The 72,089-nt window shown below is 40.1% G+C and overlaps 1 protein-coding gene across 1 annotated transcript; it reads right to left on the bottom strand.

Annotated features, from left to right (window-relative positions):
- Positions 1-38,708: 38,708 nt before the first annotated feature.
- LOC132492011 (RNA-binding protein with serine-rich domain 1-like) lies at positions 38,709-39,924 on the bottom strand. Its single transcript, XM_060101132.1, has one exon. The coding sequence runs from the start codon at positions 39,897-39,899 to the stop codon at positions 39,054-39,056; it is 846 nt and encodes a 281-aa protein (XP_059957115.1). The 5' UTR covers positions 39,900-39,924; the 3' UTR covers positions 38,709-39,053.
- Between the last annotated feature and the right edge of the window lie 32,165 nt (positions 39,925-72,089).

The following is a 72,089-nucleotide window of genomic DNA, read 5'->3' as shown; positions in this document are numbered from 1 at the left end:
TGGTAAAGCATAGTCTGCAGACTGAGCCCTGTGATGATTATCTTTTTCTACATTATGTTTGCTTCGATTTTACTGCTTGAAATGTAATTTTAAGTTTCTTAAAGCCAATAATAAAAAATTAGGACTCGTATTTTGTATGTCTTTGATTTTTAAATTTCATTTTCTAGTAATTTGTTTTTATTGTGTTTTACGAAAGTACTGGTCTTCAATGGGCCCTTTGTCATAGATAATTTGAGAAACACTGATTTTATTCTTTAGTGTATAGAGGTGACATGAGATTTTTTTTTCGCCCTGAGAGTAGATTTTGATACGGGACAGGAGAAAGGTGACACAGAGCCCTGGAGGGAATAAATAAAATTATTTTGCCTGAGGCTAGCCCCTGCATCTATTAGCAAATCTACCATTCTGCAAGCTTTTATTGAATGTGGAATGTGTTCTATATTCAAGGCATTGTCCTTGGTGCTGCCTTTTCCTCTTGCTAAAGCTCTAGGCCAGTGGTTCCTCCAAACTTGTCTGCTGTACATCAGAATCGCATGGGAAGCTTTATAAGAAAAAGTATAGGTTCCTGGATTCCACCTGAAAACCCACTGAGTCAACATCCCGGTGGGTGGCATCTCTGAAGTTGTATCTTCAAAAGGTGATTTTGATGCTTGGCTTGAGTTGGGTAGCACTACTTTAGCCCTTAGTCACCCCTTGAAATGAGGTAAAGAGAGATCAGCAACTGTTAGAATATGAAGAATGTAACAAAGCATTTATTCAGTACTTTGTTCTCCACATGATGAATACAAAGAAGTTGTACTAGCCAGAATAATAATGCTAGATGCTATAACCAGAACACTCACATCTCAATGGCTCAATATAATAGAACTTTATTTTTTGCTCTTATGGCATCCAGTGCAGATGTTCCTGGTCACCTGTTCTCCTGGTGAGTACTTCTCAAAACAGTGAATCAGAAATCCAGGCTCTTTAAACTTGGTATCCAGCCATCCTTAGCACATGGCCTCTAGCTTGCCCATGAAGGGGAAAAAAGAGGAGGATCATGCCTGAGGGATATTTTTTTTAAGATCAGACCTGCAAGTGTCATGTATTCTTTCCTCTCACATTGCCTGTCTAGAAGGAGCCATAACACCTCAATTAGGTGAAGGGGAGCAGAGAAATCTTCCTAAGTATCCAGGAAGGAAAGGAAATGTTTTGGTGAATACATAGTATTGTCTCTTCCACAGAAGTGTAAAGTGTAGTCTTTGTTAATATTTTAAGCAGTTTTATTTCTTCCAAGGTAGTAGGAAGTAAGACCACTAAAGAGACATAGTTGAAGCAAATATAAGCTTATTTCAGTAGTTCCTATGAAGAAATCTACAAAGCATGTCCTGATCTTAATTTGCCATTCCAAAGAGTAAATGGTAATATGGGCATTTGATTTTGTATTGTAAATTATATCATCAGTACCTTTAATAAGACATGTGTATTGGCCACCTCCTCTGGGGTCTCCAAATGCTGCTGTGGCCATCATTCTACATTCTAGATATTTTGAGGTCAAGTCGTCTTTTGATCTACCTCATACTGTCTTTGATAAAGATCCCTCAGTATACAAAAGGATAAGCAGTACTGTTAGAGATATCAGGGAGTCTAACTCTGTAAAATCTGATTAAGTCATGTAAAAAATAAAATCCCCAAACTTGAACTCATGAATTTTGCAGTATCTTTGGGAGATAAGTCATCATACTTGAAATAATAAGTGTATAGTATTGTATATAATAAAACACTAGTATGAAAGTTGGAAGAGCTTACAATCCCAGGACAGCATAGAGAAAACAGAGGTCTGTCAGGCTTGAAGGATCTTGGAAGATTTTATTGATTTTATGATGGTTAGTGACAGTGCAGGAGCAAGCTAGATCTTAACTCTGAGCACAAGTGACTTATGCAAAGTCTTTCCAGATGATCTCACTCATTATCTTCCCTAGTCTCCTCAAAGTTCTATCCTTTCTCATTACCATTACATTCCATCTCCTATAGTAAGGTCCTCAGGAAAGTTTGGCTGGGAGAGGGTAGGAATCTTTATTTGTATGTTATATTCCATAATAAATAGTACTGCCCATATATTTATTTGGATTTGAATATCTTCAACTATTCTAAGTTCCTAGGTGCCCAATATTTTAAGATTAACAATGAACCTTGTGGACCTAAGAATCAAAAAATAGGAAGAAGGGAGAGGCCAAGACCAGAGTGTCTTGCCTTATAGTCTGAAGCCCTTGAGTTGGGTATAAATATTAGTTTTCTGTAAGACTTCTTCAATATTAATTTTCCTCAGACTTATGTAATATCAGTTCTCACTGATACTTTCTCATTTTTATCCTTAATTATTCCTGAGTTGTTATTTACTTTTGGACCAAAAATCTGGATTCTAGCTGCATCCTACTGAAGGGTTCTTTCTTGAGCCCATTTGCTTCCAGCCATTAAAAAGTCTAGTATGTTAGCCCCTCCCAGGGCCATCATCTCCTTTACAAATCTTGACTGCTAACTGATTCCTTATTTGAGCAGACACCAGGTATTTGGGTGTTTTAATATGTTCTTTTGGTAAACTTTTTTTCCATTAATCCTCTTATCTAGTGCCAGGTGACTCTGGTCTTTCAATGGCACTTCCAACATGTGTTGTACTTCTTCCATTAGCTCATCAAAGTTGGTCTCTGGTCACTGCATGCATGAAGACACTTGAAGGAAGATTGTCCTTTTAGACCTCATAATAATAAAGCCTTTTGTGAATTCGCTTTTATAATGTGGTGGTTGATATCTAAGTCTGAAGATCTGGCACACACAATCCAGTCTTGTCCAATATAAAGGAACTTAAAGCTCAGTGAAATTAGGTGACTTAAGCAGTCACTTAGCTAGTTAAAAAGTTAGGTGAAGCTATAACCACCAGGCGGTCTCTAAATCCAAATGTAAACATTTAATTGGCTTAAGAAGATTGGCCACTTGAAATGGTTTTCCCTTATTAAGATTGTGTGCTGAGTAATAATTACCCTTTTGAGTAATTATCTTTTAAAGTAATTACACTCTTGGGATGTATCCCTGGGAAAATATAACTTAACAGAAAAAAAGTTATATGTACAGCATTATTCACTGAACCATTATTCAAAATGGCAACAATTTTTAAATGACCCAATAGCCAATAAGAGATGAATGATTAAATAATTGATGATGCCCTCAAATGATCCATTATAATGTAATTGTTAAAAATGATAATTGATGACTTTATAGCAACTTGAAATAAAGTCTGTGATATAATGTGAAATTAAAATATCAGGATACAAAGATGTGGGTTTTCCCACCTAGTAAGACAAAGATTCACTAGGAAAGGGAGGAACCATGGGAAGCAATCAGAGGACGATGAGGTAAGGCATAAAATCTGTCATTTCCATGAAGCTTGAAATATGGACAAATGAAAGGCAAGAGAGGCTGGAAAAGTTGCAGCGTGATCCATTCATTAGCTTTAATGCACCAGCATTGTTGTAGATCCTGTGAGGAAATAAAGAGAGAGGGTTTTAAAATTGTTCCTCCATGGATACTTGTCTATACAAGGTCACAATTTCATTGAGAGCTCTTTGTAAACTTGGGAGCATTTCAGTTATTAATATATTCAGTTGATATTTGAAATTCCTCAACAAGGTGCAATTTATCTTTTAAAATGATAGCCTTTTCTAGAACACACATACTGCACATACAGTTACCAAATATTTGAGTTTTAACAGTTTTTAGGACTGCTTTCTGCCCTTGAACTGAGTTTTGGTTAAACTGAAATCTCTCTTCTTTAATAGCGAAGCAGAGGCTAAGCATACACCAAGGACTCATTATTTTGCCACTAAACAAGTTGCAGAAATAATATTTATTAAGCTCCTGGGAGCATGTGTTAAGAACAAAATAAGTTACTCAAAAGATGTTGTGGTTTTACAAGAAGCATACCTTGACTTTGGAAGTGGATGGGCAAGGTTGTAGCACAGAATCAAAGGTCCAAAGGGGGCTTGAGAAATCATATTTTCCCATTACCTGCTTTCATGCAGAACCTCAGCTAACCCATCCAGAAAAATAAGACCCTGGTTTTAATGACACCCAGCGAGGCATATTGTAATCATATTGAGGGATGGTTTTGTGAATGGACAATAAATATGTCTGCATATCGGTGTTACCGCATTTGAAAAAAACATTGCTTAGCTATTGAAAAAGGCTCAAGGGTTAAAAAATGCCTCTGTTAGGCACTGGCTCTGGGGTGGCAGTTTGTTTTTCAGGATTTCTGTGGTCTGTGTGCAGGGAAGCAAAACAGACTCATATCACAAATTGTGCATACTGATAACACACACGGATGCTTATTATTTGTATTAATAAAAATAACAAAACTGCAACCATTTCTACACAGGACTCCATAATTAACTGTAGTTTTATCATCAAATAATGTGTTAAATATCTTCAGAACAGCTTAGAAAACCTAGTAATCTCACTCATTTGCTTATTTAATAAACATCTATTGAGGCTGCTTTATGTACAAAGTATCATCTTAGGTACTTTGAAGCTTATATTCCCCCAAAAAAGGGCCCTGCCCTCAAACAAACGAGGTTGAGGAGGAGACACAGATAACACAAACCAAGGAAATGTGTAATAGAGGACGGAAAAGAGAAGCAGCTGAAGCTATTAGGCACCTTGAGATTGGCCTTAGAGGTCAAATGTTCTCCTGGTAAATATAATACATTCATTCTCTCAACAAATACTTATTCAGTGACTTGTGCCAGGCCCTGTGTTGGTAATGAGTATATAATGGTGAAGATTTGATCCAATTCTCTTCACACTTACAGTGTGGTAAGGAGCTAGGCCTGAAACAAATGATCACCAAGTAAAGCCAAAATAAAATTATCTCAGGAATGCTCAGCTGATTTCTGAGAGTGAGACCCTCACTTATTGTTGCCAGTGGATTGGAGACTGAACCAACTGTTCTCCCTGAAGCCTGGCAAGGATGGAAGTCTTTTGTGCAACAAATTTTAATTGGAAAATGATACTTTAAGGCAGCCTCATAAGCATTAGCTTTCTGCCAAAAGTTACTATTTAGGCTGTTCTACTGCAGAGAAAAGGGGAGAAAAAGCCCTTCAAGATTCACCTTTGTTATTGCTGTACTTTGATCGCTTTACCATTAGAAAGAACCTGTCCTCTTTTTGACATTGTGGCTGATTATATAAGTAAGTCTGGAAAACTTTCAATAATTCTCATTGCTCTAGTATATTATACCATACATTATTGGCCTCTTCCCATGAACGATAATATGTGAAAGTCTATGTCATTATCTATAGTGTCCCATTTAGTCCCATTATCTGTAGCATCTCCTTCTTACTATAGCACCACTTCATACTCCTGGATGCTGATTTATAGTGGATGCACTGCAATGGAATTGTATTTAAAAATAATGATCAAAGCCAGGAGCATTACACTTCAATGCCTCACCTCTCAGAATACCTGAGCCTCTTCCCTTTCAAGATGCTTCATTAGTGTGTATTTATTATTCCCAATTACACTGCTCGCAGCGATCATGTATTAGTTTTTGATCCAAGTAATTTGCCGCACAAACTTATCTCATAGAGAGATTTGAGACGATCCCCAATGTAAACTTAAATAGTTAACTCTGGATTATCTATATTTATGGTGATAGGATAGCGTGAATAAGTCAGACTCAGAGATAATGACACAAATGTAACCCTGAATCATTGATTCTCAAACTCTTCATCAGTCCTGGGAACTGTTTTCATGCCCGATGCTGTGCATTAGCCTGATGAAAGGGGAACTACTTTGATTAAAACGAGGGTGGAAGCTGGAAACTCCTACTTCTCTAGGCTGCAAGGAACCTCCAAGGAGCCTCAAGGCTTCTCAAAGTTCTGAAGCCTCTACCACCGGCCAGGAATCCTCAAAGCATGTGACCCATGGGTCCCAGTGGTCCTTAGGCTTCCTCCTGATGGGCTGTGAAGTGATCATTTTCATAAGAACATAAAGCACATTTCTGTAGATTTTAATCTTCCCTGTATGTCGCTAAAAGCTACTTAATTGTGATCTATCCCTGTGTTATTATAAGATACAAAAATTTGGTACTGTGTACCCTCTCCATTATTTTTGCCTTTTTTTCTTTTTAAATTAAATTAAATTATTGAAGAAAAATAATGGAGTTCTTTCTCTATTCAGAAGTGGAAGCCCAAATTGTAGATGGATCTCAGGTCTTTTAGCCACAAGGAAAAAATGTTTGAAAATCTTTCCCATAAAAATACATTCAATTTCTTCACTGTCCACTCTTGGCAACAAGTAGACAAATGAGCATGTTTTCATTCCAGTACATTTTTTTTCCTCTGGCCACCTTCTGATGGAGGTGTGAAAAGCCAAAATGTGGATAGCTGGAGGGAAAAGTAGAAATAGCAGCAAAGGGCCCTATTAATGGAAGTAGTGATATGTGAAAGAGCTTTTAGATGCAGAGGACGCAGATATTGTGTAGCAGTTTATTGCTCTTTGTGTTGTGCAAATTCAAAATCAGCAGGATGTCACGGTCCAGTTCCTGCCTATCTCCCAGCCTCTGTAGTCCTACCCTTTGCATAGCCTAAGCTTCCTGGACCCCCACAGTATCAACCCTACCCTCATCTTAGGAAGCCAAACTGAATATAGCCAGGAGGGACATAAGTGGCTGCCTCATACTCTGACATCTGCATTACATTACTCTTCAAATTCTTATCCCATTTTGCCACTGATCTGAGAAGTGGAGCTTCTCTTTGCCTAGTGTCACAAACCTTCTAGAACCCTGCTACTCAAAGTATGGTTCAGGGACCAGTAGTGTCAGCATCAGCTGTGGTCTTTTTGGGAAATGTAGAATCTTTAAGCCCCACTGCAGACCCACTGAATCAAAATCTGCATCTTGACGAGATTTCCAGGTGACTCCTATATACATTAATGTTTGAGAAGCACTGGTATAGAGTGCATTTCCTTCTTTTTCCATCCTAGTGGCTACCTCTAGCCTTAAACCATTCCCTGGGATACATACCTCCCTGATGGTGGCTGCCAGTCCACCTGCTTCTCTGTTCTTTTCAGTAGGACTGCCTACTCCCAGATTGGCCATGAGGATGTATTGGGCTCAGCTCTTTCAGTAATTTGCCATCTTGCCTCAGATAGTGTTTCCCCTGGTTTGCCTTCAGGTGTCTGCCCTGATGACTTTCAGGAACTATTTATATATCCAACTGGAATCTCTTCCAGTACCTGGAGCTCTACATCCACCCAGTGCCTGCCTACCCAGTCCACTGTTCCTGAGTATGTTAACCAACTCATACTCTTACCTAAGAAACGTCTTTAAGCCAGTTATTAACCTGAAAAATTCCTTTAAAATGATTTTCTGAAATTCTGCAGTGATTATCATATAAAAAGGACTAAATAAGGTTTCATAATTTTTTAAAAAATGTGTTTCTCAGGGGGCTATTCAGAATGCAAATGAAATATATGTGTATGTAGAACTTGGCTTTAAGGATATTAAAGTAACTTAGGTATAAGATGTAAATAATTAAAGAGTAAAGCAACATAAAGATAAAAATTAAAATATCCATAGGATGAAAGATAACAAAAACAGAGATAAAGAGACAAGCATTAGTCTGGGAGAAAATATTTGCCACATATATAAAAGACAAATTATTAATACCCTGAATAAATAAAGAGCTCATATAAATAAAAAAGAAAATGATAACAGCCCAAGAGCAGAAAATCAGAGATGAATAGGCAAATCACAGAAGAAGAAAAGCCAATGACCCATAAAACAAAAGAACAAATGTTTAACTTCATTAGTAATTGGGAAAATGCAAATTAAAGCAATGTGATGTTTTTATCCCTCAGATTGGCATTAATTAAAAGTACTGATTGTAGAGGGAAGAGATCAAAATGGCAGAGTAGGAGGATGCTGAGTTTACCTCCCTCAATGAACACATCAAAACTACATCTACATTTGGAGCAGTTCTCACTGAAAACAACCTGGAGACTGGAAGAAAGACTCATATATAACCAAGCCTGTAAAGAAGGATCCACACAGAGTCAGGTAGGAGGGAAAGGCAAGCAATCAGGTTGGGACCTGCACCCCTAGGAAGGGACACAGAAAAGGACAGGGTTTACATGGGCTCAGGGATCCTCCCTGGGGTGTGAGCAGTTTGAACCATGTATTGGGCACCCTAGCCCTGGTGTCCAACACCAGGAAGATTAGTCCCCTTAGCTGGTTTGAAAACCAGCAGGACTAACAGGAGGGCTGTAAGAAACCTAGATTCCACTTGTGGAGAGTATGCAAGTGCTTGCTTACTCCTGAAACAAGTTGAAGGAAGCAGATTGAAACAAACTGCCTGGGACTCCAACCAGTTTCCTGCAACCATCCCAACATGTGCTCCAGCTACTTTTGCTTCGAGGAGCAACTCCGCAGTAGGGCAAAGGTGGCCATCGCCAAGGAGAGTGCATATTTGTAGGGAACAAAGCCAGCTCAGACCTGGCACAGCATCTAAATGGGGTGAGGGCAGCCATTACTGACACTCATGGAGATGACAGATTGGGAGTGGTCTGGAGCTCTAACTGGTGTGCTGGGACCATCTCAGCACATGCCCCAACCCATGCCAAGTGCCCACTCTGACCTCTCTTGACTCCAGCATTGCTCCCCTCTGGAATAAAGGTGTGTTGCTGGAAGGGGAGAGAGCACATGCTTAGAGGGAATGGAACCAGCTTGGACCAACCCTTAGGGCTTCTGCTTCAGCACCTTGGGACATGCCCCTGCCCCTGATAGGGTGGTGTCAGCCACTGAGCAGAGGAGAAGCCTGCACTCACACCTGATTCTGGCTTTAGTCCCTCCACCATGAGCCCCACCTCCCACCAAGGAGATAGCTACCAGCACAGCCTGAAGGAAGATAGAATTTATGCTCACATCAGATTCAGGTCTCCCACCAAAGCCAATGGGATGTGCAGACAGTATAGGGATACTCCCACAAAGGAACACCCCTTCAAGACGACAATAGGTAACTGTTTCACCTAATATTACAGAGACAGAGAAAGTTAAGTAAAATGAGAAGACAGAGGCATTTGTTTCAAATCAAAGAACAAGAAAAAAAAAACCCCGAAAAAATAACTAATGAAACAGAGAAAAATAATTTACCAGATAAAGAGTTCAAAGCCATTAGTAATAAGAATGCTAACTGAACTAGGGAGAAGGATAGATGAATACAGTGAGAATTTTAACATGAAACTAGAAAATATAAAAAAGACCCAATCAGAAATGAAGAATTCAGGACTTCCCTGGTGGCACAGTGGTTAAGAATCCACCTGCCAATTCAGGGGACAAGGGTTCGAGCCCTGGTCTGGGAAGATCCCACATGCCACAGAGCAACTAAGCCTGTGTGCCACAACTACTGAGCCTGCACTCTAGAACCTGCAAGCCAGAACTACTGAGCCTGCATGCTGCAACTACTGAAGCCCGTGCGCCTAGAGCCCATGCCCCACAACAAGAGAAGCCATTGCAATAAGAAACCCATGCACTGCAATGAATAGTAGCCCCCGCTCACTGCAACTAAAGAAAGTCCATGCACAGCAATGAAGACCCAACACAGCCAAAAATAAATAAATAAAAAAAAATAAAAAACAAGACCCTTCTATATGCTACCTACAAGAGACTCACTTCAGAGCTAAATAGTGAGGGTATGGAAAAAGATATTTCATGCAAACAGAAACAACAAGAAAGTGGGGATAGCAGTACTCATATCAGACAAAATAGATTTTAAAACAAAGACTATAACAAAAGACAAAGAAAGACATTATATAATGATAAAGGGATCAGTGCAAGGAGAGGACATTACACTTGTTAACATATATGCACCCAATATAGGAGCACCTAAATATATAAAGCAAATGCTAATAGACATAAAAGGAGAAATTGACAATAATACAATAATAGTAGGGGACTTTAACACCCCACTTACATCAATGAACAGATCATCTAGACAGAAAATCAATAAGGCAACAGTGGTCTTAAAAGACACAATAGGGGGCTTCCCTGGTGGCGCAGTGGTTGAGAGTCTGCCTGCCAATGCAGGGGACACGGGTTCATGGCCCTGGTCTGGGAAGATCCCACATGCCACAGAGCGGATGGGCCCGTGAGCCATGGCCGCTGAGCCTGCGTGTCCAGAGCCTGTGCTCTGCAATGGGAGAGGCCACAACAGTGAGAGGCCTGCGTACCACAAAAAAAAAGAAAAAAAAGACACAATAGGGACTTCCCTGGTGGTGCAGTGGTTGGGAATCCACCTGCCAGTGCAGGAGACACTGGTTCGATCCCTGGTCCGGGAAGATCCCACATGCCGTGGAGCAACTAAGTCCGTGTGCCACAACTACTGAGCCTGCACTCTAGAGCCTGTGAGCCACAACTACTGAGCCCATGTGTTGCAACTACTGAATCCGCATGCCTAGAGCCCATGTTCTGCAACAAGAGAAGCCACCAAAATGAGAATTCTGTGCACTGCAATGAAGAGTAGCCCCCACTAGCTGCAACTGGAGAAAGCCTGCGCACAGCAACGAAGACCCAACACAGCCAAAAATAAAATAAAAATTAAAAAAACAAACAAAAACATGAAACTTAAAAAAAAAAGAGAGACAATAGATCAGTTGGACTTAATAGCTGTCTACAGGACATTCCATCCAAAAAACAGCAGAATATACATTCTTTTCAACTGCAATGGAATGTTCTCTGGGATAGATCATATGCTAGGCCACAAAACAAGTCTCAACAAATTTAAGAGAATAGATATTATATCAAACATTTTTTCTGACCACAGTGGTGTGAAACTAGAAATCAACTACAAAAAGAAGAATGGGAAAAGAACAAATATGTGGAGAATAAACAACGTGCTACTAAGAAACTGATGGGTCAATGAAGAAATCAAAGAGGAAATCAGAAAATACCTTAAGATAAATGAAAATGGAAACAGAACACTCCAAAATCTGTGGGATTCAGCAAAAGCAGTCTAAGAGGGAAGTTTATAACAATACAGGCCTTCTTCAAGAAACTAGAAAAATCTTAAATAAACAACCTAATCTGCCACCTAAAGGAATTAGAAAAAGAAGAACAAATAAAGCCCAAAGTCAGCAGAAGGAAGGAAATAATAAAGATCAGAGAGGAAATAAATAAACTGGAGATAAAAAAATAGAAAAGATCAATGAAACCAAGAGCTGGTTTTTTTTGAAAAGTTAAATAAAATTGGTAAACCTTTTTCCAGACTCACCAAGAAAAGATAGAGGACTCAAACAAAATAAGAGATGAAAGAGGAGAAATAAGAACTGATACCACACAGATACAAAAAAATAAGACAATGCTATGAACAGTTATATGCCAACAGATTGAACAACCTAGAAGAAATGGACAAATTTCTAGAAAGAAACAATCTGAACAGACCAATCATGAATTTGTAATAAAAGACTCCTAGAAGAGAACATTGGTAGAACACTCTTGGACATAAATTACAGCAACACTTTTTGGATTTATCTTCTAAGGCAAAAGAAAGAAAAGCAAAAACAATCAAAATTAAACCTAATTAAACTTAAAAGCTTTTGCACAGCAAAGAAAATCATCAAAAAAATGAAAAGACAACCTATTGAATGGGAGGAAATATTTTCAAATGATATGACCTGTAGGGGTTAATATCCAAAATATATAAACAGCTCATGTAACTCAATATAATGACAACAACAAAAAAGACAAAAACAAACCCAATCAAAAAATGGGCTGAAGATCTGAAACAAAGAAGACATACAGATGACCATCAGGCACGTGAAAAGAATCTCAACATTGCGAATCATCAGATAAATGCAAATCAAAACAATGAATTATCACCTCACACTTGTCAGAATGGTTATCATCGAAAAGACTACAAATAACCAATGTTGGTAAGGATGAGAAAAGGGCATCCTCGTACACTGTTGGTAGCAGCCACTGTGGAAAAATAATTTACCAGGTAAAATGCCACAGCCACTGTGGAAAACAGTATGGAGTTTCCTCAAAAAAGTAAAAATAGAATTACACATGATTCAGCAATTCCACTCCTGGGTATATATCTGAAGAAAAAAACCCCACTAATTCGAAAAGATACATGCCCTCCAATGTTTCTAGAAGCATTATTCTCCATAGCCAAGATATGAAAGCAACTTAAGTGTCCAGCAACAGATAAATGGTTAAAGAAAGAATGATATATATATATATATATATATGTATATATATATATATATATACATATATATATTCAATACAATGGAATACTACTCAGCCATTAAAAAGAATGAAATTTTGCCAATTGCAACAACATGGATGGACTGGGAGGATATTATGCTTAGTGAAATGAGTCAGAGAAGGACAAATAATGTGTGTTATCACTTATATGTGAAATCTAAAAAATACAACACATGAATGAATATAACAAAAGAGAAACAGACTCATAGACATAGAGAACAAACTAGTGGTTACCAGTTGGGAGAGGGAAGGGAGGGAGGGACAAGAAATGGATAAGGAATTAAGAGGTACAAACTATTATGTGTAAAATAAATAAGTTACAAGGATATATTGTACGTCACAGGGAATATAGCCAATATTTTATAATAAGTTTAAATGTAGTATAATCTAGAAAAATACTGAATCACTGTGCTGTACACCTGAAACTAATATAATATTATAAATCATCTATACTTCAATAAAGATTTATTGATCATAACCAGTGAAATTAGGAAGTGGTCAAACAGACTCTTACACTGTTGATGTGAATGTAAACTGTTACAGGCTTTTGGTAGATTATTAAATTATAACTGTACTTATCAAAATAAATATATCAAAACCCTTTGACCTCTTTGCAATTGCACTTCTTGGAACCCATACTAAAAAATTCTCATACATATTGTACAAAGATGTCTGTATGCTCATTGAAGTATAGTTTTTATTATGAAAAATTAGACTAAACCTAAATGTCTGTCAGTAGGGGAATTAGTAAATAAATTATGGCCCATCCATATTTTGGATTACTCTACAACTTTTATAAAGAATGAATTATATATATATATAGAGAGAGGGGAAGGTGTACTGGAGGTTATAGACAAGTTCTTCCCTAGGCCTCATTTTATATATTTATGTGTTTATGTTTTTCTCTTTCTCGACTGAAAGAGCAAAAGAACAATATTTATAGTGAAATTCAATTTATGTTAAAAAGTCACACATGTCTGCCAGCCTATCTATCTATCTATCTATTTATCTATCTGTATATACAAGCATGCATATAGGTAAAAACATTGAAAAAGAGCTAGAAGAACATTTATCAAACTAATATGATGAATTATTCTCATGAGGAGATAGGAGTTGGATAGGGTTAAGGTAAAGGGGGACTTTCATGATTTATTCAATTGTCTTTGTATTATTTATATTTTTACAGTGGGAAAATATATATAATAAATAGATCTAATTGTATAAGGAAAGCAATAAAGAGAGAAAAATACCCACACTAGACAGCTGATAATAAGGGTCATGGTTATGATATCATTAAGATAATAATTGCTGTGGGAAAGCTCTAAGAGGATACAGACAAATTCCCCCTTGATCCACATTCTCCTCATCTGGAAGTTCCTCAGCATGGAGAGACAGGGAGGGGGTGAAGTACATTTTTTTCCTAAGATTTTTCCAACTCAAAATTCCGTATCAGTACAGCTGCTTCCAAAGTGTTTTCCAAAGTGGCAGTGCCATTTGCATTTCCACCAGCACTGTATGAGAATTTCAGTTGCCCTTCATCCTTGTCAGCACTTGGTATGGTCACAGTTTTTGTTTGTTTGTTTTTCTTAATTTTAGTGTTTAGTGGTACTTCCTTGTGGTTTTGATGTGCATTTTCCTAATGCCTGATGATGGTGAACATATTTTTATGTGCTTATTTGCCATCTGAAATGGATCAGAGACCTAAAATCAAAACCTAAAAGTATAAAATGGCTAGAAGAAAATATAAGAAGAACTAATCCTTTTGATTAGTTTGCTTAACCTTGAGCTAAGCAAAGCTCAGCAAAGATTCCTTGGAACAAAAACTCCCCACAAAACCAAAAGAAAAACATTGCTAAACTGGACTTCATAAGCATTACAAACTGCTCTGTGAAAGACACTATCAAGAAGATGAAAAGATAAGTCACAGACTGAGAGAAAATATTTGCAAAATGCTTATCTGTTAAAGGCTTTGTATTCAGAATATATAAAGAGTTTTTACAACTCAAAAAAAGAAAACAACTGAATAGAAAATGATCTGAAGATTTGAATAGGTGCTTCATCTGCTTTTTAAAATGTTGACTGAAATAAAACATGAACCGTTCTTCTCTGGGCATTGATTAGTCAATGGCTGGTGATTAGAGTTGCAGTGCAGAGGTAGTTATTTTTGCTACAATGTCCTTTTATGATTCTTATCTAGAATTTGTAATAAAAACTGATTTGGGGCTTCCCTGGTGGCGCAGTGGTTGAGAGTCCGCCTGCCGATGCAGGGGACACGGGTTCGTGCCCCTATCCCGGAAGATCCCACATGCCACGGAGCGGCTGGGCCCGCGAGCCATGGCCGCGGAGCCTGTGTGTCCGGAGCCTGTGCTCCGCAACGGGAGAGGCCACAGCAGTGAGAGGCCCGCGTACAGCAAAAAAAAAAACAAAAAACAAAAAACAAAAAACTGATTTGCCTGAGAATGGCTCATTTTTCACTACAAGTAAATAATTAACAGAATTCATAAGCACTATGTTTTAAAGTGTAACTAACTAGATGTCCTATACAAAGTCTGAGCTAGCTTTGTCATTCACCCCTTGACAAAGAATTAGCAGACATTCTATGGACTGAGCTGATTAGGTAATAGTCTCAGCTCTCAGCTTAGTTTTTTTCTTCTCCATGTTTAATAAAGTAGGAAATTTACAATACAAACCCATCATTTCTCCCTTTGTTTTGGAGCAGGGGGTGGTACAGTCTAAAACAAAATGGCACTACCATTTATCAGTCAGTCACCTACATGGAATCAGGGAGAATGTTCTAGGGGAACTTTTGGTGGGTGATATTTCTTAACCAACCCAGAATCCACAGAGTAGCATCAATTTGGGCGTGGATTCTCTGGTCTCTTCAGCTTGTTCCTGATTCTCAGGGACAACATACCCTCTGGTTTTAAGAGCAGAATTATCCTCAAGACCCTCTCTCTTGCATCCTCTCTCTTTTCCTCTCCCCACCAGCTCCTTCTTCAACTATTTGCTCCCTCCTCTAGGGAACCTCTAGGTTTCGTCTTCCTTTGAATCCAGTTCTGATGAGGCCCAGGACCCCCAGGACCTGTGGGTGGAGGAGAGGGGAGGGAAAGGGTCTGGTCTCAAGGTGAAGCTGACCTAGCCCTAATATTTCCAGATTCCCAGCAAAAGTGCAAATGGAGACTCCCATTTAGTCTCATTGTTTGGATTGATAATTAGTCCTCATTTAGTTAAGAATGTGAAGTTGTTGGAATTTCATTTGACCTTTTCATGTTATGAATTCAGTGTAAATAATTCACTTGCTTATTTTTATTGTTTTGATCAGTAATTAAATCTCCATTACATAAAAAATTTGTAATGCCCTGTTCACAAATTTTAAGTGTGTCATGCTCAACAGATGTCTGTTCACTCCCATTGTTTTTAGTTTTTAAAAATTTAAGCAAGCTGTCTCTTTCAAGATTTTCAGTTTTCTCTTCACCTTTTTTCTTTTTGAGCTTCGTGTTCGTATATTCTATTGCTGTTATAATCTTGTACTCATTCTCAGTTATTGTGGTAGGTAGAATAATTATCCCCTGAAGATCTCCATGTCTAAACCTCGGACCCTTTTTTATGGTGAAAGGGACTTTGCATGTGTGATTAAGGTTAAGGGTCTTCAGATGGGGAGATTAGCCTGTATTATCCAGGTGGGTGCAATCTAATCACTGGCATCCTTAAAATTGGAGAACCTTTCCCAGCTTTCTCAGAGAGAGAGAGGGAGTGAGGGAACAAGAGGGAGCAAGAAGGAGAGGGGGTGGGGGAGAGGGAGGAGGGAGAGAGAAGGGGAGGGAGGAAGGGAGAGAGAGAGAGAAGGAGGGAAGGAGAGAGGGAGAGAGGGAAGGAGGGAGAGAGAGAGAGAGACAGAGGGAGAGAGGGAGAGAGAGAAATGAGGACACAGAATAAGGGTCAGAAAAAAAAATGTGGTGAGGAATCAATCTGCTATTGCTGGCTTTGAACATGGGGGGAAGGATGCCATGAACCAAGGAAAAGTCAAGAATGGATTCTGCCCTAGAGCCTCCAGAAAGGAATGCAGTCCTCGAATTAAGCCATGTTGGATTTCTGGCCTACAAAAAGGTAAGATAATAAATTTGTATTGTTTTAAGCCCCCAAGCTGTGGTAATTTGTTATAGTAGCAATAGAAAGCTAATGGTAAAGGATCAAACACTCAAACACAATTAATTACATTTAAACTGTAAAAAATTTAGAAACATTTTCATCTAAAATTGAAATTGAAGTAAATGTAAAATTTTAAAAATAAAATTTCATTTTCAAAAACCTTTCCAGTAATATTTATTAAATATTTGATAATCCTATCAAAATTTTACATTAAAAGAAAACATACAAATGATAATGTAAAAATTTTAAATATAATTAGTTTTGAATTTTTAGTTTAATTCTTATAAATTTAATAAAATCTTAAGTATTTTCATGATAATAAAAGTTTTTGCACTTCTCATGTTCAATTTCCACCTAATTGCTAATACTTAAATCCCATTACATCTAAGCTTACATATACACGAATTTAAGGCTAATATGAAATGTTCGATATTGCAAAATGTTCTTAAGCAACCATGTTTCATTTTCAAAAACTGATCTAATTCATAAGTACCTCCAGAACTATGAATTGGAACATGAAGAGAAGCAAAAAAAAAAAAAAAAATAGATGCATGACACTCTTAGGAAACTATATTTCATTATGCAGGAATCTATTGCATTCACATTATCTGAGAGGAAGGATTTGACAAGTTAATTTGTCTTTTCCCTTACTTAAGCGCTTCTGATATTCAAACATTCCCCGTCTAAATCAATGTTTGTATCTGATTTCAACCTGCACAATTCACAGAATTCAGGTGCATTTGCCTTTGGTGTTGAAGTCATAGGGCAAGATATGTGGAGAAGCATCTCTCTGGGGCCTGAATGGTGTTGAGTCATGAAAGCAGATCTTGTGGTTGTCAGTTGTGCTGTGCCAGTGCTGAGCATTGGATCCCAAGTGACAGAGGCACATATGTGTTCTTTGATAAATGTATTTGTTTAAGTCTGTGATATGCCAGGCTCTATAAAGTACAGGGCACAGAGGAGTGGCACCTCTTGTGGGCTTTAGGGCAGTATTGAAATATCTAACAAACCAAAAGGTCTTCTAGACCATGAAGAGTAATCTCCAGCTCATTGTGCTAAAAGAGTGTTTTCTTCAGGGTTGGGTTATATTACAAATGGTCCCCATTTAATTATCTTAGTACCAGAGGTGCTAGGTTCCAGAAAGAACGAGAGTAGGCATTTAAGACAACCCGTTTCCTCATACTAGTGAGTATGACTCACTTTACTGATTATCTCCAGTATTTCATTACTTGGGCTTTGCCCTGTTGGCTCCAAATCCTTATGATTGAATTTGTCCCCCGACTTTCATAATACACTCATTCTTTCTTTTCTTTAATTTCTCTCTCCTGCTACACATCTCTCCTGTGACTGCACATCAGGCATTGGCAGTGGTCTATGGCATCTCTGAAGTCCTAGCTTTCCCCAAGACATCTCCCTGTGCCCGAGGCTGCCCTCACTCCATGTCATCTGGCTCATACCTCACTGCATTTACTTCCTTATTCTGCTGGGCTTATTTTTATTGCATTGAGAAACAAGGGAATGAGTCCCAAAGAAGATCCTTGCAATCTAAGTTTTCATTTGCGAATTCTTCCCAGTGGTGGAATGAAGGTGGATGTTGTAGGTTTTCTACAGCAGAAAAGAAAGGAAAGTATCGTCCATGTGCAAGCATTCACCTGAGAGCTTTAGTGTAAATGATACAGCAGGGCTAATCACCAGCACTGCTCCTTGAACACCAGTGAGCATATTGACAGTCACTCATTATTATAAGTCATGGTTCATTATCTAGCATTTATTTCAACAGGACTTAGTGACATTATAAAAAAATACGAGGATTGTTCAAATATTGTAGGACAGATAGCAATGTGGCCTCAGCTCAGCCATTAGTAAGCATCACTAATGCTAAAGGCCCTCTTGGTACTACCTGTCTCTGCACTCAGTTTGCATACTCTGACCACACATTCCCTTTGCACAGTCAGAGGGTTGTGTTATGCCTTGTGGAACTTTTCCAGGAAGATCAGGCTCAGTGAGCAAAGAAAAGCCTTTCTTTAGACTGCCTCTAGGTTGTCTCTCTCAGAAGAGCTTGCAGAAGCAAAGGCTTGCCTGCCTTGCAACTCCAGAGCAGGGCAGCAGGCTGACCTGTAACTCGTTAGTGCCCACTCTGTATAGGATTTAGGAAAGGCAGTCATGATACTATTTTCAAATATTTGAGGAACTGCTAATGTTCCCAAGCAATAATTGGCCATCTCAAAAGACAAGCATAAGAGAAGGCTTTTAAAAAATGAAAAAGGAACCAGCAAATGAAAACTTCCTCTTTTTTTTAATGACAAAGAAAATTTTTTTAAAATCAGGAGTTCTGCAATTTCTCAGTTCTTTTTTCTGTTCCTCTTTCTGTCTTGCAACCTTATTAATATAACCATAGCATAAAATTCTAAGACTGCTTAAAAAAAAATGCAGCTAAAACATGTTATACTGGGGTGAGTGGATGTGATCTGCCGAACCTAGTCGCCTAGGCTTTTCAACAGTTGAGGACATTTGATCCACTCCTGTAAACTCAACCCTGAGCCCTGCCCCAGGTTGTAAGAGTGATCCTTTTGAATAAATTGATAGTATTTTTCTTTTTCTCCCCAAGTCTAGCTCAATGGTTCTCAGCCCTAGCTGCATCTGAAAAACAGATAAAAAGCTTTTACAAAATACTAGTGCCTAAGCTCCACCCCAGACCAATTAAAGCAGACTCTTTGCAGATGGGGCCAGAGAATCAGTGGTTTTAAAAGACTCTCAGGTTCTTCTAATGTTCTACCAGGGTTAAATACCACTCTTCTATTCCAGATCAGTGGCTCTCAACTAGGGGTGATTTTTGCCTTCCAGGGGACATTTGACAATGTCTGGAGACATTTTTGGTTGTCACGACTGGGAGGGTGCTACTAGCATCTAGTGAATAGAGGCCAGGACTGCTGCTAAATATTCTATAATGAATAGGACAGCCCTCTACAACAGTGACCTGGCCCAAAATGTCAAAAATGCCAAGGTTTAGAATCTCTGATTTATCACATAAAACAGGAGAGACAGACCTGCTACAAAATACATCAGGGTTACGTGGGTGGCTTTCTCTAGGAGAGACAAAGGTGAAGTTGAATGGGTTCTTGTAATTTAAGGGTTATGGTTCTGCCTATTTTGGATGATCCTAGAGTTTCTGCTCATGAAGTAATTTATTTTTCTGAGACAGGAACTTGAGCCATAAGTACTGCGGCGAGGCTTGTGGGCAAAAGCATGCAACTAGTGAGTAAACCTAGCTGACAACTCTACATCTGAATATTAGTATTGCTGTGTTCATTCATTTATCAGGGAACAGTCTAGTCCTGGAGATTCAGAGATTAAGAGACCTTGCCCTGACAGAGGAGACATAATAAACAAGTAAACAAATAATTTAATCTCAGATAGTGATAAGTACCACAAAGAAAACTAAAGTGGGATGAGGGATAATTGTATGTTATGATGGGAAAGAGAGTGCATTAAAATTTTTTTTTTAAATTAATTAATTTAATTTATTTATTTTGGGCTGCATTGGGTCCTCATTGCTGCGCAGACTTTCTCTGAGCAGGGACTACACTTTGTTGCGGTGCACGGGCTTCTCATTGCAGTGGCTTCTCTTGTTGCAGAGCATGGGCTCTAAGTGTGCAGGCTTCAGTAGTTGTGGCACACGGGCTCAGTAGTTGTGGCGCAAGGGCTTAGTTGTTCCGTGGCATGTGGGATATTCCCGGACCAAGGCTCAAACCCGTGTCCCCTGAATTGGCAGGAGGATTCTTAACCACTGAGGAGGGTGCATTTTTAATATGATGGTCAAAGAAGAGTTCTCTGAGGATGTGGCATTGGATAAAAACCAGATTGATGGGAAGGAGTAAGCCATGTTGCTGCCGGAGGGAACCAAAACAGAGAGAACAGGAAGGGCAGAAACTTGGGCTCAAGAAGCAACAAGAAGGCTGTTAAGGATGGAAGTGGAGTGATGAAGGAGAGTGGTAAGAGGTGAGTCAGAGGTGAGCAGAGGCCAGATCAGGAAGAGGTATAGTCCGTGAAAAGGAGTGCCATGGACAGCCATTGGAGATTTTGAGCAGGGGCTTGACAGGATCTGAATTAAATTTTGAAACATCATTCTGGCTGCTGTGTAGAGAATTGACATGGGGTGGGAGGAGGGGAGTTGTAGAGCAAGAGTGAACTGGGAGAACAATTAAGAGTCTATTGAAACAGAACAGGCAAAAGATGTGGGTTCTTGACCCGAGCAACTGGGAAAACAGAAATGTCATTTGTTGGGTTGGAGAAGACTAGGTAGGAACAGTTTTTTTGATTGTTTTTGAAATATTTTTTGTAACAATCTTAAATTTAAAAAATGGTTGTGAATAGAAGTAACTTTTTCCCCTGAACCATTTGTAAGTTGCCAACCTGATGCCGCATCATCATCTTTGAATACTTTAGTATACTTTAGTGTTCAAGTTATTTAATAATTCAAAGTATGCAGGGGCTTCCCTGGTGGCGCAGTGGTTGAGAGTCTGCCTGCCGATGCAGGGGACACGGGTTCGTGCCTCGGTCTGGGAAGATCCCACATGCCGCAGAGCGGCTGGGCCCGTGAGCCATGGCCACTGAGCCTGCGCGTCCGGAGCCTGTGCTCCACAACAGGAGAGGCCACAACAGTGAGAGGCCCGCGTACCGCAAAAAAAAAAAAAAAAAAAAAAAAAGTATGCAAAGTATTTATACTCAAAGTGTTTGTTTACTATTTTTTAAAAAATTAATTTATTAATTTATTTTTTGGCTGTGCTGGGTCTTCGTTGCTGCGCGGGCTTTCTCTAGTTGCGGTGAGCAGGGGCTACTCTTCATTGCGGTGGGCGGGCTTCTCATAGTGGTGGCTTCTCTTGTTGCAGAGCATGGGCTCTAGGCACATGGGCTTCAGTAGTTGTGGCATGAGGGCTCAGTACTTGTGGTGCATAGGCTGAGTTGCTCTGCGGCATGTGGGATCTTCCCTGACCAGGGATTGAACCTGTGTCCCCTGCATTGGCAGGCTGATTCTTAACCACTGCACCACTGGGGAAGTCCTGTTTGTTTACTATTAGTATTTTCACTAACAAGGATGGTCTCCTAAATAATGGTAAAACATTCATCAAAATTAGGAAAATAACACTGATATACTTCTACCATCTAATTCTCAAACGATGTTCAAGTTTTCCCAGTTGTCCCAGTAATGCCCAGAAGAATCCAGTTCAGAATCATGCACTGCATTTTGTTGTAACAGTTCTTTTGTCTCCTTTAGTCTGGAAGAGTTTCTCGGTCTTTTATTGACTTTAATTACTGTCTTAGTTTTCTATGCTGCATAAAATATTAACACAAATTAGCAGCTTTAAGCAACACACATTTATTATCTCAGTCTCTAGAGGTCAGGAGTCCAGAAAGGACTTAGCTTCAGGGTCTCACCAGGCTGCAATTCACATGTCAGCCAGTGCTGTGGTCTCATCAGAGGCTTGACTGGGGGAAGATCTGCTTCATAGCTCCTTCACATTGCTGGAAGAATTCATTTCCTTGCTGCTGCAGGACTTCCGTTATTGATGGAGACCACTCTTAGCTCCTGCAGTTTCTTGCCATGTGGGTTTTTTCAGCATGACCACTTCATGGCAGCTTCCTCTTTCAAGGACAGTGAAGCTGAGACTCTGCTAGTATGATGGAGTCTTATACATACTGTAATGTAATCATGGGAGGGACATCCCATCACCTTTGCTGTATCCTACTGGTTTTGCTCAAATGCAAGGGATAGGATTGCACAAAGGCATGAACACCAAGAAGCAGAGATTATTGGTGTTCACTTTAGGGTCTGTCTGCCACCAGGACCTTGATGCTTTTGAAGATTACTTTGTAGAATACTCCTCAATTTGGGTTTGTTTGATATTTCATCATGATTATAATAAAGTTAAGAATATTTTTCCACGATATTACAGGTATGATTTTGAATTGTTCTCTTTGCATTGTGTCTGGCAGCTCATGATTCCAATTTGTCCCATTATTTATGTTCACTTTGATCATTTGAATTAAAAGATATCTGCTAGGGCTTCTCTGCTGTAAAGTTACTCTTTTTGAAATTAATAAGTGTTTTGTGGAGAGTTACTTGAAAACTATCCCATTCCTCATCGCACTTCAGTCAACAAATTTATTCAGTATGGACTTATGGTTTCTGATTAAATTCAATGGATTATAATCCATTACTATACTTATTTATTTTGATGCTTAAATTATCCCATATTTAACCATTGGAAATCCCTTTGAAATGGCTTCTGTGTTCTTTTGACATATCTCTGTCATTCTTTGAGTGCTTCCTTACTTTTGGGAACAGGTACTCAAGTACTTTCCTTGCCCCAATGCAGAAATCACCCATTACTCCAAGGAGCCCTGACCAACAGAGAAAGGTATATAGAAACCCAGATCTGGAAACTAGTTGTTCTCCTTGGTATTGAGGATTGCTGCTCTGAGGCCCTCTAAGTGGTCAGAGCTAGGGAATATTTGTCTTTCTGTCTATCTGTCCTCACATTTACATCTATGTTTCCGTATCTATATTAAAAATCATGAGTTTGCACCTATACCTCCAATTTCAATCCAATACTACAAAAGTTTGCTTTAGTTTTTCCCTTTACATATTTGTAACTCCCTTCTTCAACAGTGAGAAACTGGCTCCCATTGGCCGTCTATATTGTCTGATCAGTTATCCTGTATCTGACCAGTCTCCCATTGTTGCTGCAGTATCCCATGAAGATACCCTTCTTACCCAACACAGGCTCTAACATCCCTAGCTGGGCTGCTGTTACCCACCATCCCTCCCCCTGCCCAAACCATGGGCACCCTCATCAACTTCCTCATGCTTCAACAATCCAGTCTGAGCCACACCACTGTGCTGCTCTTCCTCACTCTGCTTGGGCTCTGAAACCTAAAATCAGGTGTTTTGTTGTTGTTGTTGTTGTTTTGTTTTGTATATTTTTGCGGTACGCGGGCCTTTCACTGTTGTGGCCTCTCCCGTTGCGGAGCACAGGCTCCGGACGCGCAGGCTCAGTGGCCATGGCTCACGGGCCCAGCCGCTCCACGGCATGTGGGATCCTCCTGGACCGGGGCACGAACCCGTGTCCCCTGCATCGGCAGGCGGACTCCCAACCACTGCGTCACCAGGGAAGCCCCAGGTGTTTGTTTTAATCAAGCTTTTGTTCCTATTAATTGTTGCAGTTCTTTAACACAAAGTGACAGATTTTTTTCTCTTTATGGAAATAGCCACCAATATTATTATAACATCCCTTGATTGCTAAGGATCAGCTATATTTGTTTGTTGATTAATGATGTAAATAAAATGAATGCAACAAGAGAAATCATGATAGACAACTATTCCATGATTCTAATGAGTTGTGCATTCCACGTTCACATTTGCTTCTTGATGTCATAGTGCTAATCCCTCTTGAAAATATCTAGAGAAGAGAACAAATGTTACAAAAGATAAGGAGTCTTTTTCTTGTAGCAGCTGCCTTCCAGAAGGAAAGGATGCAAGAAACAATAGACCAACATAAAGTTTGGATTGAAATTCTTTGTTTGTGAAATGGTAATAAACTTTTTTACTAGAAAACAGTGAAGCTGTTTAAGAAAATTAGTAATTGGGGAATCTTTAAGTCTTCAGAAGTGTAAGGACTGATACTTGAGGGTGATGAATCCTACAGAACTCCCTGTGGTTGTAAAGCCAATTTCTTCAAGAGACACTGTAGCTGAATAAGATAACTTTTTACCAGATACCCTGGGGGAAAAGTATATTTGACATTCAAGGTACATCTTTCATTGAAAAGTGAAAAGGAAAGCAAAAAAATTAAGAAACAAGGCACATTTTATTGTCAGCAATTTTATGATTCTGCTAATCTTTTGTAGCTAATTTCAACAGCAGAAATATAAGCAAAGCAAGCTCTGCATTTGATTAGATTACAGAGCCAGGTGCACATTGAAGACAGTTTTGGAAAGGTACTTTCAGTTTTTACAAGATCATTTTTTTTTGTTTTTCTCCAATATTTCTAACATGCACAAAATATACTTTTGAAATCAGAATCCTTTCCCTTTCTTGTCACAAACAGACAAAAACAGTTACAGAAACAGAAAGACATTTGGGCTTAGTTCCAGGATGCCTCTGGTGTTGTGCCCATCATACACCTCCTGCAACGTTGGGACAAGGTTACGGGATCAGCCACAGCTGAAGAAATGAAACTAATTAAACCAATAGTTCTCAAATTGTGTGTCAGTATCACCTGGGAATTTAGAAATGCAAATGCTCTAGCCTCACCTCAGATCTCCAGAATCAGGAACTCCAGGGATGAGGGCCAGAAATCATATCAGGTTTGAGAACCACTGGGTTAGATTAAGCTACAATTGACAAATGTTGAATTCAATAGATTGTCTTTTTTTCCCCCCTCTCATTTGCTTTTCAGAACATGAATGGTTTCTATAGCTCTTAACACCATGGAGGCTACTAAGTTTTGAAAACATAGCTTTTTCTTGTGTATTTAAAAAAATATTTTTCACACTCTTTTCTCACACATGGCCTATATACTGCTGAATATAGAACTGGTGGGTAGTGATGACTCAGTAAATAGTAGTTTTTCTTATCATTAACCAAAAGAGATGGAGATAAGATATTGGTATCCCTAAATCAACTGAAGGTAAATTCTCTGAGTAAATTAATAATTATTCTTTACATAAACTGTACTCTTTAATTTAATATTCCAAATATGATAATTCTAAGAGCAAAGCAAATTAAATATATTCTTTATCTTCCTAAACAGCCAACATGTCTTTATGTCAATAGAGTGATTTAAAAATTAGGATTAAGCATATATCTCATTTTTTTCTGCCATTTTTATATTTTTCCCTTAAAAGCAGAAATTAAATACCCCTTGTCCTCATCATCATTTCAGAAATTTCTAGCACTTTCACTTCTTTCATGGGAAGTACCTATATGAAGGCTGTGGATATATAGAGGGTATTTCTCATGGTCTCCAATGTCTGCATCCTTTGACAACCCCCATTTCAGATAAATGTCAATAATGCTGATTTGGCACATTCTATTTACTAAGGAAGAACCTCCAGGATACACGAGAATACCCACATTTTGCATATCAAGGAGTTTAAATTGTACCAGTGTTTATCTCAGCTTACGTAGCAATGGTTCTTAGTCCTAGATCTGTGTAAAAATCATCTCAGGCTCTTGTTTAAAAATTAAGAATCTGGGGCTTCCCTGGTGGCGCAGTGGTTGAGAGTCCGCCTGCTGATGCAGGGGACACGGGTTCGTGCCCTGGCCTGGGAAGATCCCACATGCCGCGGGGCGGCTGGGCCCGTGAGCCATGGATGCTGAGCCTGCGCGTCAGGAGCCTGTGCTCTGCAACGGAAGAGACCACAACAGTGAGAGGACCGCGTACCACCAAAAAAAAAAAAAAAAAATTAAGAATCTGTTCACCTATTCAGATTATTGATTTAGTGTTTGAGGAGTGAAATCCAGAGGAAGAATGTGTATTGTCAATAAGCACCTAAGCCTTCTTTGTAGGTCTTCTGGGGACCACACACTGAGAGAAACAGTCTGGGTCTCTCCCTTGATTCTGTACCTCTTTACAGTCCTGTTGGTATTACAGGGCTTGTTGCTAGTGCAGAAACCCTCATTCCTACCACCATTCAGACATCACCCTAGGTGGCAGTGGGTGGAGGGGTTAGGAGGGTCCTATGAATGGATGGTACCTTTCCAGGTCCAGGCTCCTTGAACTGGTTTTCAAACACTATGGAAGAATGAGGTAATGTCAGGAGCTCACTTCGTGAGATTCTGAGCACAGTAAGCCCTACAGAGCTCTGTGACAAAGTGTACCACAGACAAGGAAGAAAGCCGCCTTTTCTCATTCTAGGTGCCTTTAACTGGAAACTCTGGGAGTATCCAGAGACATACTTTGTGTGGACAGCTCAGAATGGCTAACGTGGGTAATTAGTTGGCTAATGAGGTTTTTCTAGCTGACTCTGGGAACGTGATATGGTTGATGGGGACTGGATCAGAAAAAGGAGAGTCGGGGCTCTGAGTAGGGACTATCCTAACTTGGAGTACATTTGAAAGACTTCTTTGGAGAATGTCAGAAATAATAATGGGATAGGTTGAAGGGAAGGCTAAGTTCTTCACATTATACTGGCTAGGTCTGTTAAGGCAGAAGATACTTGGGCCTTATATTTTATGAACACTGGCGTGTGTTTTTAAATCTATCTTAGGGGAAGTCACTGTACTGGAGGAGCATCATTCTCTGAACTGGGTGTTGTTAGATGTTCACTCAGGACAATTAAAACCTGTCAGGTACCATACAAAACATGGGCAGTATTATTTCACTGCAGGAGCCTTTATCATACTTGGAGTCTTGAGGAGGTGCGTCAATGACCGACATGCCAATCCCTGGCCCATAGGTGAATTCAGCCATTCTGAAGCCAGCAGTGTCCTGGCTGCAGGTGGTCCACAGTGTTCTTTATACCAGCCACCAAAATTCAATAATCATACTGTGGTCCTGAAGTATTTTATTAACATCATAGATCAGTTGAGACAATTACCTGGGGTTGATGAGAAATAACATCTCACAAAATATAGAGAAGAATCCTTGTGCTGTAAGAGAGATCATGAGAAGGACAGAAAATTTGCATCAGAATAGAAAGGACCCAAAGCTTTTGACTTTGGAAGAATGCAGCTTTTTGACACAAATAAGAGCTTCTTTCACTAGAGCTACCTTGGATCATTTTTGTCCTGGTGGATTCATTAATATATTAGGTGGTGTGGATCGTGGGGTAGGACATTCATAGATGCCTGTTATCATCAGGTGATGAATCATTGAGCCATCATAGTTCCTTGGAAGTTTCCTGGAGACCAGGAAGAGATTCCTGTGATGGAATATGGGATTGCTTCTACCCTTATGTACATCAGTGATTTCTATCCGGTAGAGAGAATGGGCTGATACACCCTCAAGGGCATTCTTGTACTTTTTTAAAAAATGAGTCTTTGGCTTTCAAGTAGATATAACTAAGCATCCAGAGAAGCTAAGTCATAAACAATAAAATGTATCTAAAGTATATGTACACCTGTGAAATGCTTAATAGTTTAAATTAGAGAAGAAAAATAACTAGCAAGTTATGCCTTTTTTTTCCTCTCTTCAAGTTCTCTCAAACTTTTATCCTTCTTTCTTGGGAACTATGTAAAAATGATGAGTCTTTTATAAAGAGGAAGATAGTAAATGTTTTCCTAATACAACTAACTATGACATATGAGTATAATAAATTACTAGATTCCATTAGATGATGACTAAGTTAATTTAGGTAGCTGCATGGAGAATCTATCTTATATAATGTTAAATAAAAAATAGTTTGGACATTTATGTAAATGGTGATTTCACTGAAGGCCAATGATGTCTCTATAATGATAAGGATTGGGAGGGGCACAGCTTTATGATAAACATATTGTTTTAAAATTAACATTATTATAGTATAATTAATATGCAATAAAATGCACCAGTTTTAAAAGTGTTCAGTTCAATGACCTTTTGTAAATGTATATAACTGTGAGATTGCCATCTTAATCAAGACCTTCGCCTTATCGCAAGAAGCCACCTCATGCCTCTTTCTTTTTCTTTTTCTTTTTTTTTTGCGGTACGCGGGCCTCTCACCGTTGTGGCCTCTCCCATTGCGGAGCACAGGCTCCAGATGCGCAGGCTCAGTGGCCATGGCTCACGGGCCCAGCCACTCCGCGGCATGTGGGATCTTCCCGGACTGGGTCATGAACCCATGTCCCCTGCATCGGCAGGCAGACTCTCAACCACTGCGCCACCAGGGAAGCCTCCTCATGCCTCTTTCTGGTCACCTCTCCCCACTACCCCTGACCCTAGCCTCAATCAACTACTGGTCTGCTTTCTGTTACTATAGATTAGTTTTGCTTTTTCTAGAATTTCAGCCTATCTAGAATTTGCTTTCTCTAGATAGGCTGAATCATATAGTATATTCTCTTTTGTGTCTGGTTTCTTTCAGCATAATATTATTATTCATTTGTTGTTGCATAAATCAGAACTTCATTCCTTTTTACTGCTTGAGTATTATCCATTGTGTGGATATGCCTCAGTTTGTTTTTATATTCTGTTACTGATGGACTTCTGGGTTGTTTCCAGTTTTTGGCTATTATGAATAAAGCTTCCACGAATATGCTTGTACAAGTCTTTGTATGGACATATGTTTTTATTTCTTTTGGATAAATACATGGAAGTGGAATTGCTGGGTAATTTTTTAAAATTTCTTTGTATTTTGTTTATTTTGCTGGCATATTTTGTGATTTGGTCTATTTTAGACTCTAATAAATACCTCCTTATTTGTATTACAGCCATTTGATCAAAGTTCTTCTGATAGAAAAGAGCCATTGTCTAATTTTCTTTTTATCTTAGTTGTTTAACTTGTTAGGCTCTGGAAGTAGTCCAGATCCACTGCAATTTCTTTTGTAGTGTTGCCTTTATTTCTGGAAACTGAAAACAGATCTTAGTTTATAAGGGGAAAAAAAGAAATACTCTCTGTGGTAAAATTTAGAAAGACAAGAACTGGAGATGGGGACAGTTGACTGCCAGAATCATCAGCATATGAATTGGGTGGAAATACATGGTTGGGCCAAAGGAGTAAGATGAGCACAGAGGAAGGAGACAAATCTCTTGAATAAACACCAAAGTATAAATGCTGAGCATGGAACAAACTTCACAATCATCCATCTTCAAGACCTTTCCATCTTTTAAAATACCAACATGTCACTTTACCCTGGGTTCTTTAGAAGCTCTCAGAGATGAAAACTTTTAGGTATATAATTCTTTCTCATGAAAAGAAAGCAGACATAGGGTGTTTGTTTTTTATTTATTTTTTGAGTTATCTTTAATATTTACTTTATTGGATTTTTCTCTCAAACTAAAAAGCAATACATACTTTTATTGCCTTTTATTGCAAGTCCCCCCAGATCCTACAAGTATCAAAGGAAAACCCAACAATATTTGCCTTCCCTATGACCCTCACTCCCACCACCACCTCACCCTGAAGAGGATAAATGTTAACAGCTTAATGTCCCCATTCTTCTCTATGTTCATAGCAATGCACCCAAATGAAAATCTTCACACCAATAAAAGGCTTTTCTCTGATTTTACAAAAATGGGTCATGCCACACACATTTCTCAACTTGCTTTCTTGTGGCTTTTCCCACAGGTCAATACATGTAAATCAAACTCCTCCTTTTGAATAGTTACATAATATTCCAGAAATAGGGACATGTCACAGCTTATTCAACCACTCGCTAGTGTTTGTTTTTTAATAGCACATTATGTTGGGTGTTAGAGAATTCTTCCATATCAGGATGCTCAGAAATTGTTCTTTTTTCTACAAAACACATTTTTTTCTTTCCTTGTATTAATTCCAGATATAAGCTAGTTGATTTATTGCTGTATCTTGAAAGCATCTTTTAACATGGTGTTGTAATCAGCACTTGTTTTCTTAAAAGGCACACTCATATCAGTTCAAGTATAAAAGAAGTACATGGAAAAAATGTAAGGTTATATCACTAAATTCAGGGTAGGAAATATGGCCAACTTTCATGGGCACTGGTCCAGGAGATGGAAAGCCAGTGGGAACTCAGGAGTTCTGTCTTGGACTCTGCCATTCTCTGAATCTCACTCTGTCTTTATTTCTCCCTTGCCCTGTCTCTACTGCACAGTGTGTTCTTTCAACTCTGCCATTCCCTGCAAGTCTCCTCCATTCTCTCCTCTACTGGATGGTTTAATCTGCTGATGCATAGCCTTATTAAGGTGGCTTTCCTTGATACCAATTCTGATCTCAACTCTACATGGCCTTTCAGCTTTTCCTGACAATAATCTATGTGTTTAAGAGTTTAAATTCTTACTGGAAGTGGTAGAAGAATTGTCCTATTAGGCAGCAATCACCTAATGCTTCTCTAAAGTCCAGTAAATGGACAAGCAGGCAGCACTATCAAACTAGACAGTCATACTTTAAACTTCTTAGTCATTTTGAAAGAACATTCTTTCCTCAAGTCTAATTAAAATTGGCTAGATTTCCAGTGGCCTGCTAACAGATTTGACTTAAAACGACTACCGTTAATGCATATTGGATAAAACGTGAAGAATAAGCAAAGAGGTGCTTTGTGGGATAGTGTCTCAGAATCTGCAATAGCATTGAAAAAAATATCTGAATTTTGTTATATTTGCTGAACTACCATCATCCCATCTAACAGTTTAGGGTCCAAGCCATGAACCTGAAGGCTGTATTTTGACTAGTATAATGTGTCATAATACTTGGATTTAATGGAAGCCAGCTATCAGCTTTGAGTTACTTTGTCTTTAACTCATCAGGGTGTAAACGGGCTTTAAGGTAATTTTTAATCTATATGTAAATTAGCTATTTCTATAACAGCCGTAGTATGAATGTGAGTATGTGCAGAAAAGAAGAATTGGATGCAAGCAATATTTTGAAAATAATGTCAAGAAAGAGGCTGTACAAATGATACATGACATTCAGTGAATTTGAATAGAGGTTATATTAAGACACTTTCAATGAAATTATTGTCACTGAAAATTTTCTGGGGTTGATAATGCATGAAGTAATGTATAGAACAGAAAATGAAAGTAAGATTTTATTGTAGGCTGTTAAACTGTGCTAAAGGTCACACAGTAAAGAGCTTCCATTTGGCAGATTTTTTTTTTCTTCTTCTTTTTTTTTTTTGGTGGTACGCGGGCCTTTCACTGCTGTGGCCTGCACAGGCTCCGGACGCGCAGGCTCAGCGGCCATGGCTCACGGGCCCAGTCGCTCTGCGGCATGTGGGATCCTCCCAGACCGGGGCACGAACCCGTGTCCCCTGCATCAGTAGGCGGACTCTCAACCACTGCGCCAGCAGGGAAGCCCAATTTGGCAGCTTTTTATATAAAATTTGATTGTATTTTTACTGAATTCATTTTTTTACTCAGAGAGTAAAGTGACAAATTCAAATTGATTAAAACTCTTTTTTTGTTTTGTTGATATGAAAGTGGCATGCTTTGTCTACTATTTAAATCTAAGTTTGTTAGTCAATAAGCTTGTCTTATATTTATATCTGTAGTGTGGCATGCTGAAAATCATGAAAACCCTATTTTTTTCTAATTTTAATCAATGTGGAAGCTGCATTAGTATTTGATCTCCTAAATCTTCTAATCAGTTATTTCTTTTTTAAGGAACAGTGTAGCACAGAGAAATGTTCTGAAGGATGTTAATAAAAGTTACAGGCATTCAAAACTCATTCTAAAGTTCAGTGAGTATTAGTCTCCAAAGCAATTGTCAATCACAAGGAACAGAATAGAAAGCATGGGAAGTACAGAATGGATACTATTTTCTACTCTCTAATAATTTAGTTAAATGGAAGGTGGACTATTATGTCAGGGGTGGTGTCTATACTAAAATTAAGTAGTAACTTCAAAATAGAACTCAGACCATACAACTTGAGTTTTTTTAGTTGACAACTGGCTTTAATTCAGTATGCTTTGAATTTATTTCCAGAGGGCAATAAATACATTTGTTAATGATTTGAATCATTATCATTAGGATTGATCTAGATCTAAAATACTGATCATTGTCATTAAGATCAATATTAAATACCCTTAGGATTAAAGAACTTCTGTACTTATCAAGTTAGTATTTTGATTGTCCAGAGATGTTAAATACCCTTGTTCTTGAAATATCAACTCAAAGAATTTTAAACATTCTGACTTTATTTGTATTTGTATAACCCCCTGGCGTTTAACTATTGTGCTGGATGGTTCTCACTGTGAAGTGACTCTCATGAAACTGTATTCTTGCTGGGAAATGATTTTATCACATAGAAAATGAATGTGCAGAGACCAGTGAGCTGTGTCCGCTGATGGACTATAATTTGCAGACTGTGATGTCAAAGCAGACTTAAGATTTGTGACAGCTGTTGGTGATTGCACTGCTCTATAATTCTGTGGCAGCAATGAACCATGCCATGCACAACCTCATTCCACATTTTGCATATGTAAGTTCAGTTTACGTAGTCATGTGTGGAGAGCTTTCATGGACATAGGAAATATTAGCAGGGATTGATGTGTTGGTACTGCATGTTGCATTACAGTCCTGATAGCACTGAAATGTATTTCTCCATTGTCCAGAAGGAACAATTGTATCCCATTCTATCAAAGAACTGAGAAAGGGGACGCTCACAAGTGCCTATATTAAAGGCTATTTACTGCTGAGCACAAAACAGTAGCTATTATTATTACTAAACCTACTATCAATGTTTTTTGATGACTTTGCCTTAAAAATAAGATGTGTTTTTTTGTTAACTTGTGCATTATTAAGTACTCTCTTTCACAGCTCAAAACAGCTTGGTGTAAAACAAGTTGATTTTGTTACCTTCTGAAGAAAGAGGCACTTCTGCGTAGGGTTCTTTTCATGCTCAAAATTTGGAAGGTAGCCTGGGTTTTGGCAGCCACATTCTTTTATAGAGCTTTTGCGAGCCCAGGTCCCCCAGGAAACAATGATACCGGTGGAAGGCAGAATTTTGCCCCCCATGAACTCTGCCCTCTGATGGCATGCTGTGGTGACGTTATGTTAAATGGCAAAAGGGACTCTGCAGATGTAGTTAAGGTTAGGATCTTAAGATAGGAAGGTTAGTCTCGATGATCCAGGCATGTTCAATCTAATCACATGAGGCTTGAAAAGTGGAAAACTTTCTGGAGAGCTTGCTGGAGTCAGAGAGAGAGATGGCAGAAGAAGAAATCGGACCGATTTAAAGCATCGTAGGGACTCTACTGCCATTGCTGGAGGAGGCCACATGGAAAGCATGAGAAAGGATGTGGGCAGCTGTTAAATTTAATTTAGTAACAAAAGCTATCCCCTTTCCTCATGTACGCAGGGTTACAGCAGCAAAGGAATGGGAACCTCAGCCCTGCAGCTGAAAGAGACTGAATCTGGCCAACAGCCTGAATGGGCTTGGGGACAGATTCTTCCCCAGCGCCTTGAGGAAGGAATGCAGCCCCACCAGCACATTGATTTTGGTAGTGTGAGACCCTCAGGAGAGCATCCAGCCCAGTCTACCTAGACTTTTGACCTTCAGAAACTGTAGGATAATACATTTGCATAGTTTCAAGCCATTAAATTTGTGATAGATTGTTATAGCATCAATAGGAAACTAATACAGTGTCCACCCCTGAGAGATCCGCAGATATAGGTCTGGTATTTCCACTGGTCAGATTTCATCTACTGCCTTGGTGATGTATTCCTCAGCATTTAATTTCAATTCTTGTAACTCCTGCTCCATCCTACAACTTCCTATAACAATCCTGTAATTCGGTATAACATCCATTAATATCCTGTAACTTCTGTGATACATACAAGATTCCTATAACACCTGTAATAGCCTATAACTTCTATGACATACACAAAATGAGTCTACAAAGATAGGAAGCATGGCTGGGGAAACCACTCATCTGATCCAAGTAACCTGTATCTCTGGAAAAATGACTGAATTATATCAAAATCTATTTTTAAAACATGCTAACTATCTCTTTCCCACCTTCATACTTTCTGCTGACAGCCTCTTTCCCTCTAAGCAATCGATTTTTAGTGGTATGTAATTTAGATTTAGAAAACTGAAATTTATCATATGAGACCATAATGTTGGGCTACTTCAAGGTTGTCATTAACAAACTCCAATACTACTTACTCAACAGAGAATTGCCTCTCTTTGGTCCACTTTAGCTCAGAGAGCAAATTAACTCATTTGTTTACTCAGAAATTTGCTTCTGGAGTTAGATGGGAAGAATATGAGTTTACAGCTGAGTTAACTACAGCTATGAGAGCCCTTTCCCTTAATTGGTGGCTATTGCAGGAAGTGTGTTATGGCCATTATTTCTGTTTCCTTTGCCAAATTTTGAAAATACTCGGAGGTTTAATAAATGAATGTGCCTTTGCATTCTGAAATAAATAAGCAGGACAGCTAATTAAGGATACATGCATATGAATCAAAGAATTTTTTTCCACATTTGCGCTTGCAGAAAAAAAAAGCTCTAGAGGGCATTTGTAATATTTCCCACAAAATGCAGAGTGTTGGGAAGTTCAGTGGAATTAGGAATGGCTACTCATTTCCTTGGCTTTGGAGTCACAGAGCTGGGCTTGAACCCCCAGTTCCATCACTTGCTGACTGTGTGATGTTGAATGAGTTACTTCAGTTTTCTCATTTTTCTCAATCTTCAGTTTTCTCATTTTTGCCATGGAGATAATGACATATATCTTGAATCTTTAAAGTACTTGGTATAGTTCTCCCAAATGACCATCAATTCGAGGGCCTTTTCTTTGCTAGTTCTCCACACACAGCGCATTCTATGTAAAACTTTAATCAAATGGAAATCTCAGCTCATTTCTCCCCCTAAGCATGGTTAAAGTTTTTCTATACCTCTCAAAAAGAATAAGGATGACAAAATGAAATGGACAAGAAAGAGGGGACATAGGGAAGGAAAGGAGCATGATGAGGACAGGCCGTATATGGATACTATCCTATATAAGCTCTTGGAACAATTAATGTTTAAATATCACTGATATTTGTCCCCTAGAGCCAAATTATTTTGAAAAGTCTTTAAATATATTTTTTAAATGTTTTGTTTTTCAGGCACCATGTATGATATGTTAACATCATATCTTTCAAGTCAAATGTCAGACTTAAATCTGAAGTTATTTCTTGAGCATTTGAGAATAGAAATTGAGCTTCTATGTGCTGTGTTTATGACGGTAGTAGGGCATGTCAAGACAGGTCTGAACATAAAAGGAATTATTATTTCTCATTTTCTGAGGATCCCAGAGAACTATCTTCTTAAATAGAGTACTAATATTTTTCCTTTGATAGAAACTTAAATTGCAAAAAAATTCCGTTTGTTGAAACCTACTTTCTTTCTCTGCTTAGATATCCTGCTAGCGGCCATGTGGGAATTTCTTCTTTATCTTAGTAGAGGACATTATGCTGATCATTTTAGGTAAAAAAGGAAAAAAAAAACCCCCCCAAAATTCCCCCCCCAAAACCTTCCTAGTCTTTTTTTTTTTTTTTTTTTTTTTTCTTTTTGCGGTACGCGGGCCTCTCACTGTTGTGGCCTCTCCCGTTGCGGAGCACAGGCTCCGGACGCGCAGGCTCAGCGGCCATGGCTCACGGGCCCAGCCGCTCCGCGGCATATGGGATCCTCCCAGACCGGGGCACGAACCCGTATCCCCTGCATCGGCAGGCGGACTCTCAACCACTGCGCCACCAGGGAGGCCCCTTTCCTAGTCTTTTAAACAATAATTTGCTAGAAAAAAAAAAGTGTATTATTTTCTCTTTAAAAATAACTTAAAATATGAAGCAGGTGAGTTTTTCTTAGCTGGCAGAGAAGATATGTTAAACTGTTTGTAATAAATAAAAGACATTATTTTATATGAGGTGGAAAACCTTTCCACATCAGAAGTACTGACCCTACAGTCAAAAGTCATAAAAACCCAGAATTCACCCTAAATCCCCTATCTCGCTTACCCCAAACACTCAGCATCGTTAAGTTCTACACCTTTTTCCTTCTTCCCATCTATTCAATCGTTTTTCTTTTTTTAACTTTTTTTCATAAATTTATTTATTTATTGGCTGTGTTGGGTCTTCGTTGCTGTGCATGGGCTTACGCTAGTTGCAGCGAGCGGGGGCTACTCTTTGTTGCAGTGCGTGGGCTTCTCATTGTGGTGGCTTCTGTTTTTGCGGAGCACGGGCTCTAGGCACGCAGGCTTCAGTAGTTGTGGCACGTGGGCTCAGTAGTTGCGGCTTGAGAACTCTAGAGTGCAGGCTCAGTAGTTGTGGTGCAGGGGCTTGGTTGCTCTGTGGCATGTGGGATCTTCCCGGCCCAGGGCTCGAACCCGTGTCCTCTGCATTGGCAGGCAGATTCTTAACCACTGCGCCACCAGGGAAGCCCTATTCAATCTTTTTTCAGCTCTCCAACCCCACGCCCCCTCCATTTCCTCCTGCCTAGACCTTGCAAGTCTTCTAACTGGTTTCCCTGTTTTCAGTGTTACCCCTGCCCCTTCCTGCCATCACCACCATTCACCTCTGTAGTTCTGTTGATGTGATCTATCTGAAATGAATCAGATCGGGTTGCTCTCCTACTTGAAAGCTTACTGGTTTCTATTGCTTAGAGAATGAAGTCCAAACTTCTTGCTTTGCTCTGTCAAGGGCTCATGGTCTGGCCTTTGGCCATTTCTGTTTTTTCAACCCTACCCTCAAACCCCCCACTCCCATCCCCACCCCCAGCTTTTTATTTCCAGCATCTATCAGGCTGTTTAATTCTCTGTATCTTTGCTCAATCTGTTTTGATTAACCTCCCATACCCCGATTTTCCTTATAAACCTTCATCTTCTAGACTGAGCTCAATACTAGCTCTCTGACTCTCCCTGCCCCGCCCACATAGACCTGCCTTCTCCACACTTCAAGTCTCCCCTACATTCTGTAGAGACCTCTGGACACAGTACCTGCCATATTTTTTTTGCATTTGTTCACATGGCCATTTCCCAGTTCCAGACCTAATTTAACTGAGATTAAGGCTGTATCGTATCTAGCAGGTAGTAACGTGCTTGGCATCTAGTATGCACTTAACACATATTTGTGGAAAGGAGGAAGGAATGGAAAGATCTGGGATGAAGTTGTGTGCTTGCCAGGTATAAGAATTCTGAGAAGACATGTAACCTCTCTGAGCTTAATTTTACTTACTTGTAAAGTGACAGTAATATTTTCAACCCTTTCACTGAACTTAAAATAAAACCCTTCATACATGACCAGTTAGTCCCAGGCTTAAACACTGTCTGCCCTCTCCTTTCCTCTGTGACCTCATTTCAGGCCTTTATCTCCCTCCTTCCCAATTTTTTCAGAGGAATTTACTTTCTGAGAGTTCCCAGAATGTGCCAAGCTGTTTGTCCACCCCTCACAGCCCCCTTGCACACATCACCTTTGCACTTGCTGATTCCTCTGAATGGGAGGTGCTACCCCAGCCTTTGCTGGGCTGCCTGCTTCTCATCAGACAGCACCTCCTCGGAGGGGCCTTGACTCATCTCCTCTCTAGAGTAGGTCTCTCTATGTCTGTCTGCTTATTTTTTTGCTTTATAGTACTCTTGTTTTCTTCCCCTTTATACGGTACTCTGTATTTAAAGTATTTGTTTACTATTTTTTTTTTTGGTTGTATTTCCCACTGTAATGTCAACTTTAGGTGGGTGGCAAAGATCACATTCGTCTTGTTCACCATTTCTTTCCCAGGGCCTGACACAGAGCAAGTTCCTCATAAGTATTGATTCCTCATAAGTATTAGTTCATTAATATGAACTAATCTCCAAGAATGGTTTTGAAGATCGGGTACAGTATGTGAGTAAAGTTTATAAACCAAAAGTGCTATACAGATGTGAAGCATGGTTATTATCACAACTGGAACAGATATAGAGGAACCTGGGAAAACATATGCCAACCTCCATTCTCCCAGGAATGAACGTACAGCTTGATAACCCGTAATTACTCATTTTCCGAGTGTGGACTAGTCCAGCAGGAGAGGGTTCTTCCAGGCCAAGGGCAGGTATTTTTTTTTTTAGACAATCATGTTTAATTACCTCACAACTGAAGCTGCCTTTGGGGCCAAGGGACAGGAAGGAGGAAGCGAACCCAACACTGGAGCTGCACTCTAATCCTAGGTTTATTCAACACAATTCTTTCCTCTACACAACACAGTACAAAGACAATATTATCTAAAATGCTACAAAGTTACAAAACTCAAAACAGAAAATGTATAGTAGTGACTGTACAATAAAAGCCAAAAAAGCAATGTACATGTTGCCAAAGTAACCTGCACGACCACCATGAATACCAACACAACGGGGGGTTCTGTGATGACCCGACAGAGCTGGCTCTCAACTTACCAGTTTCAGAGAGAAAGGGAGACGTGGGTTTGTCTGTGTGTGTGTGTGTGTGCACGCACGTGAGTACATGTGAAAAGAACCATTTTGGGTATTTGGCCCTAGAGGTCAGAAGAGGACTCGAGCAGGGGAGCAGGGCCAGGCTAACAGGAATGGCAGCTGCGTAAAAGCACACCCTTTCCTGTGGGACCCTGCAGGCCAACAGGTTAGGGCACGACCAGCCCACCAGATGGGCCCCCCATCATCTGTGGAATGGGAAACATGCTCCCAGGCTGGGGCTGTACCACCACCTGGAGGCCCCTGCTCATCCCTGCTGGCTTTGCCACTAAACTGACCCTCAGGAACTAGAAATGTGGAAGCTTTCTAGCCAGAAAACTGGAGGGCATCATTATAAGCACGACCCCAAACCAACAACACTTCTGCAGCCGGAACTCTGCCGCCAAGGGAAATGTAGCAATTACTGCCTTCACCTTCGAAGCCTGCCCCTGAGTGAGGTATTTCTTTCCTACCGATCCTCCTTTTGCTAGAAAAGTGACAAAAGTGAGTTGGATGGGATACAAGTCACAGGGCAGAGCTTCGGTGGCCCTGCTTATCGGGAGGAGTTGGAGCTGGAGCGGCTCCTGTGGTGGCGGCGGCCAGGGGAGCGGGATCGCCGGCGCACAGGAGACCTATGCCGAGGGGAACGTGACCTTCTCCTCATCCGTGGGGGTGACCTGCACCACATGGGAGGCGGTGGTAGCATTCTCCTGGGAGGGCTGAATCGCCTGGGGGGTGGCCGAGGCCAGGGGGCCAGCACAGCAGTGGCAGTGATCTGGCCATCGATTTGTCCTCCATCCATGTGCTTCAGTGCCTTCTCGGCCTCATCTGGATTCTCAAACTCCACATATGCATAGCCTTTAGACAGATGGGGGTGCATCCTTTCTACAGGCATGTCAATCATTTTAATTTTCCCATAGGTGGAGAATATCTCCATGATATGATCCTTGGTCACATTCCTGGTGAGCCTTCCAATGTGCACTTTGGTGGGTTTAGGGGAAGGGCTCCGCCTTTTCCTTTCCATTTCATCTCTTTTGGGTGGTTTGGATTTGGAGCGGGAACGCCGCCTGTTGTCATGCCTGCGCCGGGAAGGACTCGGAGAGCCAGAGGAGCTGCTGGAGCTGGAGCTGCGGGATGTGCTAGAACTTCCTGAGCGGCTTGATGCTGAAGATGAGCTGGAGCCGCTGCTGGAGCCCGTGCTGGTGCTGGAGCCTGAGCTGGAGGTAGAGCTGGACCGAGACCTGGTGCTGCTGCTACCACTGGAAGTGCTGCGTCTCTTTCGAGTTTTATCCCTGCCACGATCCTTCTCGCTTGACTCCTTGGTGGCCCCCTTATCTTTAGAGCGATCCTTGGACTTCTCATCAGAGCGGTCTTTGCGTTTGGTAGGAGAAGGAGCCATCTTCCCGCCGCCGCGACCTCCTCCCGCTCTCCTCAGCCTCTGGGGTATTTTTTTTCTTAACACATTTTCTGCCATAAGATGACTAGAATACTGGAGATAAAGAGGGGATACTAGTATTTTTTCTTTTTTTTTTTTTTAGATACTCAAATTGTCTTGAATTTTAATTAGATCCTCTATACACACATTTATTTGCTACTGAAAATTGAAATAGCACATCAAAAATTTTATTACAATTCAAACTTTTGAAAACCAGAGAATATAGTTAATACATCCTATTCTAATTATGCTCTGGCCAAAGTACCCAATGTTTTCTTTACATTCCTTCCATACAAGTTAATTTGCTTCAAATTCTTGGTATTGGGTTTCATCTTCCTAACTTCAGACTCCTGAAACAGGCAGTCCTTGAGACCTATTAGTGCTTCTTTTGGTCAAATCAAAAAGTGGAACTAAAGTATATTCAAGTCATTCGAATCCAAACTATACATAGTCTTTATAAGTTACCTGTACTGAGGTAGAAAAGAGATGCAAGAGAAAAGACATCTTAGAACTTATATCATAGGTTATCAAAATATTGTCACACAGTCTGTCCTAGCATAAAGTAGCTTTCCCAAGCTGCTGCATAGTGATCCTAAAATTACTAGCAAGAAAAAACAGTACAAGAATAAGGTTTATGGCTAAATTGACTCTGTGTCATAACTATTCTCCATGTTAATATCCTCAGAGAGATCTCTATGATATAGGCGATAATGACAGCTACATCTAAGCCTTTCCATTCTTGATTCAATCTCAACCTCCTTCTGCCGTGGTTCTCTTTGAAGCAGAGGAAGTTGGTTGAGGTAGCGGTATTCAATAATTCACATCATCTTTTTTCCACCCTTTCTTTCCAAGTAGTTAATAATGTCCTCACTCCTCTCTTCCTGTAGGGTATGCCTCCACCAAACCTGTGTAAGTTCTCTCCTCTGTCCTTTCTACCCTGTTGGGGTAAATATTCCTCATACTTTCATCTACTAATTTTAGTATTCATCTGTGGATATTGCCTACAACAATTTGTGGTGTTTTAAGAGTGACTTTCTATTCCTTCATTTTTTTTCACATTTATGAATTGGAATTCATCTGAAGAAAGAGCTATCTCTTCCCTTCCATTTACTTATTTATTCAATTATATATTTATATCAGTACAGACCCATATATATTAAATTACTTTATTCTGTGGGTCATAATACAATGTTATCATTATTTTCTTGCTCAAATTGTTTCATTGTTTGGCCATTGTGAGCTCTTTCCGGTTGGCTCCTTGTGCCCTTTCCACATCCTGCCATCCTTTTTTGAACACTTGTTTGTTTACTTTTTAGAATTATAAGATTCTCCAGACTCATCTGGTATTTTCCCTGCCTCATCCTTGGAATTAACCACTTCTCCAAAGAAACCCTCTGGTTTCTTTCATTAGAGAATGGCTTTTAGAAACTAAAATGTGGGTGATGAGTGTGCTCATTGCCACTAGGGTATCATTTTTCTTCCTTCTTTCCTTATTTGTAACTTCTTTTCTGAGCATGAGAAACTTGGTCCTTATTATCGACAATGTATTTACCTATTTTGTTCAACTCTAGTAAAAGATAAAGTCGTTCCAGAATTGATAGCCCATATCTCTGAGAAACAAATTTACTGACTAGAGTACAGTATTAGTTCATAATTTAAAAAAATTCATAATATATTTTGTGTTAAATTATACTCACTCTCTGAATGGTAATCGTTGTTATGATATTTGGCTTCTGTTTTTTTTTTTCAAGGGAGGAAAATCTTTGCAATAAGTATTCCCACACAAACTAGAGGGTGCTTCACCTTCTTCATTTCCTAAAAATTTCAAAAATGCTCTGTATCTAGTAAGTTTTTTTGAAAGTTAAGATTGGAAAAGTTTTTTGTGTATATTCACACTTCACTGTTTTAGAAAGTTTATAGCTCTAACTAACAAGTTGTAGTTGTCACATAATTCCTTTAGTTTAGTTTTTTTTGTTAATTTTTTTTTAAAAATCAGGAATAATAGCATCCTTCCCAGAATGTGAAGCTATAAACTTGCTGTAGGGAAGCATGACAACCGTACTCAAGATTCAGGCGCCCAGATGAGCAGACTCGGTAAGTAACAGCTCTAACAGAATGAAGGCAATTCCTATTCGTGGGTGGGTCCACACACGTGTACATATGTCTAGGCACACACGTGTGCACATACACACACGTGAGCACATATGTAGTCTAGACCAGTGGCTTATTTTGCAAATCAGTTTCCTCGTCTATTTAATGGAAGAAATGTGCTCTTAAAATTTGCTTCGTGTTTTAAACATCTACACATTTTGAGGAAGGAACCTTGTGAATGTGTGTGTACAGTTATCTAAAATATTTTGGAATTCTCTTTTGCCATTGTGTTCATAAATGGCTTACAAGTTACTCAAGATAATAATGTACTTTATTTTATTTTTGACTGCGTCGGATCTAGTTGCGGCACCCAGGATCTTCGTTGCAGCGCACAGGCTTCTCTCTGGTTGTGGCGTGTGGGCTCCGTAGTTGCGGTGGGCGGGCTCCAGAGAATGTGGGCCCTACTGTAGTTGTAGTGCGTGGGCTCCAGACTGCCTGGGCTTTGTAGTTGTGGCATGCGGGCTCTCTTAGTTGTGGCTCATGTGCTCAATATTTGCAGTGTGCGGGCTTAGTTACCCCGTGGCCTGTAGGATCTTAGTTCCCCAACCAGAGATTGAACCCGCGTCCCCTGCATTGGAAGGTGGATTGTTAACTACTGCACCACCAGTGAAGTCCCTAAGGTACTTTACTTTATAGTCATGTCTTATATGTTGATAGTAAAGGATATTATCCAGTTTGATCCCTCATTTTATTTATCATCCTTGGCTCTGAATAACTTTTGGCTACTTCAGATATGATTTTAAAGGTAAAAGATTTCCTTTAAAATGAACCCTTGAGGATGTTAAGAATTTGCCCCAAGGGTGATGGTAATTCCAAAGAGGACTCTCCCAGCTCCAGACTGCCCCTCTCCCCTAACACAAGATTTGAAGCAATTGCAGCTTTGTAAAAATATCTAGTCATTAAAAGCTCATCCTTTGGGGCCTCCCTGGTGGCGCAGTGGTTGAGAGTCCGCCTGCCGATGCAGGGGACGCGGGTTCGTGCCCCGATCCCGGAGGATCCCACATGCCGCGGAGCGGCTGGGCCCGCGAGCCATGGCCGCGGGGCCTGTGTGTCCGGAGCCTGTGCTCCGCAGCGGGAGAGGCCACAGCAGTGAGAGGCCCGCGTACAGCAAAAAAAAAAAAAAAAAAAAAGCTCATCCTTTGTCCAAGGATACACATTCATGGATGGTTTGTTTTGCTGAGTCACACCTTGGATGTAGAAGAAATCTCAAAAGGGTACAAAGTACTTAAGATCCTTGACCACATTTTTGTGAGTTGACTACGGATTCTGTATTCTTGCTCTGTTTCACATTTAGAGAAATGGGATTCCCAGAATAATAAAAGCATACGCCTTTAATAGCAAGCCAGTGACAAGCCATTCTACATACCAGTGAGGCTGCCACTGCTCCTGTACTTCCATCTAACCCTCAGAGACTTGATGACAAGGCAATGACAAAAGGTTGTGATTGGTGGGATGCATACTAGGTTGGAATCAGAAGACCAGGTTAGGAATCCGGGTGTTGATCAAATGAGGCGGTGCCTTTGAAAGCACTTGCATAGCATCTGACACCCAGTTGGCCCTCAAATGTTGATTTATGAATCTGAAATTTAGAAGTAAAAGGTATAAAAGTCAAAGCTTACTATATTTTATATACACAGTTTAATAATGGGATAAAAATATGTGCCATAAGAGATCGGGGTTTTAATAACCCAATACAGTGAATCTCTTAATTCTTAATTTAAAGAGTGTAGAAAGGTGAAAGAATCTAGCCTATAATTATTCTGCCAAGTTAGGTATAAGGAGGTAATTTTAGAATACTCTGTAATTGTACTTTAAACTATAGATTGCATTAAGTCAGAGTAGTAATTTTTCAGGTCTCCTATGGCAGGATTTATTTTTCTCCATATAGAAATGTTAAATTCATCATGCAAAAATGTATATATAGGTTAGACCTCTTCTCCATGCTCCCAAGTTTCCTTGCTTCCATCTGCTCACACTCATCCACAGTGTACAAGCAATGCACATGTGCGTGCATGTTCATACACACACGCATGCACTCAGGCACACACACACACACACACTCCTCAGTACATACAAACTAAAGCTAAGCAGGCATAATTGGTCACCTTTTGCCTTATAATTTGGATTAAAAAAAACCCCTCTCTCTTCTATTTTTCTCCTTTTGAGAAAACTATGGAGAAATATATTAGCATCCTCAAATTTACTGACCTCATGCATTCCCTTTCTTCCCTTACCTGTAAACCTTGTAGTCTTGCCAAGGTTTTCTACTATTGGCCTGTCAGATGCAGATTATAAGCCCCCAGGGGCTGGATTCACACTGGCCTCTTGGCATTTTACAGAACCTTACATAGCCTTGTCACTAGCTTGTTGTTGAAGCAAAGAATGCCAGCATCCTTAGTAAGGCCTGTGCATTGAAAGCCGAGGAAATTCAACCACAATTAACATGCTGAGAATAAAATCAGGCACTGCTGTAATTATTAGGTCAGAAGCAGGTAAGTGCAATTATTTCTGTACTGAACAAAGACAGGTGGGGAGTAGCTGGCTGTACCACGAGAAGGCAAGGTGGGTGAGGCCTGGGGATGCTCTGTCGATAAGCCCACATGCGTCCAATGCCCACCTGCTGCCTCCTATGTATTTTTCCCATATATGCTATTCTTTCTCTTTGTTTTTAATGGCAGTCCTAAATTGCTTAGCATTTTTTCCCCTCTTCACACTTTTGTATGTGCTTGTGGGCAAGGACAGTAAATTAAGCATATCTAAGGATTTAACGTTCAAAATCACCTTGGAAAATTGGCTTAAGGAGTTGAAGCACGATTTTCACTCCATATCCTAGTCCTAAGACTACTTCTCCTCCGAGGGTACATCTGTCAATAATTGATGGAGCTTTCTTGGGTAAATGAGCTGTTGCTTGGGACGTTATAAATCATATTTGGAATCAAGTTTATTTTCAAGCTGCTTTTAAAGTCTCGATGCTGTGCTAACTGAATAGAAAATGCTAAGTGGTTGAGGGAGTAACACAAGCCCTCAAGTGCTAAAGGCATGCATGAGATGGACTTAAGGAAACAAATGGAATTTGTACCCTCAGAGAAAACAAGAACACATCTGTTTTATCAGAAAAGCACATAGGTTTGGCAAGGGCCTTCGGGAAGGAAACTGCTTGAGTGCCTGCTGGGTGCTGAGCACCGTGACCCATGATTCCCTGCTGGTGCCTGAGTTGACCCTCAGAACTGACTCACCTGGCAGGTGTTACGATCACTCTTGTACGGATGAAGAAATGAGGCTCAGAAAGGTTGATAACATCCTCAGTGCATGAAGTGAGCAAGTGGTAGACTTGAAATTGGAATCAGTTGGACTGTGAAGTCCTTGCCCTTCTTACTCCACACAAAGTCAGACATACTCTGTGACAGGGTCTTCAGTCAGTGGCATCCTGACACTCTTTTATGTTTGACGTTGAGACTGATGCCAGTGGTCCCTATCCCCAAACCTAACAGCTCCCTCAGCTCTGCTCCAACAAGTGCAGCTGCACTTGGATCTATTTTTTATTTTATTATTTTTTAATTGAAGTGTAGTTGATTTACACTGTTTCAGGTGTACAGCAAAAGTGATTCAGTTATATATATATGTGTGTGTGTGTGTATCACTACAAGATACTGAGTATAGTTCCCTGTGCTATACAGTAGGTCCTTGTTGGTTATATAATTTTATATATAGTAGTGTGTATCTGTTAAACCCAAATTCCTAATTTATCCCTCCCCCCACATTTCCCCTTTGGTAACCTTAAGTTTGTTTTCTATGTCTGTGAATCTATTTCTATTTTGTAAATAAGTTCATTTGTATCACGTTTTCTAGATTCCACATATAAGTGATGTCATGATATTTGTCTTTCTCTGTCTGACTTACTTTGCTTAGTATAATAATCTCTAAGTCCATCCATGCTGCAAATGGCATTATTTCATTCTTTTGTATGACTAATTTGACTTTCTTTGCTTAGTATAATAATCTCTAAGTCCATCCATGCTGCAAATGGCATTATTTCATTCTTTTTTTATGACTGAGTAATATTCCACTGTATATATATGCTACGTCTTCTTTATCCATTCATCTGTTGATAGACATTTAGGTTGTTTCCATGTCTTTGCTATTGTGAATAGTGCTGTATGAAGATAGGGGTATGTGTATCTTTTTAAATTAGAGTTTTGTCCAGATATGTGCCCAGGAGTGGGATTGTTGGATCATATGGTAACTCTATTTTTAGTTTTTTTTTAAAAATTGGAGTACAGTTGCTTTACAGTGTTGTGTTAGTTTCTACTGTACAGCAAAGAGAATCAGCTATACATATGCACGTATCCCCATTTAGGTCACCAGAGCATTGAGTAGAGTTCCCTGTGCTATGTAGTAAGTTCTCATTAGTTATCTATTATATATATAGTATCAATAGTGTATATATGTCAATCCCAGTCTCCCAGTTCATCCCACCTCCCCTTCCCCCTTGGTATCCATATGTTTGTTCTCTACGTTTGTGTCTCTATTTCTGCTTTGCAAGTAAGATCATCTATACCAGTTTTCTAGATTCCACATATATGCATTAATATATGATATTTGTTTTTCTCTTTCTGACTTACTTCGTTCTGTATAACAGTCTCTAGGTCCATCCATATCTCTACAGATGATCCAATTTTATTCGTTTTTATGGCTGAGTAATATTCCATTGTATATATGTACCACATCTTCTTTATCCATCCCACTGTTGATGGACATTTAGGTTGCTTCCATGTCCTGGCTATTGTAAATATTGCTGCAATAAACATGGGGTGCATGTGTCTTTTTGAATTATGGTTTTCTCAGGGTATATGCCCAGTAGTGGGATTGCTGGGTCATATGGTAGTTCTATTTTTAGTTTTTTAAGGAACCTCCAGATTGTTCTCCATAGTGGCTGCACCAATTTACATTCCCACCAACAGTGCAGGAGGGTTCCCTTTTCTCCACACCCTCTCACACTTTTATCTGTTTTGTATAGAGAGCTTTGGCCTGGCATTTATCAAAAATTTGGATTAAAAGATTCTGCTTCTAAAAGAAGTTTGAAAACCACAACTGCATGAGAAAAGTAAAAATCTATCTTATAAAGACATTAGTGTGTGTAAGAATATGTCTGATATGTAAAAAACTGGGAAATATTTTACACCTTTCTCTGCTTCAAAAGACACACCCAAAGAACAGTGTAGCTGCAGGGAGAGAGCTAAGTACAGACTCAAGATTCTAGGTTTTCAGTTTTGATCAGACATGAACATACTGTGTACTGATACTTTCCTCAGTTTTCACATCTGTGGGCTGGAGTGATACTACTTGCTCTACCAACCTCAGAATCAAAGGAGACCAAAGATAACTAGTTCAAAAAAGAAAGAACATGGCTAAAATATAAGGTATTTTCACTACTGCATTTTCTATTTTTTTAGTAATTGATCTGAACATTTTAGTTAAGCTTTCAAAGACAAAATGTTAAAAGAGCTGAGGGTATTTTAGTATGGGACAGATGGGGACATAAAAGGCATAAAACCATTTTTAGAAGCTCATTTTAAAAAAACAATTATTTTAGAGATAATGGTTTATTAAGTTCATAATATCTGCCCTTGAGTTTCAGTTATTCACAGTCTTGGCTACTGCTAATTTTTAAACATTCTAGTAAAAAGATACAGTGTGAATCACTCTGCCTCTTTTTCTCTTTCCTAATTGTCAGGGCAAGTATATACAAGATTTGAAAGGATGAAATGGCTGATTTGAGAGCAAAATTACCATCTGACTCAAGGTGATTGAGATGAGGAATTGCTTCCCAAATGTCTCTTGCTTGTCATTCTTTTCTCTTTCCCCTCCCTTCCTCCTCGTTTTCTTCCCTCCTTTCCAGCAAACATTTATTAGGCACCAACTATACGCAATATGAATAGAATATAGTCTCTGCTCCAAAGGCGTTCAGTCCAGCATCTAAATAGATACCTGCTTCACTGTGATCAGTACTATGTAGGTCTGCCTTCCCCTTGTGTGACACCATTGCAAACATCAGGGGAGCCCAGAGCACAAGATGCCCTGTGTGCTTGGTAAAGTTGGACAAGGTTTCTTGGGGAATGTTTAGCTACTAACAGAGTGGGTGATTTCATCTCCACATTTCTTCACTTCTTTGTTTCTGATTACTATATTTCAACCCACTTGAAACCTACTCACTCTCTTGGGTCTTATCAATATACAAGGATATTCCTCTGCTAAAATCCTGAGAACTTTCTTTATTTCATGCTCCCTTCGTTATCCCAGCTACATCTCTTGTTTGACCTCCCAAAGACCTCAAATCTGTAGACACCTACCTCCCTGATTCTTCTTTCCTTTCTTCCTCTGTGCCTTCCTGCTCTCCCACTCTTCTCCTTTTACCTCTTTCTCAGTCCCTCCGTCTTCCTGCCCTCCCTTTGAGAAATTAGAAACAGGAAGGTTAGGTTGGTTATGATAGGAGATCTGGGGAGAATGAGTAGAGATAGTTGAGAAGAAAACAAAATTGAGAACCAATAGTTGAATATTTTAATCTTTTTCTCAGTCTTTAGCAAATCCTCTTTGGATTTTCTGTAACATTCTAGAATTTGCTTTTCAATTATTTTGGCCCAGAGAAGAAGCAAATTGTCTCTAAGTAGTACCTATGGGGGCAAGCTCTTCTGCTTACAGACAAGATTGCCCTTGATAGTGCTAGTCTGGGTTGTGCAATTAATGTCACCCGGCACAACCAGATCTGTCTCTTAGGGATTCTGTTTTTTGAAGGCGTTCTGTGTCTCTGCCAGTTTAGGACAATAGCTCCAACAAGCACTTCTTACAGCAGAGGCCAGATCTGCAGCACACTTCAGTCTAAGGGGTTTGTTTGCTGTGAATTAAAATGAGAAATTACAGAGAAAGAGTGAAATGAAAATTGCACAAGACTACTCTATCCAGCCTGGTACCTAATCATGTCCACTTTTCCCTGCAGGGCTGTTTTTCTTTCTTGAATCCAGGTGGCAGGCCCACGCTGTCATGTCAGGTCTGGGTCAGGGAGAACAAGTCCTCAGGTCTCAGGGAGGTCAGCTGGCATTCTGTAGAGGTACACAAAGCGCACAGCCTTTGGAGCCAGACTGCCCTGGTTCAAATCCCTGTTCCGTCACTTACTGTCAGTGAGCTTGGACAAGTGACTAATCCCTCTAAACCTCTTTTTAAAAGAAAATTTGTAAAATGGACAAATAAAATGCTCCTGTTCCAGGGTTGTGTGAGGATTAAATGAGATCATGATAGCTCTACGTAACCCATGATAATGATAATACCTGGCATTTATTGTAGGTATTGAAGTTCCTACAGAAATCAGTAATGAGACTTAGGACACTAAACAAAAGCCTTTCCTGATTCACCTGAAGTTAGGTGTTTGTCCAGGTAAATTTATATAACTCCTTTTAGTGTTTGTTTTTCTTAGAATATCACCAAATAATCCTAGTAGCTGACACTGAATCAGATGCTGAGATGACCATTTTAACTTCCATAACTCACTTAATTCTCCTCATAATTCTGCAAGGAAGGTGAAAGTGTTCCCATTCCAAAGATGAGACTAGTGAGGCTTAAAAATATTAGGTTATTTGTCTGAGGATTCACACCTAGGTCTGTCTGCCACTAAAGTCTACATTCACCTCCCACACCATGGTTTGTTTGTTTGTTTGTTTATTTGTTTTTTGCTGTATGTGGGCCTCTCACTGTTGTGTCCTCTCCCGTTGTGGAGCACAGGCTCTGGACGCACAGGCTCAGCGGCCATGGCTCACGGGCCCAGCCGCTCCGCGGCACATGGGATCTTCCCGGATCGGGGCACGAACCCGTGTCCCCTGCATCGGCAGGCGGACTCTCAACCACTGCGCCACCAGGGTAGCCCCCATACCATGGTTTTTGATCAGCCAGTTATTATCACCAGGTAGCTTGTCTTTTCTGAAATCACCTGCAACTTCTTTACTAGACTTTGAAATGTCCCCTTTTCTGCCTCCTTAGGCACTTACTCAAAATTCTAGCTGTGGAACATTTGATAATGCAGTCTACTAGAGAAGCTTCGAGGTGACAGGCACCCTCATACATCGCTGCTGGGGATGTCCCATGGGAATTTGACATCATCTAGTAAAATCACATGTGCATTTACCCTTGGATCCCATAATCCTACTTCTAGAATTTATCTCAAAGACACACTGACAAAAAATATAAAAGGATATATACACAAAGTGATTAACTGCAGAGCTAAAAGCTAAAGACTGGAAATAAGAGTCCCTCAGTAGCAGACTGAAACATCCATCCATGGAGTTGTAGGGGCAGAAAATTTTTCCCTTCTTCCTTTCTAGGCTTTTTGGCTGGTCCAGTAATTAAACTGACACGAAACAGATTAAAAGGACAAAAACAGGGCCTCCCTGGTGGCGCAGTGGTTGAGAGTCCGCCTGCCGATGCAGGGGATGCGGGTTCGTGCCCCGGTCTGGGAGGATCCCATATGCTGCGGAGCGGCTGGGCCCGTGAGCCATGGCCGCTGAGCCTGCGCGTCCGGAGCCTGTGCTCCGCAACGGGAGAGGCCACAACAGTGAGAGGCCCGCATACCGCAAAAAGAAAAAAAAAAAAAAAAGACAAAAACAAATTTAAATTTCATACATATGCGAGCTGCATAAAAATGAGACTCAAAGAAGTGACCAAAGCAGGAAGCTTTTATGCGTTTTTAGACAAAGAAACAATAAACTTATGAAGAATTGAAAAATAAAATTCTAGCTGTTCATTTATTCATTCCTGTGTCTTCCGTGAATTCAGGGATCCGTATCCTTCTGGCTGTTTGTCCATAGCAGATGCCCTTTGCAGATCTAAACCTATTCTTTTAGAACTAGGACATATCTTTAAGAAATAGCTCCCCTGTGGTTAAGATGAATACTTTGTCTGGGGCCACATTGCTCTCCCATTTTATGAATTCTTATTTGTGCATTATAAACAGTATAACATTGAATGGCATGTAGTCATATTTTATTTTTATTTTTTTATTATTTTATTTACTTATTTATTTATTTTGCGGTACGCAGGCCTCTCACTGTTGTGGCCTCTCCCATTGTGGAGCACAGGCTCCGGACACGCAGGCTCAGCAGCCATGGCTCACGGGCCCAGCTGCTCCGCGGCATGTGGGATCTTCCTGGACCGGGGCACGAACCCATGTCCCGTGCATTGGCAGGCGGACTCTCAACCACTGCGCCACCAGGGAAGCCCTTAGTCATATTTTAAATTGAAATAGTAATCATCATCATCACCACATTTATTGAACGCTTGCTTGGTGCTAAATTGTTTACAAGCATTATCTTACTTTATCTCATGAGAAACCCTACTAGTTAGGTTCATCTGTTATGATCCTCATTTTATAGAGGAAGAAACTGAGATGTAGAGAGGTTAAGTGACATGCCTAAAGCTACAAAGACGATGGCTCCAGGACTCAAATATTCTTACTCTGGAGCCCAATCTCTTATTCACTACATTTGCCATCCACTTCAGTACTGTGCTCTCAAATGCAATGTGAGGTGGTCCCTAGAGTTAATCCTGTAGGACCCAGCACTTAATGAAGGGAGTTACACTGATTGGTTTGTCAGTGGATGTTTTGAGTACCTATATTGTGCTTGGCATTGAGGATGATTCAAAGGCCAATTCTAACCCTCACCTGACTGTCTTCATGGGAGCATATCAAACCACATAGTCCATAGGAAGTTCTTCGAAGTCCCCCTGGCCTGTAGAATGAGGGACAAGGAGATATTGACTTGTAATCAGAGACAGGGAACAAATCAATGGATGGGCATCCAATACCTTGAATTGATGATATTACGTTTCCACTACTCCATTTCTGATGGTCAGTTGGATCCACTGATCACATTTACCTTCGCGACTTTTAGGAGAAAGCTTTTCAGTTTCTTCCATGTCTGAAGAGAAATGCATGCAACTATTTTCTTGAAGATGAAGTTGTGCATGAATGAGGAGATCATTAACAAGGAGGTTAAGGAGACAAAGGAAATTGCAGTCAATGTAACCTGGTTCTCTGCATGTAAAATCAGCATAATCACAGCAATTGCTCGTATGTTTACTGTATGTCAGGCTCAGCTCTAAACACCTTTCATGTATTTCGCTTATTTAATCCTCACAACAACCCTACAGGGTAGGAATAGTTTTCTTCAGATTATCATAGATTTATAAATAGTCTCAGAGAGATTAAAGAATGTGTCCAAGTTCACACAAGGCCAAGGGTTATCACTGAGTTGGCCTGATACCAGTGGCCAAATTCTAACCACTTTACTGTCTGTGGTCAGCTGGAGCTGGTGGGTAACTTCTCCTTACAGGTCTTGGTGGGGAGGGGACAGGAAAGCGAACAGAAAGACATAGAACCTGTCTAGCATTTGTTGAACTCCAAGGACCATGAAGGCACTTTATATACCTAAAACTCCTTAAGATAAGCATTATTTCTTCACTTTACGGATGAGGAAGCCGGACTTCAGAGGGTAAGTGCTCTTCTCAATGTCACTCTGTTGGCAAGTGTGGAACTCAGCTTTGGATCAGTCCGTGCTCTTCCTGCCACCTTGGAAGGCTTAAATAAGAGACCCTTCTTGTTTCATAAGATATCTGTGATCCATGGCAACATTTAAATTCTATGCTCATTTCCTTTTGATAAACAGCTTACTTCTCGGAACCCTATTTTGGTAGAAAGTATGTTTGCTGAAAAAAATGATTTAATAAAATTTAAGTGGTATTGTAGAACAAAAGGTCACTCACTGGGTCAAGTTTGATAGATGGTGCTTTTCAGGGTTTTGTGTCCTGTCCTCAACTCTTTCATCAACTAGCTCTTTGAGGAAGTCAGAAAGCCACTGTCTTTTCCTGGGGTTTACTTTCTACAATGGAAAAGCTGGATGAGACGGTCTCCCTGTCCTTTACAACCATAGAATTCTGTGATGGTTTCAAGGCCACACTGCATAGAGTTTGAGCTTTGGAAAGGCCCTTGAGAGCTTCAATTCCATCTCCCATACCTAATGCAGGCCCTCATATCTCTTGGATTCTTACTGCAGTCTCTTAGTTTTCCTTTAGATTTCCAGTCTTCCTTCAACATCCCAAACAAGTATCCTATTTGAGACATTCTTGTATTACACATGACGAACCCATTGCAAAATACGTTGAACTGTTACGAAGCTCTTTACTTACTTGGAGGAGATACAGAACTATCATGAGTATGGGATATGGGCCACCAGCTCTCACCTCAAACATTTCAGTAATGATACGTCTTTATCTAAAGCACAGATCTGACCAGGGTACTTCTCTGCTTAAAATCCTTTAACGGCTTTGTCCAAAGGATCACATCGAAGTTCTTTTCTCCCTCTCCTCTTTGCCTTGTCCTTCGCGCCCAACACTCCTTGGACACAGCATGCTGTTTCTGACCTCTGTGTTTGTGCCCTCTGCCTAGCCTGCCTGACCACCTGGCTTGTTTCTCTTCATCCATTATGTCTCAACTCTAGTGCCACCTCCATCAGGCCACTTCCCTCAGGCTAGGGAGGTGCCCTGCCTTGTTCTCTAGATGATACAATTGCCTCTGTTTATATTGCAGTTACGTATTTTCTTAGTTTCTCCCTCCAGACTGGGAGCCTGTTAAAGGAACAAGGTCTGTGTGTTAGTCATCTTCGTATTCCCAGTACCTTGCATGGTCTCTGGGGCAGAGTAGAGGCTTGATAAATGTTTGCTGAATAAATGAATATGTTGACCTTTCAGTGATAAAGAAATATCAGCTTTTAGTTGCTAAGAATTCTTCTTTATATTCACCTGAAAGTTCTTTCTCTACTGGCCCAAATTTTGACTCCTGCAATTATTCAGGACAATTCCTTTTCTTCCACCACAACTTTTTAAGTATTTGAATTTGGTTAAATCATCTGTTCTTTAGGCTAAATATACTTAGTTCTTCCATCTAAGCTAACTATGGTTAGTTCTTGCATGTGTCTTCCTATGCCTAGATTGCACATTCCCTCACCATCCTGTCTGGCCTCCCGTGCTTGTGTTCTAGCTGTCCCTTGTAACATGAGATGCCCAGATAAGAATGCAAGGTTCCAGGAATTATTCCAAGTGGCAACTAATCCCAGGGGACCAATCCCCTCTTCTGCCTTGTATACTAAACTTAAAAGTTGCTGAAAAGTTGTATAAGGTAGCAAATGACTTTGCCAATATAAAACATATAATAAAACATACATGTAACAAAATATATTACCATATTTTCAATGTAATAAAAATATAACAAAGATACCAAAAAGTTCCTGGTGCTTTATCTTGTGAATCACTTACAGTAACCCTGGAGGGGGGTAGGTATTGCTGTTGTTATCACCGCTTGAAAGATGAGGAACCTTTCATCTTTCAAGCGGTGATAATGTTACTTTTTGAAAGGCATAATAAGAAAGTGAGTAGTGGAGACAGAATTGGATCCTGGACTGACTTGAGATTCATTTAGAGCAAGTCCCATGTTCTAAACCACCAACTATACACTGATGCCCTGCAGGCCCTCTGTGAGCTTCCCAACTAAGTGCAAAGTGTACTTGTTTCTAAGGTGAGGTACTTAATTTTTATCATGCTCTCAAAGGAATCCTCAACCCCAAAAAGTTAAGAATCATTGTGTTAAATAAACGTAGACTGACATTGAGCTTGTAGCCAAGTTCATTTTCCTATACGATATACCACTCTTACTTATCTTCCCGTAACCTGTGTAACCGGTTTCCTGGGTCTACCTGTAGCATAGTACACTTATCTCTGCAGAATTTCCTCTCAGTAGTTCCATCTGTCACAAGGCCATTTCTTTTCATTGTCACACTTCTGTTAACATATTTGCTATTTTAAAAATAATCTGGTGAGCATTATCTCTTGATCTTTATTGAGATGACTGCTGAAAATGAGGGCTTACCCAGAGGAGGGTAATGGCTATGAAAATGGTTTACCAGCCTTTGTCTCCTTTGCATTTATTTTTCTCCTCAGATTGCTCCTCGGGAGAGCAAGAACATTAATGTCTAGATAATCTGTTGTTCTCAACCAATGGCAGCCTTGCTACATCTCTGATTCTATATTTCTGAGAGTCCAGTCGCCATGTTTTGTACACGAGATTTTGTCTCGCAGTAGGGTGTTACTCTAGCATTCTTTAGACTGACTATGAGCGTTCCACAGGCCCTTCTATCAAAGGCCTTCTGATTAACCAGGAGTTGTTTTCTTCTTGTAACTCTTTTGAAGTATATCCCATCTCCCCACTAATCTCCCAGTCATTTCTTAGAAACCAGGCTCCTGTGTACTATCAGCCCCAATTTTTTCCGCCAAGTTTTCAGGTCATTTTAAAGAAAAACAGAACTCTGTTATTAAGTGTGGGACAGATTCAAGTCTTCCTGCTTATTTTCCAACAAATTTGCAATATTGGCTGCATCTAGAGATAGCAGAAAATCCCTTCAAGTATACATATTTTCAATTCTGGAAGAAAAATGATCAGTGGCTTTAGATTCTTCTGCAGGTGTTAAACTGATTTTTTTTGTGTGATTGGTAATAAACTACATCTTTGTACTATTTTTAATCTTGTAGGTCTCCTACCTACATTTGTCATCTCTGATTTTCCTCCTTATTAACAAGTGTTATATTCATGATTTTTATGTTTTATTTTGCCCCATTTTTCAAAGTGACCTTTTCCGATCAAAAGCTGATTGAGTCTGATTCTCCCATTGAACTTCCTCTCCCCCTACCTTTTCTAATAGCATTTTGAACCATTTTTTTCCCAATTTGATGTGAATCGTGTTATGTTTTTGTTACTACTTAGAAAATATGTTAAGTGTTGGCTCGTGATTACCTTTAACTTTTAATAGCTTTCAGCATCACCCCCAACTTCACAAGCAAGGAAGTGTGCAAGTGCCTTCATAGCAATCACCAATTTGCTTATCCTTTTCTAAGTTGGATGACACTTGGCTCTTCAGCCTTTATGCTAGAGTATTATGGGGAAGATGTTTTAAGTATTACTATTTCAAGGCTTGCTTTTCAAAGTTTTCATTATATACTGGAAAAAAGAACTAGACTTCAGCTGGAGCACTTACTAGTTTTCTTCCATTGGGCACCTCACTTTACTTCTGCAGTCTCAGTGTCCCCACATTTAAAATGGGGTAGCAATGCCCACCTTGCACTGCATAGGGACTATTGATAGGACCGATTGAGATGAACAGCATGAAACACTGTAAATCACACAGCCCTCCATAAAATAGAAGGTACTGTATTTACCGGCAAAGTAATGCTAGGAATTACTGTATATACTCTGGTCATTCTCACTTATGCTAATAAGTCTTTTAATTCTATAATTATAGGATTCTGGATTCCTGTTTCTGCTCATAAGTCTCAATGCCGTATCCCATTTCTTCACAATAATTTGTGAAGAAGCCAGTAGTTATACAAGCATTTTGGTGGCACTTGATGAAAAGGAAAAGAGGGAAAATAGAAGTAAAAATACATTCAATTTCAGACTAAGGAGTTCCATACAAAACTTTTAAAAGTGATGCATTCTGAATAGTCTAACACTTGTATGAGGCTCTGCTTCAGCAAATCACAATGCCACAGTCACTTCTCCTTAATGACTGAAGGTGATTCAAGAGATGGGTTACCCACCAGAGAAGGCTCTTCATGCTAAAAAATCTGTGCATTTAAAAATACATTTAAGACCACGAGTATGAAAATTATCAAGTAGCAAAAGATATGGAAAGACTCAGGAACTGTCACAGCTTGGAGAAGATGAAGGACACAACAGCTATATGTAATGTGGGATCCTAACTGGATTGTGCAACTGCAAAGGTATATAAGGGGGAAACTGAAATTTGAAGAAGTCTTTAGTTCAGCTGATAGGAGCATACTAATATTAATTTCCTGGTTTGATCATTGTCCTGTGGTTTTGAAAATTATAAACATTACAGGAATCGTAGTGAAGGGTATGTGTGAACTCTCCATACTATATATTTGCAACTTTTCTGTAAGTTTAAAGTTATTTCAAAAAAAAGGGTTTACTATAGAAGAAAAAAAATACATATTTAATAACATTTTAGTCATTACTTCCCTAGACCTCTATTATTTATGAAACTTCAGTTTTGCCTATCATGGTACTTTTCAGGATTATAAACTCTGAAACTAGTGTTCTTAAAGACAGGTTTAAAGTCAGGTGGTTATGACATCTACTGTATCCATTTTCTATGGCTACAATTAAAATGTACAACAACCACAAAACTTCAGGGGCGTACAACAATAAATGTTTGTGTTCACATTCTCGGTGGCCAGAGAATGGCATCTCGGTGGCATTTGCTATACTGATCTTGGCAGGGAAGTTTACATATCTGAGGTCAGCTGGTAGTTGGCTGATAAAGGTTGACCTCAACTGGGGTGACTGTAACATTCCACTCTAGCCCACATGTCACTCTTCCTCCTCCTGGGACCTGCAGTCCAACCTGGGCATGTTCACACAGCATTAACAGCCCAATCACAGAATAGTTTTTGGGGCTCTGCTTCCATCACATCTGCTAATATCCCATGGGCCAAAACAAGTCACAATACTAAACCTGGAGTCAGGACAAAGAATGGATGTAAGGAGACATGAAGAATCCAAGTCAAGTCCTGCTATTTACCACACCTAAGACTCTGTCTATGGAGAATGCCTGGGCAGGGCTGAAGCACTGATGGACCTGGGCACTAGCAAAATGCCGAATGGAATTTAAAGTAGGGACCAGGTCCTGAGTCCTCAGTGAGAGAGACTAAGAAATGGAAAGCTTTTTTTTCCCCAGACTTGTTCTCTGATCTATGTATTGATAGGTTAACATATTTGATTTCTCTGTCCAGCCTCTGTAGACCCACTCACTGTGGTCTACAAAAGGGGAGAGCAGTACATGGTCATTGGGTGGAAAGACAATATGGAATATCACCTACTTCTACCTACTTTTAATCCTGTGACCCTGCCCCATTTCATTATGTGAGAAAGCATGGGAGGCTGACATTCCACATAGAGCGGGAAGTCAGGGAGTACACAGGATGGCGTGTTTGAGGGGGTTTGTCAAGAGGACAGAGAAATAGATGTCAAATTTCTGAGTTTTAAAATTACGAGTCTCAAATCATCTTTCCATATTTTTCCTTGATCTTTCCTTTCTGTCCCCCCTCCCTCACTAGATAAAGATGCTCCCAACGGAAGAGGGGGAAGAAGGTTGGAAACTAATAAAGAGAGATAGACACTGAGTTTAGGGCTGAATCTCCATTTTGAGCCAAGTCCCACTTAATGAGTCAAGTAGTGGGCAAAGAGACTGTAAGACCCCCAGTAAGTGTAAGGGCAGAGGGAACCAGAGCTGCAGAAGACAATGCTACAGTGCACTAAGATTTGGGCCCACTCTTACTCTAGGCATATGGGCATCGTACTTCCCCTCTCTCTTGGAGCTAGGCATGACCCTGTGACTTGCTTTGGACAATACATTGTTACTGGAAGTGACATTGGTCACTATTTTTTTTTTTTTTTTTTTTTGCGGTACGCGGGCCTCTCACCGCTGTGGCCTCTCCCATTGCGGAGCACAGGCTCCGGACGCGCAGGCTCAGCGGCCATGGCTCACGGGCCCAGCCACTCTGCGGCATGTGGGATCTTCCTGGACTGGGGCACGAACCTGTGTCCCCTGCATTGGCAGGCGGACTCTCAACCACTGTGCCACCGGGGAAGCCCCATTGGTCACTTTTGTGTTGAAACATCTAATTGCTGGTGCTGGATTTTCCAGTCTGCTTCTCTCTTCCTAATCTAGAAGGCTGAGCCAACATGTGGAAGACAGCTGTCAGGGAGAGGATTCTTCTGAGTGAGGACTGAAATTTTGATCTTTTGGGCTTTTTTACTACAGCATAACCTACCCTATCCTGAGTAGTAGTTCTGTTTCCCATATGGATGGCTGGGAGAGAAATCACAAAGATTCTCATGCCATTCAGCATGGGGTGTCAGAGGTAGAGAGGGCTTGAAGACAGGTCCTAATTGTCCCATTGCCCTGGGGAGATGTGGGGTAACAACTGAACCTTCCTCAGGTCTGGAATAAGGATGTATATTTTAGTGGAGAGAGAAATCCAGGTATTTAAAGAGGTCTCAAGGTCAAGACAGGGGATGCAACTAGAAGTGGCGGCATGGGCCGTGCAGTCTGAGACCAGCTGTGTGGAAGCCTGTTGGAGGGTGGCAACATGAAGAACCAGATATGATTTCATATATATATATATATATATATATATATATATATATATATATATATATATATATATATATATATAATGTGTATGAATGGATGTCAACTCTGCATAACTACAGAGACACTCTCTCATAGATATTACATTACTGTGTAAACAGTTGAGTTACATTCAAACCCAGAGAGAAAGGAGAAACACCATAATTTGAGTATAATACAGATATAACTAAGAAATTACTGAAGTGGTTGAGTTTACTTAGAAGTGACCTGATTCAGTTTTCTATCAGGAAACACCCAGGGCTTGTGATTGAAATTATTTCAGTTATAAAGAAAAAGCTCTAATACTTGCAGAGTTGAGCTTGTGGCTATGAAAATCAGGCACACCTCATATTTCTGTAAGAGGACTGAACTAAACAAAAGTTTCAAAGAATGGGATTTAAGGATTTTATAGAAAAACATAAAGCCATGCTATTTTACAACTTGGCTGTGGTGGTTGGTGAGGAATTAGTGTGTGCCCTCACCCAATTAGAACCCTGCTTGGCCTCTTGAGAACCTGGGCCATTGGATATTGGGCTGTACCTACCCAGCTGCCCCTATGTGGTCAACCTCTGCGGCTCAGGCATTTAGCCCCTGGCTTCCTGTGGTGGGTGGGCCTCTCGCCAGGTGCTGGCTTCCTTAGGGATAAAACCATGGGATCAGGCCACTTTGCCAAATGATCGGCCTGCCCACTGCCCCTTGGTGTTCAGTGGCCCATAACATTGGACACTAATGTTGGATGTGTCAGGTTCTTTTGTTGGTTAACACTTCCTTGTTGATGTATAGACCTTGCAAAAAAATTTAAATCTACATGTGTGGGGCTTCCCTGGTGGTGCAGTGGTTGAGAGTCCGTCAGCCGATGCAGGGGACACGGGTTCATGCCCCGGTCTGGGAAGATCCCACATGCCGCGGAGCGGCTGGGCCCGTGAGCCATGGCCGCTGAGCCTGCGCTCCGCAACGGGAGAGGCCACAACAGTGAGCGGCCTGCTTACCGCAAAAAAAAAAAAAAAAAAAAAAAAATTTACATGTGAGATTAAGATACAAAGTTACAGAACAATGCCATCATTCATATCATGCTACACATTTGATAAATACCCAGAAACATAAAATTAAGTTGCAAATGCTCTTAGATTAACTGGTTAAAATAATCTTTCAAATGCCAAGAATGTGGCAAAAAAGAAAAATAGCATGCCTGGAGTGATGTAAAAAATCTCAGAAGAAGTTGAAACATGAGAGCAAACTGTTTTGTAACCATATTATTTTATTAAATCTACTTAATGACTTTTTGAGAACGATTTATGTGGTTAGATGAGAAAACTGAGATGCAGAGAATAGCTTGTTGAGGATTATGTAACCAGTAAAGTAATAGAGCTGGTTTTTGTTTTGTTTTTAACCATCAGATCTCAGCTCCTTCTAATTTAGTGCCTTTCTGTATAGATTTCGTACCATCTCGTTTAATGGTTTGGAGCATCCTATCAGTGCTCCTGATAGGTGAGATTGCTTTAGATAGACTTGGACGAATATTATCAAAGTATTCATTTACTTTTTCTTGGAGGGACTGTGGTGTGGAGAGGCAACTTCGGATGCTAAATAAGGGAAACAAAATTCCCATATGAGTTTGCTTAAGTGTTTGCTCAGTGTTTCTCAGTCTTGGCTGTGTGTTAGATTCACCTGGGAAGGTTTCTTTTAAGCCCTACTGATACCTGGGACCCACTTCAGTCCAGTTAAATTACAATCCCTAGGGAATGGAGCCTGCACATTTTTTTTTTTTTTTTTTCTTTTTGCGGTATGCGGGCCTCTCACTGTTGTGGCCTCTCCCGTTGCGGAGCACAGGCTCCGGATGCGCAGGCCCAGCGGCCATGGCTCACGGGCCCAGCCGCTCCGCGGCATATGGGATCCTCCCAGACCGGGGCACGAACCCGTATCCCCTTCATTGGCAGGCGGACTCTTAACCACTGAGCCACCAGGGAGGCCCGAGCCTGCACATTTAAAAAGGATCCTAGGTGATTCTCATGTGTAGCCAGGCCTGAGAACCACTGGCTTAAGTTAACATTTCGACGCATTGAAAATCAGATTCTAACAGGATAAAGCAATTAGAACAGGTGCTAAGTCAACCCACTAAGCGATCTGTGATATCAAAACAAGTAATCTTCCATAGGAGGTAAAGAAAAGAACTCTAATCAGTCATTAAGAAGGGCCGATGGGATCTGTACCTCAAGATGTTATTCCGGAATGTGAGAAATGAATGAGCTCTCAGTTTCAGTATTGGCATTGAAATCTCTTACTAGTTCAGATTTTTAAAATGAGAAGAGGGAAAATAAATGAGGAAACTCTGTGGGGACTGATGCTTTGGAATTTTCCCGTGCTTTCATATTTGTGAAGCAGTGTCTGATCAGGAATGGCATGTCTGCATATTAATAGAACTGCAATCAGAGAGGAAGCCTCCTGTACCAGGCACGTGCGTGGGGCTGGGGACACACTGAAGCCCATCCCTGCCTGAGAGAATTTACAGTCTATCTGGAAAGACTGGATATGTATCAGGAGTGACCCTAAAATAATGGGATGGAATCCTCCAAATACATTTAAAACCTAACTCCTCATTTAAAGTCATATCTTGTGGTTAAACGATGTTACAGCTAATCATTGTAGGACATCCTAAATGCTAAATGAGTGTTACATACCACAAATAATATCATATTGTGAAAAACATTATCTATCATCACCTGTTTCCCTTATCTGTGCTTCCAATGAATACCAACTCGTCAATTTTACCTTTTAAAAAATTTTTTGAAGTATAGTTGAGTTAAATGTTATATTAGTTTCAGGTGTACAATATAGTGATTTGATATTTTTATAGCTTATACTCAATTTAAAGTTATTATAAAATATTGGTTATTTACTTTGCAATATGACTCAATTCATCTTCGCTTTAACTTCAGTGTCTTTAGTTTCGGCATTTCTTACTTGGATCATGACAAGAGTCTTGTGCCGGCTGCTAGCTTTTTTGAATTCTAGTCACTCTCAGGCTAGAGAAACCGCAAGGTGGCTCCCCATTGTCTACAGGAAAAGGTTTAAGACCTAAAGCATGGCACACAGCCTTATTATTCCAAGACGATTTTCAGACTAGCCGCATTTGCCTCATCTGGCAGCTAGTTAGAAATGCAGAATCTCTGAGGCTCTATTTCATACTGCCTCAAACAGAACCTGCATTTTAACAAGATCCCTAGATTATTGGTGCATATAATAAAGTTTGGGAAGCACTTGTGTGTCATAGGGCTCTTACGACCTGGCTTCAGCCTACTTTTCTTTCTTTCTTCTTCTGGCCACTGTGTTTTCCAGAAATATCAAACATACCTCACAGGGACCTTCTCAACACTGTCCTCTTGGTAAATACCAACTGTTCTGTAAAGATCTCTCTCTGGAGTAATTTCCTCTGTCAAGTGTTCCCTATCACTTTCTAGAGAGTCAATCCTACCCTATTCTGATGACTTTCATTGTGTATGGAAGACTCTAGTGGTGAAATTGCTTCTTTACCTGTTGCTTTCGCCCACCAGATGGTTATTGCCTAAAAAGCAGGCGTTATGTGTTTCTCATCTCAATATCTCTCGTTTGTAGTACAGCAAGGCACATGGCACTCAGCATTTCAGATTTATTGCTCAGAATTTGGTCTGATAAAAGCCTTTACCTGCAGTTGTAATTCTGCTTCAGCTTCTGGGATAGTCAAGCCTGAAGAGTATTTTAAGCTATCTTAGTCCTTGTAAGTTGAAGATTAGTATTAATTTTCTTCAGTTAAAACCAGTGGGTATCCATATTTTTCAACTTAATCGCTTTCCTCTTTATCCACAATGCCTTCATTTTGGCCCAGCCTTTTGAATCGGGCTTTTAGGTTGTATCTTAGTTTCATAAATTGGAGTTGTAACATAGCTTCAACATCAACGGGAGAGTAGGGAGCAGCTGGTCAAGGGTCATCTGTCCTCACTGGCCTCAGAGCTGGCAGCCCTCTGCTCTTTCCTTGCTACCTTGGACCCTGGGGTCTTTTGCCAGGCTGCTTATGGTTTCATCTGCCTAGACACTCTCCCTCCTGCTTTTTCTAGGATGCTCTGCCTTTTGTGTGAATTTCCCTACCTTTTACTTCCTCCATAAACTATCCAAGTTTTCCCAAGGATAGGGTTGCCAGGTTTAGCAATTTAAAATAAAGGATACCCAGTTAAATTTGAATTTCAGATAAACAACGAATAATTTTTAAATATAAATATGTTCCAGATTTTGCATGGGATACGCTTATAGTAAAAATGATTTGTCATTTATCTGAAATTCAAATAGAACAGGGTATCTGTTGTTTTATCTGCAGCTCTTCCAAGGGCTTAATCTTTGAAAAACTCACACCCTTTATCTTCCTGAAGTGAGGAAGTAGAACTGTTACCAGTTTGAAAGAGAAAGGGAAAAATCCAGGGGGAAACAGTCACATGTTAAGATTTCATGATATTACCCAGCTGAAATAACTACATTGAGCATATATAACGTACACATTTCCAAGCAAAAGAGAAATCTTTAGTGGTATACAGAAACTTTGGAAATCTTTCATAGGTAATTTGCATTTTCAGTGAAGTTGGCTTCAGTAAAGTTGGGCGGCAGCAGAGAGTAGCAGAGAAGGGTGCGTGTTATGGACTCAACCCCCTGCATTCTAATCCTGACTTCACCACTTACTAATTGTGTAACCTTGGGGAGGTCACGTCTCCTAGGCCCCTCAGTTTCCCTCATCTGTAAATGGAGATAACAATTGTATCTACCAAGTAGGGATTTTTTTGAGGATTAAATGAGCTAGTCCATTTTCTCTGGCACATGGTAAGTACTCAATAAAAGGTTATCTGCCAGTACTACTCCTACTACTAAATGGTTATCTCTAGTCAGTGTGCTGAGCATGTTTCTAGGAAGCACTTTTTATTCGAATACCAGTATATTTGAGAAGAATAGTATGGTGGGAGCAGGACTTCAGACACAAGTGTGGTGTGAAGTTTGCCCCAGGTGATTTAGATAAAATGCCTCTGGTCTTCCCCAGACCAGTTGACTACCACTGACTTGAGGCGTTGCAAAGTCACGCAGGGCTTCCCTGGTGGCACAGTGGTTGAGAGCCCGCCTGCCGATGCAGGGGACGTGGGTTTGTGCCCCTGTCCAGGAGGATCCCACATTGCTGAGGAGCGGCTGGGCCCGTGAGCCATGGTCTCTGGGCCTGCATGTCTGGAGCCTGTGCTCCGCAATGGGAGAGGCCACAACAGTGAGAGGCCCGCATACCGCGGAAAAAAAAAAACAAAAAACAAAAAAAACAAAGTCGCGCAGAATGTCTTATGCTCCTGAGATCCAAGTGAATAGACTCTTTTCACATGTATTCAGCATCTTCATCAAAATGAAGTGTTTTCAACTGGCTTTTGCCTTTTAAGAGGTATACGGAGGACAGGTTAGAGGAAATAGAGTAAACGAGGCTCTCTGGTTGTGTTAACCTTATTTTCCAAACAAATTAACAGAAAGACAGATGCACTGACAAAGGCATATTTTATTAATTTTAAAAAATATTTATTTATTTATCTGGCTGTGTCAGGTCTTAGTTGCGGCACGCGGGATCTTTGTTGCAGCATGTGGGATCTTCTGGTGTGGCGTGGGCTCTTTGTTGCGGCACATGGGCTTCTCTCTAGTTGTGGTGCACAGGTTCTAGAGCATGCAGGCTTCAGAAAGTGCAGGCTCAGTAGTTGTAGCATGCGGGCTCTCTAGTTGTGGCACGTGGGCTTCTTGTGGTGTGTGGGCTCCAGAGCACACGGGCTCAGTAGTTGTAGCACGCAGGCTCTCTAGTTGTGGTGCATGGGCTCTAGAGTGTGCAGGCTCAGTAGTTGTGGCACATGGGCTTAGTTGCCCCTCACATGTGGGATCTTAGTTCCCTGCACTGGAAGGTGGATTCTTAACCACTGGACCACCAGGAAATCCCATATTTGATTAATTTTAAATGCATGCTAAAATGTGTTCATTTGAACAATTTTAAAATTAAATTAATATATGCCTTTTACTTAGGATTTTTGAAATTTAAATATACAAATAATCCTTGATAGTTATAGGAGAAAAGGTAGTGAAGATAAATAAAATAGGAAAAAAACCCACAAAGATGAGATGGAGATAAGCAGTGGAAATATTTTGTTGTAGACATGTGATGTTTTAAATAACTAGACTATCTGTACAGTGTAAATATATATATAAAACCAGTGAGCTATTTTATATATATATTTTTTAGCCTGATTTTATCATTTAACTTGGTCTTGTAAACATGTTATTTTTTATATATAAGTGTTATTAATGCAAAAGACTACAGTAGTCTAAGATAGTCTGAAGAATTCTGAAATGCATAGTTATTACATGGGTGAATTTGATCATCATGTTCCAAATGATCTGCCTAATATTTTAGCAAGTAACAAAAGCACTAGAATTTTCACAAGACAATATGCAAAATGGTCATAATTTTGTAATGCTAAAATAATTAAAGCAGTTATCATTATTTAATGTTTCTCTTAAATGTTAATACCCTAACTCATTCACTTATTCATTTATTCTTTTATTCGGTTATTCAGTCAATCATTTAAGTATCATTGAGGACATTATAGCTGCTAGGTCTATAGTGGTTAATGAAATGGACATGGTGCATGCCCTCCAGAGCTTAAAATCTAATTTGACAGTAGGTAATAAACAAATATACAAACAAATTAATGTATGATTGAAAATTTTGATAAGAAAAATCATGTGTTTTGATTATAGATAATCTAGCCTAAGATTAGTGATTAGGGCAGGCTTAGACATAGTATGAAGTGTGAGAAGTACTGTAATTGTTGCTCAATATTCTAATTCTCATCAGAAACCAGTGAGGAAGGTTTTATTATATCCATTTTGCAGATGGAGAATGTGAGACTCAGAGAAGTCACATAAACATACCAAATTATGCTACCATAAAATCTAATCGTGGTGTGGGTTTTTGTTTTTACTGCTTACACACTGGGGCTATTCCTGTTAACTGGGGTTTGTGTAATGCCAGAGTAGCCTGGAGTGATCCTTGGATGTTAAAGTCACCAGATGTCCATAATTAGTAGTCACAGGCTCCATTCAATCTTCATTTCCCATCTTTTATTTATTTAGGAAACAACTCTGAAATGCATTTTAATGAGAGAGAGAACTAGTGGCTTTAGGACAAATTTTAGAATATTTGCAGAATGGATACATGAATGTATTTTAGCATCTTTCACAAACATGAATTTGGGCAGCTGAGATTTTGGGAAGAATAGAAGAGGGTAGTTCAAAGTCATCATTGCTACCAAGCACCTGGGTTATGGTAACTACTGTGGAGGGCAGATCCCTGTGTTTGGACAATCAGTGGTGTAGCAGACAGAATCAAGGTCCTACAGAAAGAAAAAAAAAAAAAACAACTCCCCCCAAAACAGGAATCTAAGATATGCAGTTGAATGGGTGCTCACATCCCATAGGTTTAGAAACCAGCCTCAGAGCACCTGTGATCAGGACTAGAATTTTCCTCAGAAAACTGTCCTTTGTCTGCTTTAACACAGAAGTTTGACTAGGTAAAGGAGTCCCAGTGTTTTGCTGTGTATCATGGCATGATCATAGTGTATTTATCTTAGATAATTTCCCATACAGGTATTTTCAATTTTTCTTCCATGATTATAAACAAAAAGAAAACCCAGTCAAAAAGGCATCTAATTGAATAGTATATCTTGTTGAACCTGGAGGAAACAGAATAATTAGCTGTAAAGGACTGTTGGCTGTAAACCCTCTGAATGTTGGAGAATATTTTTCCACCTGGAGAGGTCTTGGAAAGGGTAGCTATGGATGACACCAGAGGACTTTGTCCTCCTCCCTTTCTATAGTGAGAGAGATTGAGAAGGGGCCGCTGATACTCACCTTGGCCAGAAGCTTACCCCTATGGAGAAGTCTCCTCCATAGTAGAGCGCCATCCTACTGCCATTGTGAGGAACGTACAACAATTTATTAGCCATCGGACCCACTGAATTGGTTTATGTGCAACTGAGACACCTTCATCTTAACTCCGAAATGGTTAACTAAATCCTTAGGGCTTGGGGTGTGTCTTAGATACTCTCTAAACCTTCTTAATAGTCAAGGGCAGGGGGCAATGGGATTTTGACTAGAACTGGTCTTGAGAACTGAAAGACCATTTATTGGTACAGTCTGTAAAGCAATTTAAGAATAGCTGGTAGAATTCTCTGTGTACCAGTAGAGAAGTTGGATGTTAAAAAAACCCAGCAAATTCTGTATCAGGTCACCTTTGAGTACATATTATGAAACTTTAAATACAAGTTACTTTTCTTCCTAGTGGGAGGCTGCTGAAAATTGCTAAGGTGACTCCCATTTATAAGGAACTGATGTAAAAGATCCCGGCAGCTATTGTTCCTGGTAATCAGTTGTTTCTCTCCTATCCTGAAATTACTTTCAAGGTAGTTCATAAACAGGTTTACAGTTATTTTATGGCTTGCTGTTTAATAGTACCTCCCCAGTCTGAATTTTGCTCAAGATATTTTACCTTACCAACAGGGCTTAATTTATTGGCTCTACTAGACACGGATACCAAGTTAGAGAAAGCTTTGAAGTAGGTGTTTTTTTGTCTTTTGTTTTTTTTAATTGCACTAAGAAGATCCGCTGGATTTTTAAGCTCGTATCTGTTACCTTGCATTTGGCAAGAACCAAGTCTATATTTTCCTTGAGAAAGAATAAAATGTGATTTAATTCCAGTACCTAACCTAGTACCTGGTATATAGTAGACACCCAGTGAACACCCAATGAACATTTGTTTAGTGACAATTTATTTAAAAATGTATTGGTTGCTTACTTTGACCAGGCACCACGTCTTACACATAAAGTCAGTACAGTCAGTGCCCCATACTTCTATAGATGAAGTCCATAGGTCTATTCAAGGTCATTATTATCCATGGAAGAAACATCTATACAAGTAATGGTAGAACTAAGTGGAGTAAGATGAATGTTTGATGGCTAAAACCAAAGTCTAGTTAAAATATTCAGAAGGGAAAGATTACTTCTATTTTTTTTTTTTTTTTTTTTTTTTTTTTTTTGCAGTACGCGGGCCTCCCACCGTTGTGGCCTCTCCCGTTGCGGAGCACAGGCTCCGGACGCGCAGGCTCAGCGGCCATGGCTCACGGACCCAGCCACTACGCGCGGCATGTGGTATCTTCCCAGCCCGGGGCACGAACCCGTGTCCCCTGCATTGGCAGGCGGACTCTCAACCACTGTGCCACCAGGGAAGCCCTACTTCTGTCTTAAAGTAATAATGATAAACTTCATACGAGAATTATCTCTGTGCCCCTACAAAGTATGTTGCCAAGTTTCAAGTGTAAATGACATCTGTCACCTCACTGTGACACCTAGGCTAAAGGAAACATTTAATATTGGAGCTATCCATGTTTATTTCCTCAACATCATGAAAGTTTGAAAAACTTTGATGTTTTTAATCACAGAGCTCTTTAGTCTTGAGTCTGAGCTTCAACAGATCTGTCCCAGATGCTCACAACAGTGGTTGTTTTCTCCACAGAATAATGTGAGTTGTTTAAAAAAAAAAGAGGAAAGTGAGGGAAAGGGAGAGAAAACCCGCTTTGTTGTGACTTCAGGAGTTCTCTAAACCAGTGGTCCCCAACCTTTTTGGCACCAGGGACCGGTTTCGTGGAAGACAGTTTTTCCGCGGACGGGGTTGGGGGTGGGGAGGGGAGATGGTTCAGGCGGTAATGCGAGCGATGGGGAGCGGCAGATGAAGCTTCTGTCACTCGCCCACCACTCACCTCCGGCTGTGCGGCCCGGTTCCTAACAGGCTGCGGACCCGTAGCAGTCCGTGGCCTGGAGGTTGGGGAGCCCTGCTCTAAATGGACAGCAGTGATAGAACATTATACAGAACTTGAAAAAATGATACAGATGAAGGTTATGCGAAATCAAGGTCAATTACTTCTGATCTAATGTTAAGTGAAATAAAGCCAGATGCTGAAAATATTTATGAAAAACCGTAACAACCATGGTAAACACATACAACAGAGTATGTGGTAACATACTTCACAGAAATAAATTCATTAATAACAATTGCTTTAGGGTGGAGAAACGATTTTTAAAAAATTTTCAACAATCATATTTTAACTATAAAAACATAAACTTTATTTTTTAAAGATAGAGTTGACATTTAGGAGAGAGACTGCCTTGCAGGGAAATGGATCCCCTTCAGGATGGCGCCAAGGAGGTGGGAGAAGATCTGTTTACTTAGCTTTAGGCATTTTGTCATAGATGATGGAGAAATACTTTAGCTCCTAATCATGTTGCACTGTTGTTTCCATTTCATGGGTGCTTATAATACCAAAGTGTTTTCTGAGAGTGTTCTGAAACGTTCTAGTCTTAGCGGGTTCGAGGTCTCACAGTTCAACCTGGGATCCATGGCTCATTGGAGGCAGGTTAAGAAGAGCACACAGAGCTGACTGCTCACGGAGACATCCCATTATTGACACAGAGAGAGCTCAGTCAGCACTATGACTGGCTGATGTGAATTGCAGAGAAGGTAGCTAGGAATAAACTTCTCCAACCAAAGTATCCACTAGCATTAGAAATCCTCAGGGATACACGTCTGCCTAAAGTCAGTCAGTAACACCTTCCAAGTATTAAGAAGATGCTGTGTTGGGATATTGTATCACCTCTTTCCAGGATATGGCTGACTCTGCATTAGGATAAAACAAACACAATACCACCTAAATTCTTTTTTTCTAATATATCTTCCAGAAGAGCATACCAGCAGTTAAAACTTCTCACTAATAAGTCCAACTGATAACACATAGATTTATAATATAGGTTATTTGTATAGTAATAATAATGATGATGATGGCCAGACTACGTTCTTAGAGAAATGGTCTATTTATAAAACGTTCCCTTTATGCTTTCAGATCTAAATTAGCCCTTTTATGTTACATGGCACAAAACTCTAGAATCTCAACTGATTTCTTGCCAGAACAGGTTCAGAATGCCCTCTTTGAGCAGAACTTCGATCTTTATTTTTGATCCCTCTGAGACACACTTATATATGGGAGTCTTAAGCTTGTTGGTCCCAGCAAGGCTGACTTGTACTAGGACTTCAGTACCTGTTTGTTAAATGAAATAAATAAAGGCTGATTTCTTTCTTCCTGTCTCCATAGCAGCCGCGTGTTAACGCTCCTCCATTGCGGTTGTGTCTGAAGTGTCTTGGTGGCTTGACCATGGCAGGGGTGACTGTCATGCCCCTTTAGGCTCCCTTTCCCTTAGGGGAGCCAGCCTTCACTTTTTCCTTACCCTTCTCACTGCATTCCTGCCCCTTCTCTTTACATTGGATTCTGTTCGCTGCATGGTCTTCAGCTATGATGCTCTTGTGTGTCTCTGTGGTTCGAGTACCTGCCCCCCTTCTTTCCCTGGAGGGGACTTTAGAGGAAATGTCAGCCCAGTTTCATTTCTGAAGCAACTGGCATCTCAAATTCTGCCTTAAGTCACCTTAACCCAATTTAAAGCTTTCTTGTCCTCACAGCTTTTATAGATCAGCAGCATATGTATTGCCTAGCCGTCAGATCTAATAAGAGCAGACAGTCTTTTCTCTCTGAAGGTTCCCGTGGAATTGTCCTGCATCCATGTGTCATCTGACACAGAACGTTTTGTCAGGTTAGGAAAGTGAAATTCAAGAGTTTAAAAACAGAGGACATCCTCAGCGGAGTTGCAGCTATGCCAGAGTTACACTTTGTTCAAAAAGGGAATGCACAAACACTGCCTAGCTGGCTGGAGCAACACAGGAAGTGTTATTGACTCCCTTAGAGGTGATGTCTAAGACCACTGGTCCATCTGGCATTGACACGGGAGTTTTGCCCACCCATTAGCACATTTCCTGGACTGAACATTGCCCTTTGGCTGAACCCTCTAAATACAGTCTAAAGCTTCTGTTGCTTTAGACTCGAGTGTCCTATCAGCACTTTTTGTTGTTATTGTATTGGCCTCCTTTGGTTCAGATGCCACAGTACTATCCTGATAAGAGAAAAATAAGCAAAAATAAATGAACAGGCTGGAGATAATTATGTATAGCATAATTACCATTAGGTTAAAAATAGGTTCTGTGTTAGAAGGTTGTATCACCTCCTGCGAGCACAGAGCTAACTCTGAATTAGGATAAAGCAAAAACAATAGCTCTTAAAATTCTGTTTTCTAATATGTCCTCTGGAAGAACATACCAGCAGTTAAAACTTCTCATTTATAACTTCAGCTTGTAACACATAGTAGATTTATAATATAGGCTTGTTTTAATAATAATAATGAGGAGGAGGATGAAGTTACTTACAAGGTTATAAAATAAGCATTTAACATATAACTCCTCCTTCAATACTCTAAAGAGGCCTATAAGGAGGGAATTATTACCTCCATTTTACAGATGACACCACTGAAGCTTAGAGAAGTGACTTCCTTGACTTCACTCAGCTAGTCAGTGCAGGAAAACAGGTAGTCTAATTGCAGGCTCTTTGTGTATCAGTTAGTGTTTTATCAGGGAAGCAGAGTAGCTATAAGTAAAATTTATTATAGAGATCAGATCGTTCTGAATTATGGGAGCTGGTGAAGTCTAAGGAAGCCATTGGCCCTGCATCTCTAG

The sequence above is a fragment of the Mesoplodon densirostris genome, chromosome 6 (assembly GCF_025265405.1).
Source record: "Mesoplodon densirostris isolate mMesDen1 chromosome 6, mMesDen1 primary haplotype, whole genome shotgun sequence".
Lineage (NCBI taxonomy): Eukaryota > Metazoa > Chordata > Mammalia > Artiodactyla > Ziphiidae > Mesoplodon > Mesoplodon densirostris.
The sequence above is the reverse complement of the archived record's forward strand: the minus strand, read 5'-3'. Positions and strand labels throughout refer to the sequence as shown.

What these genes read in the sequence shown, in the direction of transcription:
- LOC132492011 (XM_060101132.1), bottom strand. Translation starts at nt 39,899, where the DNA reads ATGGCTCCTTCTCCTACCAAACGCAAAGACCGCTCTGATGAGAAGTCC.